The sequence below is a fragment of the Antennarius striatus genome, chromosome 2, assembly GCF_040054535.1.
Source record: "Antennarius striatus isolate MH-2024 chromosome 2, ASM4005453v1, whole genome shotgun sequence".
NCBI classification, from domain to species: Eukaryota; Metazoa; Chordata; class Actinopteri; order Lophiiformes; family Antennariidae; genus Antennarius; species Antennarius striatus.
Genome location: NC_090777.1, coordinates 11,203,018 through 11,275,106, shown reverse-complemented (window position 1 = coordinate 11,275,106; position 72,089 = coordinate 11,203,018). Strand labels below are relative to the sequence as shown.

At 41.5% G+C, this 72,089-nt stretch overlaps 1 protein-coding gene across 2 annotated transcripts; it reads left to right on the top strand.

Annotated features, from left to right (window-relative positions):
- The first annotated feature begins 11,896 nt into the window (after positions 1-11,896).
- On the top strand, positions 11,897-69,117 carry tafa5l (TAFA chemokine like family member 5, like). Of its 2 annotated transcripts, XM_068338508.1 has the most exons (5): positions 11,897-12,087; positions 30,549-30,698; positions 50,966-51,093; positions 65,890-65,937; positions 68,279-69,117. In XM_068338508.1, the coding sequence occupies exons 1-4, from the start codon at positions 11,991-11,993 to the stop codon at positions 65,911-65,913; spliced, it is 399 nt and encodes a 132-aa protein (XP_068194609.1). In that variant the 5' UTR covers positions 11,897-11,990; the 3' UTR covers positions 65,914-65,937; positions 68,279-69,117. The 2 variants fall into 2 exon arrangements, with proteins under 2 accessions (XP_068194609.1, XP_068194601.1); XM_068338500.1 differs by lacking the exons at positions 50,966-51,093; positions 65,890-65,937; positions 68,279-69,117 and adding an exon at positions 34,834-35,585.
- Positions 69,118-72,089: the final 2,972 nt, after the last annotated feature.

The window sequence follows — 72,089 nt, the reverse complement described above, 5'->3', positions numbered from 1 at the left end:
CACTCCTCGTCGGTCTCACAGTTCGTGCTGCCAGCTCTCCAGAACTCAGGGCGTCCTGCCTCGGCTGAAGTAAGCTTCATCTTATCTCCTCTACAAAAGAGTACTGGGGCATCGGGGCAGTGTGGCTGTTTTTAGTTGAATTTACTGGATTCATTTTCCTTTATTTTCAGCCAATCTACTTTAGTTTAAAGTATTTCATGTTGATTTAATGTGTCATTTTTATGATATAGAATTAAATGAAGTCTGTGATGAACATTCAGCCACAGGTCATGGATGTTTACCTCTTTCTGTCAAATTACACCAATAAACCCGCTGAAATGAAATCTCTCATGGAGACAACATGAAGAGGTGCAGGAACAATCACTGATTTGAGAGCAAGGTAAAATAACTTTGTGGGGGGAAAAATGATTGTTGATGCTTACCATCATGGATCCAGCTGATGTGTCGTGGCAGCCAAGCTTATATCAGATTAAGTTTATGTGGACATTAAACGGTCCTAGTTGGAGAGGATAACCAAGCAGAACAGTACAGCAACAGTTGATAACAGACAACATACCTGGTTATGCCTTTCATTGTTGACTGAACTGTGGTGATGATGATGATGATGATGATATGCTCTATGGGTTTTGGATGAAAGAGGTAGGGGCTTCCATATAAAGGAGCTTTGTTGAGCAGAGAGTAACAAGAAAGAAACCTGCGCACAGAAGAAAACCAGATTACAACTTACTTTGTCACCCTTAAGAACACAAAAATAATTCAAACAAGTTTCAAAGAAATCTCTGTTGCTACATGACTGTTATTTAGAGTTATATAATTAGTAGAAGTGCTACTTTGTTAAATAATTGTGAAGTTTCTACTGGGACTCAAAGTCCTACCTAGGAAGATTTAATTAGTTATCTGAATGAATAACATTCCAACCATTTTCTGTCTGTGTCCTCAGTAATCAGTTCTGGGCCATTAATGTGAGGATGACTATCGACTGGCAGAGCAGGCTGCTGATAATTGAATGCATAGAGGCCATTTAACATTCCTAATCAAAAACAAACACTCCAGAGCCGTAATTACTGCAGAATAATACCACAATAGAAGCATGTTTGTTGGAAAAAGGGATCTGTATCCATCCTTGTCAAGGGGGATGGTGTTTGTTTGCTTTATCAGTGACAACAGTTCAGAATGTGACAGGGCAGGAAATAGTCTGAATTTCTCGGGGCATGGCACCATATTGGATTTCCTAGTTAGTTTTTTGATCCACTCGTTAAAAAGGTAGTTTGTAATTTAAATGCTCTCAGAGACTGCGTCCACATGGAAACAGGTGAGTAAATCACTGATGGTAACTATGCTGAGGTTAATGGAAATCAGTAGCTTTATATTGATTTGGCACCATTGATCGGACTTTACCACAACACATGAAGTTTGTACGTTGGGCTTGTATAATTCCTTCTTGTAGACTGATGAGTGTCACAGTTACGTTATGTGGAGAATAGATGGAATCTGAAGGCTTTTATTGATTATAAAGTGATCTTTACTGCAGTGTTTAAGCCATACTCACCAGTTAAATGGTTTGGTACTGACGGTTACCTGAGCAAGTCTGGTTTAGAGGTTTGGACTAGAACAAGGAACACGTTTTCACTAACTCTTTAGCTGGCATTCTGTTTGAGTGAACAAAACTCTGCTGATGAACAAAACTCTGCTGATGAATGTAAAACCTTAATGTTGGCTCACGTGCTGCATCCTTCATGCTGTGATTTTTCCACGGTAACCTAAATACACTCAGCTGGTAATGCAATTTTTTTTTATTTCCTGTTTTTTGGAGCAAATATAAACATGTTCTATCAACACATCATGCGGGCATTAAAACAATGAAGAAGGCACAGCATCAGTATAACAGTCTAGGAGATTTTAGTATTCTGAAATTTAATTTTCAGCAGGGAAGCTAATGCAGCTGACGGAGCAAGATATTATTCTACTGTTAATAATCACAGATAATATTCAATCAATAGATGATATCTGCACTGCATCTCAAACATCACATAATATTGGAAAGAACCTCGAGGCATGGATGTAATATACTACATATACACATCTTTCACTAACACTAACTTTACCAAAACACTGGAAATTCGACTCAAAATGAAATTACTATGTCAAAGGATAATGCTTCTTTTCACTTCATAAGGTACATTCAGTCAATGAAAGTACACCAGGTTTCAAAATACTGGGTATTGTTGACATTATAAAAATTACATAGCCTCTTATTTTTAAGTTTTACTGGTATTTGCAAGCAAAATGTACACAAAATGTCTTGGTTGGGAACGTTTTGTCCACATGCAATGTTGACATTCAAAAGAATTACAATAAAGAGCAAATATGTTTTTTTTTTCCTTCGCAGTTTATTACAGGAGATATGGTAAAAATGTTGTTTACAGTATGATAGAACAGAAAAAGCTTACAGTGAGCAAAATATTTATCAAACACACAAGAGCATTATGAGCATCCTCAATGTTTTATGTTTTGTAAATGCTGTATCTGTGGACTCATCTTGATGGTGGAGCAGATTATTAACTGTGGTTGTTTGGCGCAGGAAATGTAAGTACTGTAGGTACTCTATTTAACTGGGTGGGATGATTGTGTGCTATTTGCCAGCAGGTTGCTCCAACAAAACCTTATAAATGTGAAAATGCCATTGTTGATTAAACTTTGTCTTGTCTCATTAGGTTTGTATGGACATATGAATGCTGCACCAGATTAGTGTTCCAGTGAGTGATATGCAGAATGAGGCTATAAAGGAGGGAGACACTTCAGTCTGAATTATTATGAAGACCCTGTTACAATCTTCAGTAAGTACGCGAGAGACCTTTCTGTTGCATTGTTATTTGTTTGTGTTGTTCTTTCAAGGTTTTCTTCACTTTTAAAGGCCACACGTGTTCTGCGTTGCCTTTCTGCAGTAACTTGTCAGCACGAGTCTCTATCGCCTACAGCGGAGTGAGGGTTTGGCCCCCCCTTTTGTCTGACAGTCATGTAGCTCACATTATAGGCATGATGGGAGTGAGAAGGGGTTCCACTTTAAAAACCCAGGAACAATCCAAAGAGCTGATGGCAGCTGAGCATCAACAGGTAAAGTCTGAATATTTAAAACTCTCTGAAGACTCACCCATTTTTGAAATTTTTATTGTATGTAAATAATGAAGGTACAGTCAAAAGCTCTTGATCATTAAGGAAAAACACTATGCTCGTCACAACCCTGAATTTTATTTTCTCTAATTTGAATATTATTATCTCGAAAAAACTTTCTGGAACAACTTTTATTTCAATTCTAGGTTTGGATCAGATGAATAGACGTGACTCGATTGCATATAAAATCAATGAGGTGTCAAATAAGAATGAATTCAAGACATGGATTGTTTGAGAGGGAGGGATGAGAGATATTATAAAATAAACAAAAACAAAGGACAAACATGCAACCGCACTTTGCACAATGGTCTGACTGGTTTCCACAAATATTGAAGTGATCCAGTCATTCTAGAAATAGATATTTAAAGGTGTTATGTCGCAAATATGATCTTAGTATGACTATTAAGAAGTCTTTTTTTTTTCTGCAGAGGAGTCCATGCAACACTGAGGCAAAGCAAAACTCCAGATGATGCACTCTGAAGCGAGGTCGCTTTACAGTGTTTTTCAGTCGCTAACAAGCGTTTGTCCAAACAGCAGTCACGTTTTCAAAACTCTGAACACAATTAGCACAGCATAGGTCTTTTGTGGCCATACCATTCACACATTTCATGTTGCTTTCACTCAATATGCAGTCAGTGAACATATTACCACAATGCTTTCATTTTCTTAATAGACAAGCTATACCTCCCAACAAAATTATGGATTGTTTTTTTTATTATTTATGAATGTTAACACACAACATCCCACAATAGCAACAACAATATTACAAACCTTAGATACAGTATAAAATCCTCTGATTCTGCAATAATATCAGTTCAAAAACAATATATCGCAGCTGATAAACAAACAAATGAATATTTTTAAAAATTTTTTTACTGTAATATTTTTTTTTTAATTTTATATACTCAATTAATCCTGAAAGGGAAATTAGTGGCACACTTTAGTGTTAGTAATTCATACGTGCATATATTAGTGTGTACAGGCCATGAACACACACACACACACACACACACACACACACAGGGGTCCTGTATGCAGTAGAGTGGCGGGCAGTTCCTTTATGGTGCGCCCAAATGAGCACCTTGTAAGGGTGACGGCGCCTTGCTCAAGGGCGCGTCGGCAGTGCTCCGGAGGTGAGCTGACACCTCCCACTGTCAGCTCATACTCAGGGTATTTTTGGGTGGGAGGAGGAATCAAACCACCGATCTTGGAACATTGGACAACCCACTCTACCACTGAGTCCCTGCCCCCCCATTGACACACAGCTGATCATTGCCGAGGGTGGATCCGGCACACCAAGAGGTTCTACCCCAGGTTCTATCCCAGGCCTTGGATCATATCAGAGATCTTAGAGATTAGAAAAAGTAATTTTGTGTTTTTTTTACGTAAGCCCCTCTGCCCCTTTTTGGGGGGGCTTTTTGCTGTTGTTTTTTTGTTCAGAAGGCTCTTGTGGGTTTCATGGCTATTTTGTTCACTGTAAGCTTTTTCTTTTCTGTCATATTGTACACAGTATTTTTACTCTACCTCCTGTAATAAACTGTAAAGGAAAAAAACTGATTTGCTCTTTGCTGGAATGCTTTTGAATGTGAAAATTGCATGTGGACATAAAGTTCCCAACCAAGAAATTTTGTGTACATTTTACATGCAAATACCAATAAAACTGAAACATAAAAGTCTATATTATTTTATAATGTCAACAATACCCAGTATGCTGAAATCTGGTGTAGTTTGATTGACTGCATGTACCTCATGAAGTGAAAACAAGCATTATTCTTTGACATAATAATTTCATTTTGAGTCGAATATCCAGTGTTTTGATGTGTACAGAAAAAGATGTATTCTATTTTGAAATGAAGAGTTAGTGTTTATTTAACAAAATGTTTTTTTGAGAAGAAAACTAACCATTTGGTCAATTGTGCTTTGTAGGTGTGAGCCTGTGTTAAGAGTTTAGAAAAAGTATTTGAAATATGGGTTGCTTGTTAGCGACTGAAAAAAACAAAAAAAAAACAAGTGGTTCTGTCACGTGAGGCAGAATATGGACCCAAGTGCAGGACACCAAAAGCAAATCTTCCCTCCATGATTTATTAACAAAACATAAAAATTCTCCAGACAGACAAGAAACTAATAATCAGGACAGACTACCAGGAACCAAACATGAGCAATGAACCAGCCCTGAGCCCTCATTGAGCCAGGCTTAAAAAGCCTTAGAGTCATTAGCTCAAAACAAGTTCAGGTGAGATGATCACCATGGTGTGTGGATGAGTCTCAGGTGTGGAGCCGTGGCTCCACCCACCAGCTTGGCCTCTCCCTGCCACACAGCAGCACTGCCACGCTGAACCGTGACAGTACCCCCCCCTCAAGGGACGGCACCTGACGTCCCATAAACTGTCACAGGGAGGGTCAGGAACAGGATCAGACTCGAGGCGGGGAGCAGGAACAGGATCAGACTCGAGGCGGGGAGCAGGAACAGGATCAGACTCGAGGCGGGGAGCAGGAACAGGATCAGACTCGAGGCGGGGAGCAGGAACAGGATCAGACTCGAGGCGGGGAGCAGGAACAGGATCAGACTCGAGGCGGGGAGCAGGATCAGACTCGAGGCGGGGAGCAGGATCAAACTCGAGGCGGGGAGCAGGAACAGGATCAAACTCGAGGCGGGGAGCAGGAACAGGATCAGACTCGAGGCGGGGAGCAGGAACAGGATCAGACTCGAGGCGGGGAGCAGGAACAGGATCAGACTCGAGGCGGGGAGCAGGAACAGGATCAGACTCGAGGCGGGGAGCAGGAACAGGATCAGACTCGAGGCGGGGAGCAGGAACAGGATCAGACTCGAGGCGGGGAGCAGGAACAGGATCAGACTCGAGGCGGGGAGCAGGAACAGGATCAGACTCGAGGCGGGGAGCAGGAACAGGATCAGACTCGAGGCGGGGAGCAGGAACAGGATCAAACTCGAGGCGGGGAGCAGGAACAGGATCAGACTCGAGGCAGGGAGCAGGAACAGGATCAGACTCGAGGCGGGGAGCAGAAACAGGATCAAACTCGAGGCGGGGAGCAGGAACAGGATCAGACTCGAGGCGGGGAGCAGGAACTGGATCAGACTCGAGGCGGGGAGCAGGAACTGGATCAGACTCGAGGCGGGGAGCAGGAACTGGATCAGACTCGAGGCGGGGAGCAGGAACTGGATCAGACTCGAGGCGGGGAGCAGGAACTGGAGCAGACTCGAGGCGGTGTTCAGGAACAAGAGCAGACTGGCGTCCGTGCGGGGGTACTGGAACCGGCACTGGAACAGGCTCGAGGTCTGACAAAAAAGGCAGAGCTGGAATTCCAGCATAAGCTGCCAGCCATGCCCAGGTGTCTCTCCCCCGCCGTCTCCACTCAGCCTGTTCTGGGTTCCAGGAATTGCTGCTGGTCAGGGCAGCAAGGAGGTTGGTGTCCGCTGGGTCCAGAGTTGGCTGGTTCATTCTGTCACGTGAGGCAGAATATGGACCCAAGTGCAGGACACCAAAAGCAAATCTTCCCTCCATGATTTATTAACAAAACATAAAAATTCTCCAGACAGACAAGAAACTAATAATCAGGACAGACTACCAGGAACCAAACATGAGCAATGAACCAGCCCTGAGCTCTCATTGAGCCAGGCTTAAAAAGCCTTAGAGTCATTAGCTCAAAACAAGTTCAGGTGAGATGATCACCATGGTGTGTGGATGAGTCTCAGGTGTGGAGCCGTGGCTCCACCCACCAGCTTGGCCTCTCCCTGCCACACAGCAGCACTGCCACGCTGAACCGTGACAGGTTCAGGGGTGCACTTGCATTCTAAGGAACACCATGTTTACTGGGTGTTACATTTGTTACATGCAAGCACTTGTACACTGCTTGAGAACCACTGGGAGAAGAAATGGAGGCTGTGTGAATGCCTGAAGGGAGCATCCAGATGTAGAATAGAGGTGAAGTCAAATCCATCGACTGTGGGCTGAGATGCTCGAGTCAAAACTTTTAGAAACTGTTTTCCAGCTTTGTGAGTGGTCAGCATTTGTCTGCACAAAGATTTTTCTGCAACTTATCATTTTTTTGCCTGGTCTCAGCTTATGATTGTGGACAATGTACAGTACATCCTCGCAACAATTTCAATATTCAGAAGAAAAGACAACTACTTAAACAGATGCTTCGAGCCACCATAAGCTGCTCCCTTGAATGTAAATACAGCTTATGAACAGCTGGTGGCTGGAAAACGCCGGTTGCTGTTGGTCCACAAGGTTTTGTCCTGACTCGATTGACCTGCTAACAAATTATGCTCTCGAGATGCCTGCATATCCCACTGCTTGTGCTCAACAATATAGGCTGTTCTAATTTGCTTTTCTTCTCACATTGTGATTTGCCAAATGTTGCATATTTACTGTAACAAATTTGCCACCTGTTCCAATGTGATTATTTGTGAATTGTTGAATAATTACCAACGCAAAATGCATAGGAATATTAAAGGTCACTTGTGAGATGACCTTTAACAAATAAGGCTTGAACTTCGAGAGCTCAGTTTTCTATTTGGATGACTGAATCTCATTTGCCTCATCAGTCCCATTAGATATGGCTGTTATTTTGTCGCTGCACCTTTGGCCAGCCTCTCCTCCAGGCCTCATATGTATAGCCACAAACACTTATGCAGAGATGAGCTTTTCCCTGCAATAGCAAATGTTTGTGCTTACCAGTCAAATGTGCAAACAAAATAGCGATCCCATGTTCTGCGGCACACAGCAGCTGAACAAAGGTGTGATAGAACATGAGGTAAATAAACAGTGGACCTGTCATTTTAGATTTCTCTCTGTAAATGAAACCACAGATGATGTTAATTTATTTCTTAACATTTCATTCCTTTTTTCACTGTGGTGGGAGGTTGCCAGAGGACTGACAGGAACCCAGCACTCTGGTAAACAGGCTTTCTCAAAGTTGCATGAGATTAATAACAATGACAAATATACTGTAAACAATCATACATACTTACTAAAATGAAGTGGTTAATCTCTTTAATTCACATTTTTCAAATCTGTGACAATTTAAGGCTTGGAAATATTAGTAGTTTTGAAATCTTAGTAATTTTGTTTATTTATTATGTCTTCTTCTTCTTATTATCATAATAATAATGATAATAATAATGATAATAATAATGATAATAATAATAATAATAATAATAATAATATAAAGCTATTGAAATGCCAAAGATGTTTACTGTCCAGACTTCTTTTACTTGGACTTTGTCAGTACCTGCCTCATGCCGATTGTGAGAAAAAGGACAACATGTGAGCGCGCACACATCCTACACACCAACACATTCTGATCCCGGCTATTCATATATTTACAGTTTAACACAATCTTGTGCACATCCAGACGTACAACTTAATGTGTGACATCTGCGGCGCAAAAGCTATGTGGTTACTGGTTTAGGGAAACATAAGTGGCGTGTGTTGTCTTTCATACGGGACATGAAGAGTCCCCTGAGGCGACACTCTTGGGCCCTTCTTAGTAACCTGTCAGAATTGACAGATGATTGTATTTGCCAAGGTGGATAAGTGATTGCTTCCGTTTGTTTGTTTCTTAAGTAAAAGGGTTCCACAAAAAATACTTAATGTAACTTTAATTAGAATTTATATGAGCATTGCTCTTGTGACAGAAAAGAGTTTATGTTCCGCAGTGCCTCCAGACAAAGTGGTGCTGGCTCTGTCTTCATCTGGTTTTACATCCCGTGAAGCGGTAATCAATCGTAGTTGTCAGTGTTTGTGCGGTCGTCCCTCCGTCCATCCACCAAATATCTTCACAACCGTTGCAGATAGAAAGATGAAAGAAAAAGCACATTACTCGGGTGGCAAAGGGGATGAAAATGAGATGATGACCTTGACTTTGAGAAAACTAGGTCAAGGTCAAATTTCACCTTTTTTCATTTTTTTGCACATATCTCAGGAACTGTTTAAGATCTAAAGACGAAACAAAAGGTGTTATATTCAGGGAGGCAAGGAGATGAAAATTAGATCACAACCTTGACCTTGAAAAACAAGGTCAAGGTCAAAATTTCACTTTTATACATTTATAGGAACACATCTCCAAAACCTGATGACATATAATCACAAAACAAAAAGCAACGTTTTCAGGACCCCAGAGGCACAAAAGTGTGATGATGACCTCCACCTTTGGAAAACTAGGTCAGTAGGTCAGCATAAAATTTTGAATTCAGGGGTGTCGTGCGATGTTGCAGTCTCTGAACGCCTTGTTTAAAAATGCTTTTGCAAAATTAAACCAGTCTACCAAAAAAGATTGAGTGAAATGGAAAGATTTCCATTAAACTTTTTCAGAGCTAGACATGGGGGAAGGGAACAGGTGACTACATTTCAGGAACAATCTACAGTGAAAAAGGAATTGCTGACTCTTTGGAATAACACAAAAATGTTTTCCTTACTTTCAATCACTGGCATATATACACAAACCTGAAATATCTCTTTAATATGAAGTTGGAAGCAAAGTAATGCAGCAGTGTTAATGGCCATTAATAAAACACACTAATCACATGTAACATAAGAATCCATCAGGAATAAATCACTAGTTCAATCTTTTTATATTTTTGTTATTCGCAGCCCTTTTAAAAGCACACAGTGGCATTACTATAATTACAACCCACACAGGCCCACAAGCCATTAAAATAAGTTGGTATATCACTGTTAAAAATGTAAATAAATATGTCAGGCAAAAATAGACTGACAGAATGTTTACAACCTTGCCAGGCTCAGCGATTTACGATGATTAATTACAGTCCAGCCCTGCTGGGACGTCACTCCTGCTCTCACTGGGAACATGATGTTCAACTGTGGCGTGGCTGAGCAGAGATAGAGATGAACTGTCCCTGTAATTGTTCCCCTGCCTGCCGAAGTCAGGTAAAAACATCAGCATGTTTAAAGACATGACATCCTAAAGCTGCTGCACGGTGGGAATATCATAGTCGGCCTTTCACGCCCTCAGATGCATCTCTGCAAAGGGAGTCCCTCTCATTTTTCATATATTACAGTGATGATGTGGCAGGCCTCGGCCCAGGACCATACGTCATCATAAAAGTCATTCAGTGAAAGGCTGATAGCACAGCAGCACTCAGGGGAAACTTCTCCCTCTGCTAATAAAGTGCACATTCACCGGTCATGGAATTTGGTCTATGTGTGATTGTGTGAAGGAGATGAGTTATAGTAATAGTCCTTCAGTGGCAAGGGAGTCTTAAATGCTCTCTTTTAGAAGACAGACTGGCATCTGTAGGCCTTTGGCGCACACACACATGCTGTACACTCACACACACACACACACACACACACACTGTAGCCTTCATGTGATATCAGGCAATGTATAATATACGCCTGTAAGCTTTGCTTTAGAGCTGCGAGGCGCTCCACAAGCTATGCAGTCAATCCTGTGATGGACCACATATTTCCCCACAATGCCAGTGTGCTAAATGTTAATGGAGGTGGTCAGACCCTGGAGCCCTCAAGGGCATCTTCCACCTGTGAAGCAGGGTCCACAAAAAGGTAACAGAGGAGGAGGAGGAGGCATGTTCTGTTTTGTAGCCGCTGTAGGTCAAAACGGGACGTCTTACTGTGTATAAATCAGCTTCATCATCATCTACAGTCTGAGATTTATAGCCTGGGAGCTCACATAGCAGAAGGAATTAGGCCACATTCTGTATATGCGTGAAGGAGAAGGAGAGAGAGAGAGAGAGAGAGAGAGAGAGCAGTTTGAAAGAGGATAACTCAGAACAGCATCCTTTTCCCTCCCTGGGTTGAAGATTGGAATCATCTTCCTCAGCATGCAAATGGAGTCGTCCTGGACAGAGGACGTCTGCGTCTGACACGCTCTTCTGCGGCCAGACCTTGACTTCTGGGGGTGGGGGAGGTGGAAAGGGAGGTGTTCCTCCGAGCCCGACGCAGCACCGCGGACAGGTCTCCAGCTCGTACAGGTGACTCGTCCGTCCAACTTCAGCGCAGCGGCCGGACTCAGCGCGTTCGTCTCCATGTGCGCGTCGTCAGCAGCTCTTCCCCCGATGTGACAGATGTGACAGATGTGACAGATGTGACAGATGTGACAGATGTGACAGTTCTCTACCGGCTCCATCTGTGACCACATTTGCGCCTTTAGCTGTTTTGCCAACTGGATTTTTTTTTTTTTTAGGGGGGGGGGGCGCGAACGGAGCGACGCGTCTTCGGACAAGTTTCCCTGCTGATTGGTATGTTGGTCATGTCCGACTGGGTTCCTCACAGAGTTGCTGGGGAATAAAAATATCAACACTGCGGAGCTGAGAGGAGGAGGAGGTGGTGGGGGGGGGACGGACAGGTGAGGGCGGCTTTCGGGGGATGTGGAGCGGCTGAATACTCTACAATCATCATCGGCATCATCTCCGTGTGAGGATCAAAACTGTGGGGGTGTTGGTGGTGTTGGTGGTGGGGGGGCTGCTGTTGCTCATCCTCCTCTTCCTCGGCTCACTTCCAATTTGATCACAGAAGCCAGTCGGTGAATGTCTGGTCCTGGAGCCACAGCCGCGTAAACTTGGCTCGATCTGGTGACATTGCGAGCAGTGCCGAGCAGCCCGGCTGGATATGCGGCTCGCTGAGGAAATCTAAAAGGCAAGGGGGTGTGGGGGTGTGTGTGTGTGGGGGGGGGATTACTATCAGTCCCTCTCCTATTATAACCTCAAAATGGATGCCGACGACAGGCTGTGGAGACATCACTGGATTAGCCACTCTCATTCCAAACTGCTTGACATCTGAGCGTTCAAAGTTTGGGTGAATCTGAAAGGCTGAAGGATGCAGTCTGGAGCGAAGACGCTCTCCGCAGGTGGAGGTGCGTCCCTCTGCTGCCTGCTGCTCCTCTGGCTCCTCTACTCCCATCTGCTCAGAGAGGGTAAGGGCTATTTCATACTTTGTCAGCAGCACCATTGTCTTTGAGGGCTTCTCACTGAGATACAGCTGCTCACGCTGTGGTCAGATTCTGTCATTCAGGAAAAAACCCAAAAAAACCCCCCCCATCAGGGGTAATAAAACATCCCTGCAGGGACCCCTAATGTGTCTGTTCTCATCCCCATCCCCAGTCAATCGTGGTGACCTTGCTGTACCTTCTGGTATTTCTCTCATCTTTTATCATTCAACCTGGAGTGGTTGAATGATGCTGTGCTAAGAAATGTGATTCTATTAGACCTATACAACTCAATTTATATTTTGTTGAGGAGCAGTGTAATATCACTTGGAGCGTCAAATATATAATGGTGACCTTTTTTTTCTAAGTTTTAACAGAATTTGGAATAGCTACACTCTTGTTGCCATCATTTCTCTCGCTCTAGGCTCTCTGCTTGCTTGTGGGATCACAATTCGGCAGTGTCACAGCTGAGTGTCAGGTGGGAAAGCAGCAGCTTGCTTTTTATAAATTCCTGGTACAAACTGGGAAAAGGCCTGTCACCTTCAGAACTTTATAATTTCACTCTGGTTATGGCTATATCCATGCATGCTGTGATTTCCTGTTGAATAATACATTTGCTGTGCAATCACACCTTCACCCTGTCGGAGTGGAAAGCAAATGGTTGTTTCTCTGCACTTCAGTGGCCACTGTCCATAGTGAAACATTCCAGATTTGGTGCTGTCAGACACTCAGACAACAGGCTTAAAGCACTGGAACTTGTTGGGACATCTTGAACAAGTTTACAGATTAGATCTTTTAATCAAGCATTGGCCAGCAGCATAATTACCACTGTGGAGGAGGGATAGTGCCTACATCAATGTCTTTGGCAGCTTGCCGGGAACAAAAGTAGACACTGATGTGAAAAATTAACTGCCTGTGCACTGAAATGTGCTCTCTTTGCCTTTAATTTGCATCACTTTCCCCTGAAATGCTGCTGTCACCAGCCTTTTATTTCCACCCCTCAACTGCCACCCAAGCCTCTGCATATTATCAGAGGAGTTACCTTCTTTCCCCTCAGCCATTTGTTATTGACTTATTTTCATCAGAAATGATCTCATTAGTGCGTTATTGTGCAGAATCGCTCCATCAATCTCTAGTGAACTTTATGCTTGATATTTCTAGGATGAATATATTCTCCTGGCCTGTTTAACCTCTGAATATGATTGGATGTTGGACCTGATCTGTATGTCAATCACTCCTCACACCAGCTCTGAGCTGAACTGCAAGACTGAGGAATATATTTTTCACTGACTTTTAATCTTCAAATCCTACTAAGGTTCCCTCTGAGACTTCAGCCAATCAGTGCTGCTGAAAAATTAGGTTTGACAACTGGTTCATTTTAGTGATTTCATCGGTTATTTCAAGACAGGTTCATAGAGTTTGTTTTTTTATTTTTGACACCTCATCAATGGTGGAGTCAAACCACTGCAGCTCTGTAGCACTGGCCCTGGGGGCCCTGAAAGTGGTACTGTGGTTGAACCGGTGAGCCCGAGGGTGAAGCTTTGCAGTGGTGCGAGGCTGCGTCACCTCCACCCTCTCTGTAACTCATCTATCATGGCGGCCACGACAGGAAATCAAAGCGTGGCAGCCCTGTCCGAGCATGCCATTGGGCCGGTGCCCTCCACGATGAATGACCTGTCAGCCGCTCCCTGCGTTGCCAGTTTATTCAACAATAAATTTGGAAATGTCTACGTTTCCTTACTGGACCAGATTCCAGTTCAGTGATGCGGTCAGAGCGGTAACTTTACTCTCCTTTGTCAACCACAGACCTTCGGGTGTGCATGTGTGGGTGAAGTGGAGGCCGATGGAGCATTTTCAGTCTATTTATAAGTTGGGGGAGGATGGACGTTCACCACTGCTCTCACTCAGCTCAGTGCATTCACATTTCATAAATTCAATCAAAAACAAAAAGGACAAGTGTGTGTAATGTCATTGTGGAGCTCAGACGGATATCCTCAAGACCTTGAGGCTTTATGTGTTCCTAAGGAGAATTCTCTGCTGTGTTGTTTCTGCATTTTCAACAAAGCTGTGCTTGAATAATTTCCTGTTGAAATTTGAATGTTTCATTAAAACTGCTTCAAGGTACATTGTGATAGAACTGTAATCACTTGACTTTTCCTCCATCTCGATAGCTGCCCTCATTCAGCCGAGTCTTTTAGCCCCATTGAGCTCATTATTTAGCTTTTTCCTTTCTTTTAGATACAATTTTCTTTAGACTATCTGCTCACCACCAAATGGTTTACATAAGGATAAATGTTTTAGTTCAGAGTATTACACTTATTCATCAAGTGGTTACAAGTACCAAAACAATTGCGTGCTCATGTTGCTACACGCCAGATGAATAAGTAAGTGGGGTTTTTTTTGGATCGAGTGTGTCAATAATAATAATGTATACATTAATGTATATGTTAATGTATACAGTGGCCACATACATACACAATTATAGCTTTAGGTCTATGGTGATTATTGTTTATTTACTTTTGTAACTCTGCCACTACAGCGATCCCTCGTTACTCACGGCTAACATGTTCCAGGACCACCAGCAAATAATGAAATTCTGCAATATTGCGAATTATTTAAGGTAATTTAAACATTCATGAACCCTCCCATACTGATATTAAACCACCTTATTTTTGTATTACCCTTTCCCACACTCTTTTGGATTGTTTAAAGCGCTTTTGAACGTCGCTTTAATACATAAAAGTGCGCTGTGTTCTGTGAGTCTCGGAGCGCAGCACACTTCCGGATGCTGTACGCTGTGCGCGTACGATATCACATGACTACCTACTAAAAATCAGCGATAAGGTGAAGCCGGGCATCTTAAAGCGTGAATGCTGTATTAGCTTACCTTACTTATGCTAACTAAATATCATTTTCATCTACAAACGTCATCTCGATCATCTAGCTCTCCTCCGACTATTGAAGATGGAAACTATCCTTATTACAACAAGACAAGTGTGATGAACTGCATGACTCGAATCAATTAGAGTTGTTCCCAAACTCTTTGTCATATGAGCACAACAGATGGTGTTGCCGCTTTTTTGCAGCACATGTCACATGTCATAACTAATGTGTCACTCTGATTTGTTTGAATAATTCAATCAGCACTTCTGAACACAAATAACGGTGTCCTGAAGCTAAGGAGTAGAAGCAACAATTTATCCTGTCATCCTTCACTGCGGTACAAGCTGTCGATGGGAGTGACAGCACACATTTTATGAAATATGTCTTCGGGCTGTAGTTCTAAATTTTGCAGTGAGTCAGTGTGGCTTTACAATCAGCACAAAGCTCCATTGATGACTACTCACATTTAGTCTACTCTTTGTGCTTTGCCTGTGTCTCCTGACCACATGTCATCTACAAATCTGTGTCTATGATGGGTACATTATCCAGTTTTAACAAATCGGCTACTGTGTACTAGGTGGCTCGTCTTAATGGGGACGCTGGAATGGTGAATTAAAAAAAACAAAAAACGTGTTTGGTATTCTCTTGGATCTCTGGGAGAACAGCCTCACTAGTCAAACATTAAACTAATCAGAGCACAGAATTACAGACCTTCTGAAGTGAGGGGGATGATTTCCATTGCAGTTATGTTCAAGGTGGCATTGAGCCTGGAAAGGGAGGCCACGCTTTGAGTATGACCTTGGTTGTAAATAGCAAGCAAATCATCAAAGCCTGTTTCTCTAAGGCAGTGGAGCAGCATAAGTATGAACATCTTCATGGAACAAAATGAAAATAATTTTTACCACTGATTCAATTTGTCGGTGCACAAAGCTTGAATTTCATAGCTTCCTGGGTATGAATTCTCAGCTTTGACCTCTCTTGTGATTAAGTGTAGAGCAGCACTCTGTATTTCTGCGTTGTTATTTTTTCTGCAAGAACCTGTGGGCTTGGATTGCCTCCATCAACAACACAGTGGTAAATAAGTTCTGTTATGTACATTCTGCCCTGTGTCCTGTTCTATTTTCTGCCTGATGCCATCATGATATTCAGAGTGGGCTGCCTTTGAATATTAAAGCTGCAGTTCACACAATCACGCGGTGCTGTGCGGTACTTATCAGGTCATAATCATCTTCTGATGCTTGCCATTTTCACTGTGTTTGTGTAAAAGGTGAGGAGGGGGGTATTCTGGAGGGCTATTTGAGTGAAATGTGAAGTGAGTCACTGTGGCTTTACAGTCCCGCCTGTGTTACATTCAGCAGAGGTTCTGTTTGCTTTTAAAGGCATATTGCACATTCACTCTTAATGCCTTGAGCAACTGATCATCCACTACCTATTGTCTGACTATACTTTACATTCTAATATGTCTGCAGCCCAGAACCATGCTGCACTGCTGCAACAGAAATCTATCATAAGTGAATCCATCAAGCCGACCGCACAAGACATGTTGCAGACCATACCCAAATCCCACTGTCAGTCCCAGCAGAGGATATACGCAATAAGAATATTTTCTATTTTAAAGCAGCCCTTGGCAATGTCAGAGAATGGCAGTTCTGAATGTTTGAGTGTGGTAACTTAAAAAATGAGCTGCAAAGACCTAGAAGTCCTGTTATGCAAACTATAAAGCCTCTCCTGCTTTCCAGCAAGAAAGGATACAACGCTGTTAAGTCTGGCTCTCTCTCCCCGGGGATCGCCATCCTATTGCTGCTACGTGAAGTTTCAATTTGTCATTCCCTGTGGGTGGAGCAACGCACACTCCTGACACGAGAATTAAATTTGGGCAAATAGAGCACATCTCTGGTGTTTCAGCTGGTGGGGGTGCAGTGCTTTTCTCTCATTCTCTGCAGGCCCGCCTGGTGCTTTTGATTGCACAGAAATCACTGCTGGTGCAGCTCTAAAAATCTCCATGTCTGAATGTAATGCAGGCCTGTGTACATATGACAACACGAAGAGCTTCTAAACCATATCAGGATATGAAAACTGATTCATAAAGATGTACTGACATGGTGCTTATTTTACTGATGCAAGTAATTTAGTGTTATCTCAACATAACACCCTGATCTCCAGAAGGCATCAAGGCCGCTCCTTCAAATTTTGCCATAATTCCTCATTAATTTCTGCCTGCTTCAGATAAACATCACTACAAGTATTCTTACTTCAGCCAAAAATCATCCACGTGCATAAATATTGATGGGACTGATGTTGAGAATTCAAATAGCTTGTGAAATCCAGCAGTGGCATTCCCTTTAAACCCAGAGCATTAATAAAAAGCACATGTCGCTGCTCTGCTGCCCTACTTGTTCAGCGGGAAAAGATCACAGAGGTGTCAGGAAGCATGCAGCAAGAGGTCAGTCAGACATCTGCCTCTCTCACCTGGTGTCCTGTTACACGGCACCTACTGCGCTCTTCAAGTAGCGTTAACATGCACTTTGCCGTGCTAACTAGCATATGCACAATCAAATAATATGGCTGTTACATGTCCTGTGTTGTTAATAACAGTCTAAGCTGTGAGATCAGAACAGACGTGAAGGGAAGATTATATCCTACTACTGCAATCAGAATGAAAGCAGCAGTAACCCAGAGTAAACCAGATAAAAATCACTTTAAACCTTTTTATTTGCAGGAGTGGGCTGATTAGTCTTCCCCTGTGGCTGATGTTACTCTGTAAACACCAGTATTACCGCAAAGTTATTAAATCCAGTGAAATTGTTTATTTTACAAGTGGATATGAAATAATTTGTTCATTCATTAGTCATTAGAAAAGTTATTGCTAATCAATTTGATAAGGGATTCATTGTTTTAAATAAATGGTGCCATTCAGGACAAGAACAGTAAGCTAGTCGGGAACAATTTGAACTGATTTATTGGGTTTAACTGTTTTTTATGTTGTTTTGCTTTTTGTTTTTTTTCCCAGAGATTCGAAGCACGTTCCACTGGAAGCTCCTGAACAAAAGAGATCTGATATTTCTCTCTTGCTGATAAATCAGTATTTGTAAATTTTGAAGGTTAAAGGGGAGGAATTTGAAATCAACACTGTCAACTCCACACCCTGAAGAAATGGCACCGAGCATTTTCAATAAATTTGCCAGAGGTTAAATACATAATTAATAAAATCACCAATGATTGTGATCAATATTTAAAGCAGTAATTTTAAACCTACACAATTCAAATGCACTTACAGTATAACAGACTTCCAATCAGATGCAGCAAAGCCTTTGGTGCACCAACTGTCAACTTTATCATCCATTCGTGAGCATGGCCGTGTACTGGTGCATGTGTTAATGTGGTTAATGTAAAGATTTTCATGGGTCACTTAAAGTAAAAAAAACAGACAAACAAACAAACACACACACACACACACACACACACCAAACTCTCTGAAGTTTATGTTAGGAGGTTGCAGGAAATGTGGGTGACTGGGGTAAATTTGGCTAATTTTATAGATTGTTTGAAATCTTTAATAAATAATGCAAATATTCAACTTAAAAACACATGAACTCAATTTATAAAAAATATGGGCCTGGTTAAAAATATTTTATACGACCAGTCAATATAATAAAATGGAGTGAATTCAACAAACCATTATTTTTCATTGTGTACATTATTTTTTAAAGTCCCATGGACATCCTGTCTGTTTGTCAGAGAAAATGTCACTGTGGTTCGATTTGGAATTTTACAACTTAGATCTTAAAAGCTGTGCTGTTGAAATTCAGCCAATGAAAACGGAGCAAGTGGTGACAGCAGGATTATTAGTGTCAACATGGTGTCCTTGCATAGCTGCATTGTGCCAGAAATAAAGAGAAGGCACTGAAGTCAGACGATACAGCCTCCAGTCCAGAACTTCAGATGGATTGGAGGAGCTATGTCAGTCATGAATACTGGGAGAGAACATTTCATTACATGTTACACTAAAAAAATAACTACAGAAAACTTGGCTTTAAATATTTGAATGAGATGTTACTCGTCCATTTTATTCTATTTTATTTCATAGGGTTATGTGCTTGTTCTACCATGCAGAATCACTGGGAATAATTTAGGTAAGTGAGTCTAAATAATTATTATTTTTATTCAGCTATCATGTGAAAACAATGCCTTTCAAATGAGACTTTCTCATGTTTAATTAATAATCATGGACAGGATGATAGGAAACCGTCAATTACATCCTTTTAAATGAAACTCGTATTCCAGAATTTGAGGAAAGTTTTTTATGCATCATAAGTCACATGGCATCAAATAAAAGAGCACACATCACAGCATATGGTTAACAGAATATTTTCCACTCGTCAGCTTTGAACTCTTCCTTCCATACGTCACACACATAGACATTTGATATCGGATTCAGGTCATTGATTAATTGGGCTCTCTCTCACCGCTGATGTTAGCGTGAACAGTAAATGCAAGTTTGAATGATAGGCCACACAATTTGCTCTGTCTTGATCAAGGTGCACCTCCATCCATTTGAACACTTCAATTAACCCATAATCGATGATGATAGCAATCGTTAGTCGCAGCATGAAATGTAAGACTTTTAAAGAAGACACATGAATCAAAGTGACACGAGCTGAGTGAATGGACATAAGACTTAAGCCGACATAGAGATATAACGAATGCTCATTATATATTCAATATATTCACATTTGATAACTACAGTCAGTGCAAATCAATTTTGACTGATTACCCACTCCATTAATATTTATGATGTCTGTCACTCTTTTAAATCTTGCATAAATGATCAGTGGCATTCATATCTGAATTGATGAATGTTAATATGATTGTCATGCTCTCTCAACTGCTGCTTTGTGGCAAGCTCCATTTTCATCCTTGAGAATGACGCTTCTGTCAGGATGGAAACACACAACAAAATGAAGGTAATCATGCCGACTTATTATTCTATGCCTCTGCAGTAATCTGAACCTGATTGGCTCCTATCAGGGAGAAATGGTTGGATCCAATGCCAAGAACTGAAAGCCAAACCAGCAATCGATGTCTCCGTGCTGTAGCTTTGTCTTTATGGAGAATAATGCCAAATCCAACACGTATCGTCATGAATAATTAACAGTTATAGATTTACGAGAAGTGGATTTTTTTAAATAAATATGGCTCCCAAATTGCATTTTGCAGAGGAGCTTTTTGCAATAAAATGTTGTTAAAACTCACTTCCATCTTCAGCAGACCTTGAGTAATTACAATATATAAAGGCAGAATGTTTTAATGTGGAAGTGAGATCCTTGTCATTCAGAGCAGGATGTCATATAATTTTATGACAAATACCCTGAGGAAGAGCAGAGCTCTTCCCAACTTGGTTTCACTTATATGGGAGCTCTTTGTGATGTGTTAAAGATAATAAAGGTATTTTATCAGGTATAACTGCCAAGGTATCTGCAGACACTTAATTAAAGAGACAAAACAGAGGAGAGATAAGATATAATGAAGTGAATTGATAAGTGCAAAATAAGGAGGAGTAAAGAATTGGCGTAGTCTGTTAGATGCTAATTGGTGGCGTCCTGTTTGTTACATGTATGTTGACCACCAGTCCTCACTGCTGAAATGGTTCACACTGACTCAGGGTAGAAATGAAGGTGTTTGTGCTCCTGTGGTCTTCGTAGTGTTTTATCAAACTGCTGACACGTGGCGCTCAGACACATCTTTGCTCAGAGCTGTGTGTTTGAACCTCTGAGTATGCTCTGACTCTTTGTGCTTGTTGTGATTCTAGTGTTGTGATTCAGTGATAAGGTCATCATGTTGACAGTGGAGCTAAGAGCTCGTGTCTGTGCTCCGTATCGGCTTCTTGTAGCCATATAGATATCCTTTCTGGCAGAATTTGGGGCCTGGATGGCGACGAGGCGCCATCTCTCATCTGCACGCCACTCGCCGCTGCAGCCGTGCGCCCGTTTCATCATGGGAACTAGAGACAAGGCCAAGTGTCTCCTTGCTGCTGAGTGACAGGAAGTCTCTGTCACATCAATTAAGTCGTGTATATATGATGGAGTTCTGTCTGGTGGTGCTCTGGGCACTTTACAAAGTACCCCCGCTCACCCACACACTCCCCACTTAAACTCTCCCCTCTTCCTTAGTATTCTTCTCCTCCTTCGGGCTTATTGTTTGAAGCCGATTTATCTGTACAGTGTTGAAACATGGCAGAGAGCACTGATATGTGATGGCTTCTCTGTCGTCCAAGCACAAGTATGACTCTGTAAAAAGCAATATGAAGGTGGGCTGATTGGAGAGCAGATGATGGGGGGGGGGCAGGTAGCTGGGACTATGACCCCATGAAATAAAATGCACATACTATTCATAGTAGATATGATTTTGTTTTATGACTTCCAAAATTGTAATAACGTTCTGTAAGAATGCACCCATTTTATCAGCTTAAATCATAAAGTGTGGCAGACACGGCGACCAGAATCCGTCCACTAATGAATTTATTGGACTATAGATTTGTACTGGCAAAAGTTTGAGGTTAAGTGTGGAGAACGATTTATAATACCAACCTGAAGCCTGGCGAACAGGACCTAGAACCTGCGCCTTTGAGGGAATGGAACTCGAGGAAAGCGAGAAAGTGAAAAATGTAATATCTGCTAAAATAACAGTCAAGTCGGTTTATGTGTATGGCACTTGGAATACAACACAATGACTGCTGAACACAATATAAAAAACACCAAAAACAAGAGAGCAAGTGAAACAAATATAAGGGAATAAATCTAGTTAAACAAATAACTAAGGTTTTGAAAACTCATTTTAAAGTGATATATACATTCTTTATCATTATGAAAAAAAAAATCCTGATGTCTGGCATCATCCCTGTGGTCAGGACACCTTAAAATCTTCGCTGCAGCAGCTTCTGTATCAGGCTCCCCAGCAGGGGTCACGTGGGGTCACCCGTTGCTTCATCAGTCAGGGCAGCCATTACAACACAATACAATCACTGAAGGGATAAATCCGATAAAGTCCTGGTTACCTGTGAGGTGAATGGTTGTTCCAACACCGCAGAAGTTAGACACAAAGATAGGAACCTATCTTTCTTCAAAATACCTTCTGGAAAGATTGGAGAGCAATGGAAAACAAGGATAAACAGGGTCAAAATGACCAAAGATCCAAGAATCTGCTATGAGCACTTCACCCCGGATGATTTTGAAAGAGATTTGATGGTAAGATCATTCTCAGATAAATGATAGTATTTATTCAGAATTCCCGAGGTTTAGTGGATAATTAATTCATGTCTGGAGCTACTGGAGGTTTGCATAAATGTTTTTATGACCAGATTTTCATGCGATTATTGCAAAAAGTAAACAATATCAAAAGTGATAGACAAGTCATTTTACTGAGAAGATCTGTGAAACTGAAAAAAACATAAAAAACAGCATGTCAGGTCCTGATCCTTATACATTCGTAAATACAAGACATATTAATATAAACTAGAGTTGTTATTAACTCCACACTGTCCAACAGTAACGATGGCCGTTAGCTAAATACTAACATAATATGGAAATTCCTATTGACGAGCTAGCGCGTTCGCATCGGTATCACAATTAACTTTTACATACAGTAAACCAAAACGAGACACTACAACTAGTAAGTCAGTCAAACGATATGTTTCACTCACAGACTCTGAGGTGCAGAAGACAAAGAATGGTGAGTTTAAACAACTGACATGACTAGCTGAACTACAGCTAAGAACTACAGTAGTAGTACTAGTTGTCACTTGGGTTTTCTCCAACTTTTCCAACTTGCGTCATTTTCGAAGGCATGGTGATAATGTAGGACTAACTCGTCACTCTCTAACTGCAGCGTGTGAAATGAGCAGACTTCATGTTGCCGTTTGGTCGATTTTATTCATTCATTCATTCATTGTCTGGCCGCTTCATTGGCTGTCGAGGGGAGCAGGAGTCTATCCCAGCTGATTGACGGCGTGAGTCGGTGGAAACTCCGGAATCAACGAGAGTGCACTGTTAGGCCACACAGAGAAACAAACAAACACACACACACTACGGGCAATTTGGAACGGCCAATTAACCTGAAGCGCATGTTTTTGAAGGTGGGAGGAAGCAGGAGAGAACCCACGCAGATTAGGGGGGAACATGCAAACTTCACAGAGTTACTGTGCAGCAACAGCGCTACAGTACCCACCAAGCAACCATGCCACCCCTGGTTGATTTTAATAAGGCTGAATCACGCAGATGAGATCTCGCGCAAGATCAAAACACAATTGCGATTTCCTGGTTCAAAATTTAAGTGGAGAAATGGATAAATTGTGTGTCAAAGACGCAAGGATTCATGCAAGCAAGAACATTGCCTAAAGCAATTAATATACATCGGTACTTGATACTATTGATATTGATACTATGCTGAAGAGCAAGCCAGTGTAAGAATTCCAGAACAATTCTATCATATGATGAGTTTTATACTGACATTTCCAGAAATAAACTCAATCCCTTCTTACTAGTTAGATGAGATAAATGCCACCCCTGTCTGAGATTCCATGATTTAGCATTTTATCAAATGATCGCATCTCTCACACATGCAATACATTTTGATTCAACCTAAATTATATTTGATGAGCACTCAAAGGTCACAGAGACATTTTGTTACCAGTTGATAGGTCATCGAGTCCCAAAGATAATTTTTGCCCCTGCCTGCAGGTTAGTCCAGCCATGACATGCTATTAAGGAGTTTCACAGGTTCATCGTAATGAGTCTGGATCCTGAGGACGTCTACCTCTGAAACTTAGTAGCTTCTGACACTTGGACGACTCAACACCTGATAGGATAATTTTATGAGTCATTTGTGTTGATCAACAACCCTTTCAACCTTTGCCATTATTACAGCCATTTCATGCTGTGGAGCAGTTAGCGGCTCACTTAATGAACCTTGGAAAGTGTTGGGAAGAACTAGAGACAGCGGTATAAAGGACTCATGGTTGATGAATGCTAGGGATTGACCTTACAGGAACTGCAGCACAGACTATTCTCTTATCTACCTTTGCTGAATGGAATTTATTTCAGCTCTAGCCTGAATGATTTCTGCTGGCAGGTTTCCATTCTGTAAGGAAAAAAAGACAAAAGATTGTGATACTTTTTGCAGATCATTTCGTAGGTAAAGCAAGGTTTCCCTAACTTTTTTCTGAGCTGAGATGATAACCTGTAATGTCATTTAGCTTCACATTTACATGGCACATGCTGACACATGTTAATTCATTCTGAGCCAGAGATGACATGGCCTGTTGTTGGATGCACTTCAGTAAGCTATTACCGTATTTTCCGCACTATAAGGCGCACCTAAAAGCCTAAAATTTTCTCATAAGCCTGTAGTGTGCCTTATAATCCGGTGCGTCTTATATATGGATTAATATTCATATTAATATTGGTTAAAAACATGATCGCTGAAAAAAAGCCAGCAGTCTGGCCGCCAGTCATTCCGCACTCCGCCACCAGAGGAGCCCCCTCACAAGGCACTCGGGCCCATGCCCCCTAACAAAGGTAGTCAAGGGGCGTCACCGAAGTCCCGGCTCTGACTGAGCTGCTCTCAGACGGTAGAGCAGACTGTTGGAGCACCGGTGATTACGTAGCAAAACATAAGGAACTTTTAACAACTTTATTAATAAAGTTTGACTGACTGACTGATCTCAGTATTTCCTAACTATTTGGCGTCGGAAATAACCCACTTTAAACTTAATTGGTCTTAAAAATGCCATTGTGCTGTCATCTGGAATCTAGTGACGGTCCATTCTATTAGTCTGTGGAAACACACGGAGAAACTGGCAGAAAGGTGAATGAAAGACCCTCAAAGCTGAACTTCCAGCCTTTTCTGAAATTTCAAGAGCAGAGTGACTGCTAGACAAAGGTGCCAACAGGCGTGCTGCATTGATTTACAAATGTAGTTGATAGCTCTGGGCGGGCGGCGGAGGGGCACATTCAGGCTTGTGTATTCTGTCTGCAGCGACGTACTGTGAGATTCACGGCAGTGAGACACAGACGTTAAAGTCAGTTCTAGGAGTAAAACAGCGTCATATTTGCCAGTAAATTAGCAGCCTGACATTAAAAACTAGTTAAAAAATTGTTTAGGACACACAGCCGCAAATAGCTGCACCTCGAAACAATATTTAATTAATAAACGAAGACGAACGTCGGAGCTTAAATATCTGCTTCGAACATAAGATCAGGAAATAATCCGCTCTGTTCACACTGACTGCACTCATAATGAATTTAACCAGTTTTTAATGTCAGGTTTGTTAATATGCGTGCATCTTTCTAAGATGGCAAAGTGATCAAGTGATCAGGTTTCCTTGATGAGGCTCAGAATGGCTTATTGACATAGTCAGGAAGTCATGAATGCAATCATGACTGCCTGAGCAGCGCGGCTCTATCTAGTGGACGGATTGCACAACTACAGCCGCTGCAGTTTATCAGTCAGTCATTTTCTAACCTGCTTAATCCGCTAACACAGGTCGCGGGGGAGCCGGTGCTTATCCCGGCAGTCTCAGGGCGTTAAGCGGGGGACACTCCGGGCACGACGCCAGTGCACCGCGGAGCCACATAGAAACAATCATACACACACACACTCACTCCTACGGTCAATTTGGGGCCGGCCAATCAACCTGAAGCGCACGCTTTTGGAGGTGGGAGGAAGCCGGAGAACCCGGAGAGAACCCACGCAGACACGGGGAGAGCATGTGAACTCCGCACAGAGCGGGACCCGAATCCAGGTCCGCTGTGTTGTGAGGCGGCAGCGCTAACCACTGCGCCACCGTGCTACCCTGCAGTTTATCAAATACATTTTATTTATTTTTTATTGTGTGCACCTTATATTCCGGTGCGCCTTGTATATGAAATAAATTATAAAACAAACAAATTATTGAGGGTGCGTCTTATAGTCCAGTGCACCTTATAGTGCGGGAAATACTGTAATTTGTTTGTACTTTTTGGTGGGCTCTCTCCTTGATTTTAGGTGACATGTGATACCGAAAATGTTTCATTTGCACATATTGAAGCATCTGCTCTAGCAAATGTGTGTTTGAGAGCAGCAGACACCCTCAAGCAGTTTGCTGTGATAAAAACCTGTTTATCTATCAAATGCTAGACCATTAACAGTTAGCAATTCTGCTCAGACACTGCATGAAGACCTGAATAAAAGACAATTAAATATGTTCCCTGGCGTTTCAAACATAATTTACCCAGACAAAACTGCTGCATCACAATGGTTCAATCGAACTGTCAGGTGCATAAAAGCGATGCAGAGGCCCATTTAAATCTACACATTACAAACATTGTTACAGTACATCTTACTTTTCCTCATTTTTAGCATGGCTCAACAGAAATGTGTTTGACACAGGTGCTCTGGATGTTTGAGAGCTGAGCTGCTTAGAGTTTAAAAAAATTTGAATAAATCAATCAAGACTCACTCAACATTTCAAATTAATGTGATACAGACTGGAACCATTCCATCATGCAATTTGGTTGATTTCATCAACTGGTTCAACTCCCCTGACAGCAAAATGGCAAGATGATAAACATTATTTCAAGAAATATTTTCCTCTTGCTGAACTAGTCCAAATTTGCAGTTCGAACACCCTTCTGAATTTTCCAGTTTGTATAATGAAGTTTAAAATCCTATTCTGACAAACATAGCTTCCCGTGCCGGGGACTCATCCGTCAGCTGGTAATGCCTGGAGAGCTCAGAACTAATTATCTGTTCTTGGACAAAGGTGTAAGAGTAACTTTCTCACATACCAAAAGTTTCTGAGCAAGGCAATCATTACCTCAGGACATCCTGTCTCTTTGCCATTTCGGAGAAGTTTCCTTTGGCCTGTGAGCCACAGTGCCAGGGGTCTGTATTTTCATTAACTAGTTGAAAAATGCAGTGTTCAAATTGCATAAAACCAGCTGTCGTGATGTACTGAAAGCAGTATACTGTACGTGAAAATTAAAATCTAACTCTTGTAGCCCTTCTTAGTGCGCCTGAATCCACCGTACATGAACCTCAACCAGTAATCAAAACGTGGTGACAAATGTGAGAAGCCCTTTTCAATGCAGAGTGTAGCACAAGGCTCTTTACATAATAAATGACCTCCCCTGGTTTCTATAACTTTGTAAGAGTGATCTTTAGATGATAAAATGCATTATTTGTTTGTTTTTTTCTTTTTGCTATTGTGAGGTTAGAAACTCATATCTGAGTCAAAGTTTCTCTCATCGTGTTTTTGTACCAATACAGATTTCAGTTTTATCCTGATTAAAACATCAACAATTCTCTCTCAGCCATAAAATCATATCCACAGTACAGTTAAAAAAGTATTGATAGACTTGGTTGAAGACTTGAATGTAAAGCTGTGTTTCATCAGCTGTTAATCAGTGATTTCTCCTATAGGACCTATAACTAAAGATTTTGTTGGAGCACATTTAAAAACAACCCAAGTTCACCAAAGAGTTGCACAAAATATAAACCAGGAAATAAATACCACTAACCACACAACTGTAAGGGAGCATAAGTAGTGAAAACACAAACACAAATGGAACACAAATCCACATCAAGTTCCAAGAGTGTAAAACGATGTTTCGAACCTGGACTTGAAGGAATTAAGAGAGGAAGGTCATGTGATGGAAAAAGGGGCGCTGATCCAAGGGCTAAAGTCTAAGGGCTACAGTGAAGGCATTGTCACTCTGAGCTGAGACTCAAAGGCCAGGAGGCCAGGATCAGATGACATGAGGACGGAGGTTGAATATGGGACTGAAAGTCAGAAGATTGAGGGCCCCTGGAATTAGTATGAGTAACTAACCTTTTTGTGTATGTAATTGCAGTAGTCTAAGTCAGAGAAAATAAAAACATGGATGACCATCACAAAGGGCCCGTTTCACAAAGGCATGGTTAACGTACCCTGAGGTAAACCTGTGGTTCTGGGTTGATTTACCCTGAGTTTGGAAAATCCAGGGATTCCGGTTTCACAAAGGCTGTTCAGGGGTAGTTGAAGTAACCCAGGGTAGATTGACCCGCAGTTTAGCAGGTGCAACAACACTATGAAAAGCCATCATCAATGGAGCCCCGATTCGACGATTCACCATGACGATGGACAAGACGCGCACCGCAGCGCTTTACGGAAGTCGGAGTACAGATTTTTATTTATGAATGAAGACTTTGAGGACATTTTCAGAAGAAAGAGAACAGCGTTGCAGCTGCAGAGAAGAGCGAGATGTCGTGGGAGTGAATTGCTGCTCAAGTCGATGCGTAAGTTTAAATGTAGTCCGTTGCACTCACGGTAAAAATACGGAGGTAAACGGCTACAATAATAGTTTATTAATTTATTTTATTTAGGTGCGATCCAGTGGGGGGAGAAGCGCACGTCAGCAGCTGAGAATGAAGTATAAAACCATTGTTCACACAGGTCAGACTTCTGCATCATCTCGTTAGGGATCCTCCTCATCCTCATTATGTTTGATATTGTACAGAAAATATTAAGTTGACGTTTGACTGTTCAGTTGTTTTATCGCCAACATAACACTTTTTTCATGCACATAAATGCGCTGAACTAATATCAAGACATGTAGCTCGTTTGCAGTGTTTCCTTGATACAGTAACAGCCAAAAGTGCTTTAGTTCTTACATTTTACTGCTTATAACCGCTTTAAGGTATTCCAAATTTTATTTTCTGTCTGTTTTAGTCACATGATACACACAGGAATTATTAATTGATAAAAAGAAAAAGAAATTAACAAATTGAAGAAAACGAAGGTGGTCAAATATTTTATGTTACTGAATGTTTTCTTCCCATTGCTTCACATTCTGGTGGAAAACAGAGTGTGACATTTATCCTCTACTGAAGTATTAACAAATTCTCATCCCTTTTTAACAGAGCATGGATGGACAGAAGCAGAAGGGTCCCAACTGCACAACCTATCACAGTAAAATAGAGGCTCAATGATCACCAGCGGTTCATTCTGTGGAATTCATGTGGAACTCTACATATGTTTTAATGTCCTCCTCATGTATTCCCATCTATCTGCTGAAGAGATTTATATAATATACTTTATAAAAAAGTACAGAAAATAGAAATGGTTTACTAGGACCTCCAGATTAGGAGGACAGATCTGGATAAGTTAGAGGTGGGTCATGGTGGGTCATGGTCACAGGTGAATCATGTTAACTATTAGAATGTTAAGTATTGTAATGATACAAAAACTAACTTTGTATTTGTCAGAAATAAAGATGACCACAGGAAATGTGTATTGTATGTTTTTATTGCCTGCTGTGATGGTGGTGATGGTGACTCTGAAATGATTCTAGCAGATGGTGTCTGTCACTGCTCTGCCGTCCTGGTTAGCAGGAATCATCCTGAGGTATCGTAGGCTCTCTCCTGCAATGTATAGTGGATTCATTAGACTGGATTACACAATGAAGACAAGTGAATTATTGTGCAAATCTTTAGGTTACTGACCACATTACAGTCTGCTGCTCAGCTAAGACCATACCTGTATATCCAAGAGTCAGGAACAGACCCAGACCTCCACATCAGAAATGTAGTCTGCAGCATCACATGATCTGGACAGATTTTTGTCTATGATGCAGTCTTTAACATGTTGAAACAATGTTCAGTCTACATGTACCTTGATGGGAAGGTGGGTACCATCTGTGCAGCCAATTACATTGGGAAATTCTATAAGAAATTGAAGTTAATAATCCAATTCTGAGGTTGTAGCACAATGTCATTAAGAGAATATCATTTGAAATTAATTTATCAGATTTCTACATCATTCACCTGCAATCCTGTGGAACTCCTCCTTGATGATTCTGACGGTTTTCTCTCCAGGGAAGTATCAAAACGGGGGTAAAAGTTTAAAGGCGAGGCGCACTGATCATCTCCCACTGTATAAAAAAAACTATCGTTTGCGAATAAAAATGAAAAACTGAACGGAGCGCTATACGCAGCGCTGCTGCAGATGTGCGGATGAATCAGAGGCCTGTACCATAAAGCTTGATTAACCTAGCCGGGCTTCCTCTTAACTCATCCAAATTGTCTGAATCTCTTAATTACTTTAGAGATGTCAAACTCCCGAAATTCTTCAAACTTTAATAAATGTTCATTCCCTGTTGGGCGTTTTATAAATAGTATTGCATTTAATGACTGTTTTTATCTGTGGAATAATCACTAGCTGTTTAGGACTAGCCAAATAGAAAACATCCAATAATAAAGCTGATTCTTGCAGGGATCTTAGTTTTCCATATGATCACCATAAGACAGTCAGCAGAGCATTCAACTGTGTTGCATTCGATCAGAAGAAGCCTGCTGCTTTTAAAGCATCAAAATTAATTATTTGAGACTTTAAACGAAAGGATTTCACTACTGAGTGCTGCTCATCCCAAAAAAATGGGCCCTGTATTCAGGCTGCCTGTTGTTGGATCACCAGTTGTTCCTCTGTAATATGTTCATTATAGCCTCATTACACTAATGTGATGTACTTTGTTCCTTGCTGCTGTGTTTTGCAGGCCAGTTGGCGGTGGGAACCTGTGAGATCGTAATGCTCAACAGAGACAGCAGCGTTCCCAGACGGACCATTGCCAGGCAGACAGCCCGATGTGCTTGCCGGAGAGGCCAGATCGCCGGGACGACTAGGGCGAGGCCAGCCTGTGTCGATGGTGAGCTGAACGACCTTTCAGTCTGCAGAGGGGAGATTTTAAAGATTTTATTCAAACTGAGTCAAAGAGGCAAAATAGTTAGGGAAGCTAAATTTTGAGTTAATGAAGAAAATGCTTCCCAGATGGTCCAGTTTAATTTGACTGGAATTTAATTAACTGATATTTAGCTCATCGTTGATAGGGCAACTGTGACTTAGCACATCACAGACGCTGTTTTATCTCCTTTTGTAACTATCTATTAATAAAATATAATGGTGAACTTTCTGGCAGAGAACCAGGACCTGCTGATATTTCTCTGTGAGTTGTCCACTGCATGAAGTCTTTCTTACACCCCTTAATTAGTTGGGCAGCAGCAGTACCTGTCTTAACTAGAAATACTCTCAGATCCTTCATTTGTTTGAAACCAGATGTGAACACTGGGTAAGAGCTTAACTCACAGTGTTATTTTAATGATTGTGAAGTTGATGATGATCCCGGCTTAAGAAATAGTTTGGAATTTTAGGAAATATACTTAATTGCTCTGTTACTTAGAGTTTGACAAGAGAAGTGATTCTCTATGTTATACATGAAGCAGCTGGTTGGCTTGTTGTCTAATAAAACCTAGAGGCTGTTTCCAGGAGGAAAAAAGTTCCAATCTGGCAAGTTCTCTGTAAAATTATAAATTTATACTTACAGATACATCTTCTTCTTGAAAAGGGCACTAGTTTTTGACGCAGCAAGGAGGAAAACTATTGATGTTTCTGTTTTTACAAGAAACACACAGCGATGAGAACAATGAGGTAGACTGGATGAAGGAGTGGGAAGGACAGGTGGTCCTGAACCATAACCTGAACCACGCAGAGTGGTGGAGTAGGCTTCCTGTTCTCTAGAACTTTTAACCAAACGTCTCTGGAAATCGAGCATGTCGTAAAGGGGAGGTGTCTTTTAGCGAAGGCACATTTTGAACACCGCACCCTGGTTTTTGTGAATATTTATGCTCCAACAAACGGTGCAGAGAGGAAGAGCTTTTTAGAAAAAATACAAGCTATCAAATCCAATCCAATCCAATCTTTATTTGTTGAGCACTTTACCACAACCACAGTCGACCAAAGTGCTGTACAGGCGAATAAATAAAAAAGAATAAACATTATAGATAAAAGACAAAATGGCTCAAATATTATAAGTAAAATTAATCAATTAAAAACATAAAATATGGATAAAAACAAAAGCATATAATCAGAGCAATAAAAAATAAGATAAATAAGACAGACAAAATAAAATCCAGTGTCTATCTAGATGTTAAAAGCCAAGGAGAAGAGGTAGGTTTTCACACGAGATTTAAAAACAGACAGAGAAGAGGCCTGTCTGATTTGCTGAGTCAGATTATTCCACAATTTAGGTGCCACAACAGCAAAGGCACGGTCCCCTCTGAGCTTCCGTTTGGTTTTAGGCATATTCAGGAGCAGCTGATCAGCTGACCTGAGAGAGTGAGCAGGTACATAGGGGTGTAGAAGCTCAGAGAGGTAAGGCGGGGCAAGGGCATTCAGGGATTTAAAAGTAAATAAAATAATTTTAAAATGGATTCTAAAATGTATGGGCAGCCAGTGGAGTGAGGCTAAAATGGGGGTAATGTGCTCATGTTTACGGGTGCTGGTCAACAGACGTGCAGCAGCGTTTTGGACCAAGCCAGACTGGATTGCTGTGGCTCGGAAGACTTTTTACTCTTGGGTGGGGATTTTAACTCTACTGAGGACGGGATTTTAGACTGTAATCATGCAGAGCCTCACCCAGCATCCCAACACACTCTGAAACGGCTGGTCTCTTCTCATGGCCTAGTGGATGTGTGGAGGAGGATGCATCCAGACTGCCGACAGTACACTTGGTCCCACCTGACAGAAGGTAGGGTATCTTTAGCCAGGCTGGATTGTTTTTACTGTTTTAAACACCATTTCAATATTTTTAAAGACTGTTATATAATGCCAGCTGCTTTTACTGATCATTTTCTGGTTCTATGTCGCGCTGTGATAAGAAATATTTTACCTAGGAGTTCATACTGGCATTTAAATTCAACTTTAGCTTTAGACAGAGGCTTTAGAGAGATCTTAAGTTATCTTTGGAACACTTTTAGACTTAGAAAAGTTGATTTTACCTCTCTTAGGTAGTGGTGGGACTATGGCAAAACAGAGATAAAACTCCTGTGCCAACAGTATACTCTGAACGTCACACGTGACACATGCCGGTCTATGAAAGACCTGGCGGCTGAGATCGTGGAGTTAGAGACAAGTGCTTCCACAGGAAATCAGAGGTGTATTGAAATCCTCAAGTCCAAAAGAATGGCTTTAGCCAACCTGTTGGATACTAAAGTACAGGGTGCACTGGTCTGATCCAGGGTGCAAAACATCACAGAGATGGATGCTCCCTCTAGCTTCTTCGGCCTGGAGAAGAAGCATGGACAGACCAACGTGATCCACTCCCTGCTGTCTGACACAGGACAGGAGCTGACAGAGCCCAGACAGATCAGAAGGCGAGCTGTGAGTTTTTATTCATCTTTGTAAATCAGTGAATACCGAGAAAACCAGCCACTGTTAGAGGAGTTCTGTGCAGAGCTACCTCAGGTCTCCACGGAAACAAATTCACAACTTGACCGGCCACTGGAGTTAGACGAACTCCACACTTCCCTGCAGAACATGCAGGGACGACGATCTCCAGGCATCGATGGTCTGACGGTCGAATTTTATAAAGCCTTCTGGGACATTCTAGCAGATGATATGCTGGAAGTTTTTTAACGATAGTCTGGCCTCAGGCTCTTTGCCACTGTCCTGCCGGAGGGCGGTCGTTGCCCTCCTGCCTAAAAAAGGCAATATGCAAAACATCAAGAACTGGCGCCCTGTGTCACTGCTCTGCACGGATTACAAGATTCTGTCCAAGGCTTTGGCTACCAGGCTGAGGGAAGCTATGGAGGAGGTTATCCACCGGGATCAAACCTACTGTGTACCTGGCAGGTCCATGGTAGACAATGTCTACCTAATTCGAGATGTTTTGGAGGTTTCCAGATCATTGGGTATAAATGCTGGTCTCGTTTCGTTAGATAAGGAAAAGGCATTTGACCGTGTTGAGCACAGCTTCCTCTGGAAAACTATGGAGACGTTTGGGTTCAGCACCGAGTTTATTGCCAACATCCGGGTGTTGTACAGTGACGTTGAGAGTATACTGAAGTTTAACGGCAGTTTGTGTGCCCCTTTCAGGGTGCACCGGGGCATCTGGCAGGGCTGTGCTCTGTCTGGGATGCTCTATGCACTCTCTCTGGAATCCCTCCTTTGTAAAATCTGCAAAAGCATAGATGGTTTGGTTTTACCTGGTGTTAGAGAGAGCATTCTTTTATCTGCCTATGCTGATGATGTTGTTGTTCTTATCAAAAACCAAAGGGATGTTGATGTTTTGGTGGGTTTGACAAACTCATTCAATGTTTTAACTGCTGCAAAAGTAAACTGGAACAAAAGTGAAGCCCTTACTGTTGGTGAGTGGCATGGCAACCTCCTGGTTCTTCCTCAAAACTTGTGTTAGAAGACTGATGGTCTCAAATATCTCGGTGTGTACCTGGGAAATGAGACAACAACCAGGAAGAACTGGGAGGGGATCATTGAAAAAATAGAAGGGAAACTTAAGAAATGTAAATGGTTGCTCCCCAGAATGTCGTACAGAGGTCAAGTTTTAGTGATAAACAACCTGGTGGTCTCACAGCTGTGGCACCGCTTGGCCTGTATGGACCCTCCATCAGGGTTTCTAGCCCAAATCCACACCAAACTTGTTAACTTTTTCTGGGATGGGGTGCATTGGGTGCCTCAAGGAGTGTTGTTTTTATCTTGAGAGGAGGGGGGGACAGGGCCTCATTCACCTGGCTAGTAGAACAGCCACGTTCAGATTACAGTTCATCCAGCGGTTTCTGACCGGACCAGCGGATCTGACGTGGAGAGAGGTGGCCAGCTGCATATTCAAACGTGTGAGTAACTTGGACCTGGATGCTGCACTGTTTTTAAACTCTAAGTTTCTAAAGTTAAACAGTTTGCCTCCGTTTTATCATGGTGTTTTTAAGTCATGGGCCCTATTTAAAAGCAGCCCAAGAAAAAGCTGTGACTCTCTGTTCTGGTTACTGAAGGAACCACTAGTGCATGGAGCCAGGCTGGATGTCTGCAGTGGAGCCACACCTGGGCTGTCTGCAGTGCTTTGCAGAACCAGGACCATGACCCTTCAGCAGCTGGTGGACAACGCCGGGCCTGCGTTGACGGATGCCCAGGCTGTGAGCTCCCTGCTGAACATCCAGTCCACCAGGGTGGCTCAGAGGGTGCTACAACTGTGGAGGCAAAGACTCTCCGGGAAGGAGAGAAGCCTCCTCCTGGACTATAGTACAGGGACTGTGCCGGACAGCAAAGATCCTTTCCCTGAGGTCCACATCAGTCCCCTGTTTGGAGAACTGGAGGGTCCTCTCCTCGGAGATGAACGAGAAATCAACCTGCACATGGCCAACAAAAAAATACTGTACAAACAATGTGTAAAAGTAATCAACAAGAAAAACCTGTGTAACAGAGCACCCACTACCTGGGCCAACAGGATGACGGGAAATGGACCTGACCCACAGTGGAGACTTCTATACAAACCTCCCCTCAAGAAAACACAGCCGACCTCCAGTGGAGAATTTTACATGGTGCCATCGGTTCCAATGCTTTTATCTCCGTTTTTAACCCTGCTGTGTCCAGCCAGTGTCACTTCTGTCCCCTTTGTGAGACCGTGAGACAGTCTTTCATGCTTTCAGTGAGTGTGGGAGACTTGCAGTGCTCTTCACTCTTCTAACAAATGTTTTTAATCTGTTCAGTGAAAATTTTAGTATCAGGAAACTCATCTACGGTGCTGGGTACATAAATCGAATCAAAGAAAGTGGCAGCTTTTAAATTTTATCTCTGGAGAGGCAAAACTCGCAATTTATGTGACCAGGAAGAGGAGAATTGAAAACAATACTGTTCAAGATGCAGCTACTTTTTTTTGCTGCAACATCAGATGTTACAGCAAATGTCAGATGTCGCTTAAAACTAGAATTTGGTTTCTATAAAATGACAAAAGACCTAAATAAATTTAGTAACATCTGGTGTCACAAAAATGTCCTATGCACTTTAGTTGATGATCAACTCATGTTTGCAAACTTCCTGATATAATGCACTGATTTTTAAATTGTATTTCCTTTCATTCATTGGTTTTTAGTGTTTTTGAAGCACTTTAGTTCTTTCATCTAATGTAAAATTGTAAAATTTTTGAATGTGATTAAAGTGTTTTTGCAAAAATCAAAAAATCTTCTTTTCTTTTCGGCTTTTCCCTTCAGGGGTCGCCACATTGAATCAATTGCCTCCATCTAAACATGTCTTCTGCATCCTCTTCTCTCACACCAACTATCTTCATGTCCTCTCTCACTGCATCCAGAAACCTCTTCTTTGGTCTTCCTCTAGGCCTCCTGCCTGGTAGTTCAAAACTCAGCATCCGTCTACCAATATATTCACTGTCTCTCTTCTGGACATTTTTTTTAAAAATTTAATTTTATATACTGTTTTGATCCCCGAAGGGAAATTAAGAACACACACTCTAGCTACTGATTCAAACGCATGCATACACATATATTAGTGAGTACAGGCCCCTGTATCACACACACACACAGGGGGGCCTGTAGGCATGCAGGGGAGGTAGAGTGGCAGGCAGCTCCTTCTTGGTGCGCCTTAAATGAGCAATTTGTAAAGGGGACGGCACCTTGCTCAAGGGTGCCTCGGCAGTGCTCCAGAGGTGAGCTGACACCTCCCACTGTCAGCTCACCTCCGGGTATTTTTTTTGGGTGGGAGCGGGAATCGAACCGCTGATCTTGAAATCATAGGACGACCCGCTCTACTGCCCGCTTTACCACTGAGCCACTGCCGCCCCATGTCCAAACCATCTCAGTCTGGCCTCTCTGACGTTATCTCCAAAACCTCTAACATGTGCTGTCCCTCTGATGTACTCACTCCTGATCCTATCCTTCCTGGTCACTCCCAGAGAGAACCTCAGCATCTTCATCTCTGCTACCTCCAGCTCTGCCTCCTGTCTTTTCCTCAGTAACACTGTCTCTAGGCCAAACAACATCGCTGGTCTCACCACAGTTTTGTACACCTTTCCTTTCATTTTAGCTGAAACTCTTCTACTATCACACATCACACAACCATAAATCACTCTCCCGCCTCCAACTGGTCCAGAATGCAGCAGCTAGGCTTCTTACTGGTTTTAACAGGCGACATCACATTACCCCAATCCTGGCTTCCCTCCATTGGCTCCCTGTGCGTTTTAGAATTGATTTTAAGATTTTGCTGATCACTTTTAAAGCCCGTCTGAGACTAGCCCCGAGTAACATAGCGGAAATGTTGACCCCATACGAGCCAGTACGCAGCCTTAGATCCTTGGGTGGGGCCCTCCTGTCGATTCCAAAGTCGAGGCTTAAATCTAAAGGCGACCGTGCCTTTTCCATCCAGGCCCCTCGACTTTGGAACGACCTGCCTGAGTAGATAAGGCGTGCAGAATCAGTGACATCTTTTAAGTCTCTTCTTAAAACCCATTTTTTATAGACTTGCCTTTATGTGCTGTTGTCTTTTACTTTTACTTATTTTTTATTCATTTTTATTTATTCTTTTAGTCTTTCTATTCCTTTAAATCGTTTATTCTTCTTTCTATTGTCATTAGGCAATGGTGTCATTTTATCCTTCTATTCTTTTGTTTCTAAGTATTAAAAACAAAAGAATAGTTTTATTGCTTTTGTTGTTCTTATCTCTTTTACCGTTCTGTCTTAATTCCTGTTCTGGTGTGTTTTGCTTAACTTTACCTCAATTGTAGCTTAATTTTGTCCTGCTTATGTTTGGCCTCACTGTTTTGGCTCTTTGTTGTCATATGTTTCCTGCTTTTGCCTTGTTTGTCAAAGCACTTTGTAAACTTTTGTTTTTAAAGGTGCTATATAAATAAAGTTATTATTATTATTATTATTATTATTATTATTATTATTATTATTATTATTATTATTATTATTATTATTATTATTATTATTATTATTATTATTATTATTATTATTATTATCACACCTGACACTTTTCTCCACCAGTTCCATCCTGCCTGTACATGCTTCTTCACCTCTTTTCCACACTCTCCATTGCTCTGGACTGTTGACCCTAAGTACTTAAAATCCTCCACCTTCTTGATCTCTTCTCCCTGTAACCTCACTTTTCCACTTGGGTCCCTCTCATTCACACACATGTACTCTGTCTTACTGCGGCTAACCTTCAGTCCTCTCCTTTCCAGGACAAACCTCCACCTCTCTAGCTTCTCCTCCACCTGTTCCCTGCTCTCACTGCAGATCACAATGTCATCTGCAAACATCATAGTCCATGGAGATTCCTGTCTAACCTCGTCTGTCAGCCTGTCCATCACCATAGCGAACAAGAAGGGGCTCAGAGCTGATCCCTGATGCAGTCCCACCTCCACCTTGAACTCCTCTGTCACACCTACAGCACATCTCACCACTGTCTTACAGTCCTCATACATGTCCTGCACCGTTCTAGCATACTTCTCTGCCACTCCAGACTTCCTCATACAATATCACAGTTCCTATCTGGGCACCCTGTCATAAGCTCTTTCCAGATCTATAAAAAACACAATGCAGCTCCCTCTGGCCTTCTCTGTACTTCTCTATCAACATCCTCAAAGCAAATACAGCATCTGTAGTACTCTTTTTTGGCATGAAACCATACTGCTGCTCACAAATGTTCACTTCTGCCCTTAGTCTAGCTTCAACTACTTTTTCCCATAACTTCATTGTATGGCTCATCAGCTATATTTCTCTGTAGTTGCCACAACTCTGCACATCTCCCTTGTTCTTAAAAATGGGCACCAGCACACTTCTCCTCCGTTCCTTAGGCATCTTCTCACTATCTAAGATCCTGTTGAACAACCCAGTCAGAAACCCTACTGCCACCTCTCCTAGACACTTCCAAACCTCTGCAGGTATATCATCAGGACCACCTGCCTTTCCAGTCTTCATCCTCTTCAATGCCCTCCCCACTTCCTGGTCCACAACAGTCACCTCTTCTAGTCTTTGTTCTCTCTTATTTTCCACGTTCACGCTCTGCATCACAAAGTCCAACCAAAATTTCTCCTTCTCCAGCTCACATCCTACCTGTGGAGCATACCCACTAACAACATTGAACATCACACCTTCTATTTCTAGCTTCAGACTCATCACTCTATCTGACACTCTTTTTACCTCCAGGACATTCCTAACAAACTCCTCCTTCAAGATAACTTCTACTCCATTTCTCGTCCTATCTACACCATGATAGAACAACTTGAACCCTGCTACTAAACTTCTAGCCTTGCTATCTTTAAATCTGGTCTCTTGGACACACAGGATGTCTACCTTCCTCCTCTGCATCATGTCAACCAACTCTCTACCTTTTCCTGTCATAGTCCCAACATTCAATGTCCCTACTCTCAGTCCTATACTCTTGGCGTTCCTCTTCTCTCTCTTCCAACGGGCACACTTTCCTCCTCTCCTTCTTCGACCAACATACTTAGATACATACACGCACATAAATCCCACTTGAGCTTTTGGACTGCATGAAATCAGCTATAATAAGTAAATGAGTTACATTCACTCTAAAGGAAAGGAGGTTCATAGTGTGCATGTGATTGTACACTTGACAGTCTTTATCACAGTTAAAGTATTAAGTATTGATGAACTAACAGACCACATTGCTTTCCTGTTTCTGTTTCACAGGTTACAGATGTGGATGATGGACACAATGGTATCCTGGTGTATTGAAGCAAATAGGTCTCACAAAAATGTCTACATACAAGTTATCCTACACTGAGACTCATAATGGAGATTCTGAAATATGTGACTGAAGTCATAAACTTTAATAATAAAATAAATTACGTAATAGAATCTTGAAGTTTTTATTTATGACCAGCCCCTAGCATAATTCTGAACATGGCAGAATCTGATTCATTCATAATTAAGATCTAGGATAGATTATTTTATGAGGATCAAGTTTGTTGTTAAAAGTTTTTGATTGGCTATGTTATAGCTAACTGACAGGTTATTTTATCTCTCCGTTAACAACCAGAGGAGATTTTCATAAACATTACTGTAGGCTAGATTCATTCCATTCGTTTAATATTAGTCAGGCTTCTATTAGCTCTGCCAATCAGTTTAAAGCATCCTCGAGATTGAAATAAAAGGAAGACTAAATGAATGAAAAATTCAGATTTTGCTCATAATGATTCCAAACACATCTCCCATGGAAAGCTTTTTAATTTGACTCACTAAGAGCGCTGTAGAGTACACCTAGAATTATCTGTGGAGACCAAGCAAATAAACAAGCATTTATGAAAATCACTTCTTCTCTTTTTATTGGAGGAGGCATTTCATTAGGTTTCAGAAATGCTGCTTTTTAGTCTGGTTCTTTATGAATCCTCCAACATTTCAGTACAGGACCCAAACTTTAACTGGCACCAAACAGACTATTAAAATATTGGTTTTATGACATAATGAGCCATTTCATCACATTTTTGGCAAGAACACAACAACATATTACTAAAGTCACAAACCAGTGAGGCGGTGCCTGGTTCAAGGTTTAGTGTCCTATTTCTGACTCAAACTGCAGACAGCTTGGACATAACAAGGAATTAGATATCCATGTTGAGGAGTGGGCATGTAGCAAAAGTAAAAACTGACCTGAGAGCATTGTTAAGGGTAGAGAGGCAAAGCTCATTATGGTGTTGATGTGACTCAAGCTGCCCACTGTTAAATCCCTTCCATGGAATCTGCAGCTCTCACACATTGCACCTGCTCCAGAATTAATTGGTTCTAGCCATCAGGACTGCAGGACAGGTCTGGGAAAACTAAACACAAAGATGCTATCCCTGTGTCTCATGATGGAAACAATGAATCTCAGCTCTGTGCTGCTAAAAACTAATGATGTATTGATGGCTGGATGTCATAATGCCAGCAGTTGAAATAAATTGGTTTAAGCCATGTCATTATTTCCTTCATATGAAAAAAACATTTGAAAACATAAAGATTTTCTTTTCATGGCTCTCTCTCTCTTAATGACATGAAATGCTAATCAGAAATATGTGAACACAGGAGCAAATGCATGCTCATCATGTGAATTATGTGAATAAAACGTTTTCATAGCAGGTACACAATCCAGGAATGCAGGTATAGCCGCATTCCTGTATTACTTAGAAGGCTGGTCATGAATTTTGACTCCCACAACAGAAATCTGCAAGGTCATCACAGAGGGTGTCACTCCACAGAAAACACACAGTTCCAGCTGGAACTTAATATAAAACATTACATGAAAGATGAGCTGAAATGCAACAGCAAACAACAGGACAGTAAGAATAAAGCTGTGCCTAAAAATAAATGAAATAAACAGGGATTATGAAAAGTTATTCACCATGCGCTACTGGTAATTCCATAACAACAGCATCAATGGACCTTTTTCATGTCATAAATTTTGACATAACAGGAACATCATGAAAAATCATGAGAGGGAAACACAGCTGCACCCATTAACATCCATGATAGATCCGTTCCATTATGTGTCCCATTCCAGTCAACCAGCACACATCTGCAATTAGCACAACTGAGTTTATGTCGGTCAGAGACCCTCGTGTCCATGTACTGACCACCTCTAGGACCCAGATATCTACATGAACATTAAAAGGAAATGCACCGCATACATTAACACATATGGAGGAGGTAGAGGGAGCCGTGGCAGGAAATGATAGCATGAGGGTAGACATCAGAGAAACACTGATGTTATCTGAGCTGTAGTCCAGCATGGAATTACTTATCCATAAACACAATCATTAGAACCTCTCTCTGACTGAATGCTGCTGTTAGATTTCATAAATACTTCTTAATACATGTTCAGCTACACACCTTCACCATTTATGACAGAATAATGTCGGTCCGCATTCACTTACAATGAAGTTTCATGTTGGGCAACATGAACGATAAGTGCACAGAGTGAATTTTAAATTTGTCATTAATGTATGCAGTTTATATACAGGTATGCTAATAATAGTAGCAATGTATCTAAAAATGTGAGTAAACCTCAAAATTCTTCAAATAAATTTTATTTTAATGCACCGAAATGCATTGGGGGACACCACATTCTATTACAAAGCAAGAAAAGTGGAAAAAGTCATTGAATATGATAATATTTTACAGAAAGTCTTGTTCTGTAAACTTGTTCTGTAAATAGTTCTTACTTTTGAAATGAAAAACATTGATTTGAATCTAAATTTTGCAGCTGTTCTGTAAATAGTTTTCAAATAAACAATATATATGTAGAAATGTACCGATTTAAGCCCCACCTATTTCCAGTCAAACCACACCCACTTCTGGTTTAAATCCCGCCTATTCCGAGTACAGATACGAATACAGATAATTTAGATAGCTATACAGATACAGATAGTGGCGTACTTGCTCATGCCTAATATATACTGTGTGTACACTGCACCCTTGTACTTTGCGGTTAATGTGTTCCAGGAACCTCACACAATTAAGGAATCTGCTTATTATTTACGGTAATTTAAACATTTATGAACCCTCCCCATACTGATATTAAACCACCTTCTATCTCTATTACCTTTTTCCAATAACTTATCGACCTTCAGTGGTATGTCCCATTGGGATTTGGGTACTTCTAGTCCATACTGGGTACAGATGTTCCTGTACACTATCACAGCTACTTGGTTGTGCCTTTCCATGTATGCTGAGCTGGCGAGCATCTTACACCCTGCTACCACATGCTGGACTGACTCTGGGGCTTCTTTACATAGCCTGCACCTTGGGTCAGATCTAATGTGGTAGATATTGGCCTCTATTGCTCTTGTACTTAGGGCCTGTTCTTGTGCTGCCATGATCAGTGCCTCTGTGCTGTCTGTCAGTCCAGCTTTTTTCAGCCATTGGTAGGTCTTCTTGATGTCAGCCACTTCCTCTATCTGACGGTGGTACATGCCGTGTAGGGGCTTGTCCCTCCATGTTGTCTCCTCCTCCTCCTCTTCCTCCTCAGGTTTCTGCTGTCTAAGGCATTCACTGAGCAGTTCATCTGTTTGGGCCAACTTCCTGATGTACTCTTGGATTTTTGATGTCTCATCCTGGACAGTGGCCCTGATGCTCACTTGTCCTCGGCCTCCCTCTTTCCGCTTAGTGTACAGCCTCAGGATGCTGGACTTGGGGTGAAACCCTCCATGCATGGTGAGGAGCTTTCTCGTCTTGATGTCTGTGGCTTCTATCTCCTCCTTTGGCCAGCTTATGATCCCAGCGGGGTATCTGATGACAGGCAGTGCCAATGTGTGTGTGTGTGTGTGTGTGTGTGTGTGTGTGTGTATATATATATATATATATATATATATATATATATATATATATATATATATATATACATATATATATATATATATATATATATATATAGTGCTATATAATAAAAAAAAAACCTCATTTGAGGCTATGCCACCCATACTGGCCCAGAGTGCAACGACATAAGCCCAAATAGAAGAAAATATATGGACTCCCGTCTTTCTTGGTTGTTTAGCCAGCTAATGGATAATCACTTTGTGTGGCTCCCTTTTTGATGCCTCTTACACTGTTTGACTCTGCATCTGTGCCTCTTTTGTCGCCTTCAGTGTGTATTTTGTTGACTTTCCCTCCCTGTTTAGTATGTTTAATAAGCTCCAGCAGAAAAAGAAATCTGGTCTGTAGCTAGAGGGCGACGATAAGAAGGGGTTAGGGGATGGCCTGATACAGTCTGCCTGGGATGCCACAATAACATGCATCATCTATGCATTGTTATTTGTATTATGCAATGACTCATGTTAGTCTCAGTCTAATAGCCCTGACACAAGATCACGGTCCCGCAGCCTGTGTCCAGCTACCGACACAAACTTCAGCCGCCTTCCCTCTCTGCAGACATCTCTTTTTTACACTTAGCAGATGCTAATTAAGTTAGAGAACTATGATTACAGCAGCGGGAAATTGATTATTGCTGGCTTCCCACTGCAGCACACCCTACTCTCCATTATTAGCCAATGCTTTTGAGGTGGAACCTGTAGCTTACAGACTTACTTAAAGCCATTCTATCATCTGTCAACAACTTTCATTAAGCCTATAAGTGGATTTCCGGCACAAAGCAAGAGAATATGTTGCAATTGATGCTATCCCTGTTCATATGACCTCTCTAACCTTTAGTTTGAGGACCATTCGGTTCTATTCACTTTTGATGGGAATTGTGTTATTAACACAGCAAGGGCTCGATGTCCTCTGGTCCAATTTAATATACCAATAACAGCAGCAGTGGCAGCAGCAGCAGCAGTGGATACCTTTTTGATGTGTGGGGATTGAACAGTTACCACTGATGAGAGTGGAAACAGCCCTGGCTGACTGCAGGGAGTAAACAATAAACAGGAGTCTTGATATTTTTGTTTACATGAATCTGATTTTTCCATGTAACATAAATATAGATGCAAGCCATGATATGAACAATGGACAAAATACTATGTTGCCTAACTACCCAAATTACAAAATAGTGTACAGTCATTGGGCAGCATGTTGGTGCAGTCAGAAGCGCTGTTGCCCCACAACAAGAGGTTTCTGGGTTTGATTCCTTTCTTTGTGGAGTTTGTGTGTCTCTGAGTTGTCCGGCTTCCTCCCACCTCCAAAAACATGCAGCTTAGGTGAATTGTCCGCTCAAAATTAACAATAGATGTGGTGGTTGGTCTTTCGCGCTGGTGACGCATCTGGGATGTACCCATTAGCCTGCTTAGATAAGCTGCACAAGACATTTCAAAGTGCTTTTAGAGACAGAGAAAATCAACAGAAACCAAAATTGATGGATGGATGGTCAGTCTGATGTCTGGAAGGCTTCCCATCAAGACAAGGTATTCTAAAAAATCTGTCTGATAGACAGCATGAAAATCTAGGTATTATGTGATGTTTCTGTAATCCAAAATCCACTTTTATAGTCTTGTTTTAAAGAAATGCAATACAATAAGCAATTAGCTAATCAAGATTCATGAAGGAGTCAAATTTCACTCCTCTTTTAAAGTTGCTAATCTAAATCATGAAGACAATTATCACTCCCTAAATGTGGTTTTTCTACATGAACTACTAATGACACTGATGGGATTCTAGGAGCAGGCTTTCATGGTCCAAGATTCAAATTGTGAGTCAAACTATAATAGCACTGGTGCTTTAACGAGAAGTGAAAAAAATTAGCTGCCTCGGTTGAGGTTTGTGCTGGAATGGTCCGGATATGGAGTAACAAACAAATCAGAAATAAAAGCTAGTTCAGATCATTTACAAAAACATTTAAGGGATTTTTTCACCTCCTGTTTCAATAATTGGGTTCAAGATTTACAAAATCTCACCTGAAATTATTGCACGAATATTTGACATTTTCTTGTTGAATTTCATACTTCCCAACATCATTTCCATGTTTTCAAACCAGTTACTGTCCCAGTGCAATTTGAAGGTGGGGTTTAGTGTGTTCTTTATAGTATCAATAATTTTCTTTGGAAGAAAAGATGCGTTTTTGCCTCACCCGTACCTGATGGATGTGAGGAAAACATATCTCGCTGTTCATGCATCTGATTGTTATCTGCAGCAATATTTCAAGGTGGATGGATGGATTTTAACAAGCTTTATAGAAATGATGAATCTTAACACTGCGTGAAAGCGTTCACACTGCCAGCTGTACTGAGAGGCATGTTAGTGGTGGGAAGAAAGAGTCAGAAAGACAGCTTTAATACACGTTCTGTCATAACCTCCAGGTTCGACTGAAGCTAAATGGAGTGCACGCAGACGTTATTAACAAACATCAGATGTCACAATGTTAGAATCATAGATTGTCATTCATTTCCTTTTCATTTTTGAGTCAACAAGCAACAGCGGTTAGTGGATGTGATCATCAGTGTGTTGCCTGTCAGTAGAATGAGGGTAATGACGTTCCTTCTGATCAAATGCTGTACTACTTACTGTTTGATTGTCTAGTTGAATATACTAAGACAACTTTTCAGTGGTGGGAAACTCATGTGTGCCGTTATGTTCACTGTTTAAACCTCGTGGATTTGCTGTTTCCTGAAATGAACTGAAAATAAAATCCCAGGCTTACAAATGGTGCAGCCCTACAACACGCTGCAACTGGTAGCTTAAAGGGGCCAATTGTACAATTATTTTTTCAATCTCCCTTCCTGTCCTGCTAGAATTCACTCTTCTATAATGACGTGCTGACAAGCTTACCTCAGCCCTGTAGGGGTAAAAACTTATATGTGAACTACCAAGAACATCACATGTGAGCTTCCAAGAATATCTTGGGCCCAGATGGTGTCTGCGTCGTTTACGCAGTATGACAAATCAACACTGTTGTTCCGTATTTTTCAATTCACAGAACCATTACCTTCAATGAGATAAGTGCAATATGTCTTTCTACTAAATCACTTCTTTTGTTAATCTCTTTTAGGATGTACTTGAAGCTTTTCTGTCCTGTCTTTATGCTGCTGTGTGTCACTGTTGTGAAGGTTTAGTCTGCACACTGTACACAGGAGGATTATGTGCTTTTCCTTGCTTGTCTCACTGCTCTCACTCTAATCTGCTCCCTGACTCCCTCCCGTTTCCTCTCTCTTTCTCAACTCAGCCCATTGTTGCCATGCCACCACATCACACTGTAATCGTGTGAAGCTTGATGGCCACCATGATAAGAGTCCACAGGCTGCAGGGAGACTGTTAGTGTTGAGGCTGCAAGCTACTGCTTTAACACTCAGTAATATGTGATTACTGGCAGTAAATGAGCAAAGAAATAATGTTTAAATGACATCAGGCACAAGCAAATGCAGATTTGCAGTGCAGGCACATAATTGAGGATTGTTTTGCAAAGCATTTTTCAGCAGCACATGAAACCAGGCCTTTATTTGAAACAAGCTGGTGTAAATGAACGTCAAAAAAAAGAAGAGAAAATCCCTATTTTTTCTCATCCCTTTTTCCCCTCACAGCTAATTTTTTAATTCTAATTCTTCTATTTTCCGTTCACTGCAAAGCTTCCAGTAAAGAGACGCAACACTCTCTGCCCAGATGTTAACCCATTCAAAGCCTTCCAAGTAGCTCAAATGTCAAAATCCCTGACTTTTAATTTGTAAAATTTGAATTGGGTGGCGTGGCCTTGGATCAAATCAATGCCAAACAAATCAATGCCAGCCAAAAATTTCATCCATATAAACACAAGTGGGATTATTTTGACATTTATAGCTCATGAAAAAAGAAAAAAATGGGGAGAAAATGACAGTTAAGTAATGAGATACAGTAAAAATATTTAAGACAAAAAGAACTGTGTAACCAGAGTATACTCTATATCGAATCAAGCTTTGGCTGCCACATCACTAATGCAAGCCTCATTACTGAATGATTAACATTCAATGATGTGACGTTAAATCAGTCAATTTAGACCTGAATAGTTACAATGATATTGAGATGTTGGATGAACGACACAGATGCCTTATGATCATCCGTCTTCCTCACAAATATTCCAGCCAGAAAAACAGAAAGCCATTTTGAAAACAGAAAAAGCTCTGTAATTCCCAGCAACAGCTTGCTGAACAGAACACACAGCTAATTATGAAGTATAGAGTCATTTATAGCTTGGCTGCGTTCAAAGTGTGTTGAATGTTTTATTTTTCTGTTGTCATAATTAGAACTGAAAGGCCGTTGGGCCTCAGCTAGCTGCTTGTGCTGCTTCAAGGACAGAGGGTTGAAAATCTTGCTGCTGCCAATTGATCCTTGATTGAAGCTTAATTTGCGTCAGAAAGCCTGCCAAAACCTGTTACAGGGCTTTGGTGTCTGTTGTCTAATCTCCTTTGAGAATTCAGCCATCATAAGTGACGTACACTTTATTGTTTGAGTGATTCATACTTTCTTCTGTCTACTTTTCTCAGCGATGAAGATCCTGCTTGTGTTTTTCGTTTCAGCATCTGAGAAACTGTCACTTAAACTGTCTTTTAGTCTCTTGTACTTCATCTAAATACATTTTAAATGAGTTGCCTCTGGCTTTAGTAAAAATTTGATGTTTCACTCGTGCAGAGGCAGAATTTCATCAGAATAACTGTGTCTGGATTAGGACTCACTGCTTTTCCTCTTTGCCCTGCTCTGAGTTTTGTCTGGCGGGGCAAGGCTTGGCGCTGCTCATGGGGGGACAGATGGTCATACATGTGATCTAGCTGGAGGTCCAGAGCTGTACCCCAGCAGGGATCCTGTCAGCTGACGCTCCCAGCCTGAAGTCCACGGTCCCCAGGTGGGACTCAGACAGTGACAACAACAAGAAGGGCCACGCAGGTGTCGGCCAGATGGACAATCTCCGTTTTCTCTCTCTCTCTCTCTCTCTTGCTTTGTCCACCACAGCATGCATGTTCACCTCTGCTGCTGCTGCTGCAACCTGCCTCCACCACGAATAGGAAAACACATTCACAATACAGACAAGTGTTCAAATAATCTAGCATCAGAATATAAACAAATATTCTTAGTCATTTGCATCAGGTGAATAATTCAACGGGATTACACTGTAATAACAGCAGGTACAAGATTGCTTTAAAATGTCATATAAAGGTGCTCTGACAGTTTTATCTTGAAGTTGGCTGTTGATGTACGTACCGGTGGTTGTGCTGCGTAAGCTGCATACACCTAGAGTTCTTTGTGCCATTGCATTGGACATGTTTGTTTGATGGATAGAGACAGGCCAGAGACAAACTGCAGCAAAGCCATTTTTTTTGCTGCTTCTGTTGTTCATGTCACTCCTGATGGAGTTATAGAGATTCTCTCGACCAGTGCTGTGTGGCCACCATGCAGCTTGTGGCGCCAGGAAATTCATCTAGTCATCCCAGATTGTGTCACACTCATGTGGATGGCATTGAGAAAGTAACAAGGGCGAGTGATGGAGGTCCTGGATGCTGTGTTAGCCGCTGAAAAATGCATTTATTTTAGCTAACCTCAACCACTCTATGCTGATGCACTCTGCGGTTAGTCAGCACTCCCGCACTTTGCCAGCTCAGCTATTATTCTGTGCCCTGGAAATTGAGTTTTGCCGGCCCTGTAATGTACTCAAAACTACATCTGCAACTGACTGATAAATCTACGCTTTGTTGCATCTGATGGATGGCTGTGAAAATGAAAATTCACCACGGCATGCTGCTGTGTCAGGAGGAAGGTCACTTTTGATTTTGGTTTGTTCACTGAAGAAACTGTTTAGTCTGGACCCAAAAACGACCATTCTGGCCCAACGTGGAGATCTGAGACCTTAATGTTTCCTTAGGCTTGTCCGGTTGATTGAGAAAACAAGTTTCTGGATCTATGTGATCCACTACTGGGTCTCTTAGCTGCCTGACTAAAAAACAGGGATCTTCTTCTTATGTGTTAACAGTATGTGTTATTTGTTGCCAGAGAATGTCTTTATGTCTGCAGATTGGTAATTTAATACATGTGTGGTTATCTTCATATAAGGGCTGTTCAACTGACTTGATAAAAACCACAAGATGACTGATCTTTATTGCAGTACAGCAGTCTGAGCCTGACACTCCAAAGACCAATTTCATACTGTTAACAAGGTTTGGACCAGGAATACCTCAGAGCCAAATATGACAAGGCCTCCCTTTTGACACCTCCCTACCTTCTGTCTCTCTCTCTCTGCTGTCTTCAGCTCTTCTGTGGACAGTCAACGAATTGTGTAGTTCCTCTTTTTCAATTTGACGACCATGCTTCCTCGTTCCACAATGTGCCTTCCTAGGGGGATCGAGGGTAGGCAGGAGCAGCAGCCCCGTCCAGGTCCGCAGAGAGCTGATAACCTTTCAGTGTTTCTTTTGCACGCTGTGTAAAGAACAATCAGTGCTTATCAGCATTGACAACAGGTGAATGCTAATTCAATGTCATGCAGACAGACTGCAGAGGGATAATGAGAACATTGACGACTGTCTTCACTGTGACAGCCTGATGGCTGACAGATGAGGCTTCCTCTCTCTCCACTCTCTAATGTATGAAAATAAAACCAGAGAATTAATGCTGCTGTATTGATTATTTGTGCATTTGTTCATTCATGACCTGGCAGCAGTTTATTTTTTCCAATGCAGCGTGACGATGGTATAAACTGAAAAATCTATCATTCAGTTAGCCAAATCCAAGCTTCTTACAGATTTGTTTGAAAGTGACATAATATGATCCTAAAAGCCAGCGTCGATGGTGTGTCTACTGCAAACTCCTGTTTTACATCCATTCAGAGACCTTTGCCGTGTTTTGCTCCTCATCTTTCTCAATCTATTTGATAAGCTCCTGTCCTCTTGATTCCGTTGAAATATAAAAAAATAGATTCATTCATTCATTTTCTGCCACTTCATCCCCCGTAGAGGGTCACGGGGAACTGGATGGCACAGGGCGTGAGGCGGGGGACACTCCGGGCACGATGCCAGTGTACCACGGAGCCACACACAAAGACAAACAACCATGAACACACTCACTCACTGCTACGGGCAATTCGGGACCAGCCAATGAACCTGAAGCGCATGCTTTTGGAGGTGGGAGGAAACCGGAGAACCCGGAGAGAACCCACACAGACACGGGGACAACATGCAAACTCCACACAGAGCGGGACTCAAACCCGCCGTGTTGTGAGGCGACAGCGCTACCCACTGCACCACTGTGCCGCCCATAAAAAGATACACACATGTCCAAAAGAGAAAGAAATCCATAACTAGAAGATTTGTGGACAAAGCTGCGACCATTGTTGAATGTGAGCATTTAAAAAATAATGTAAAAAATTGTATCAGATTATTTTTAGTTATAGTCTTCTCCCCTTAATTACATATAAAGGAGCAGTAATAAGTGTGTGGAAAATGTCAGAAGGAACAAAAAAAAAAAACGTTCTATGCAGATTTGGTGGAAGCTAACATTACTAGCAGAGTAATTTATGGACTGTCAGCTGGTCTGTAAAGGTTACTACCACAGGCAATGCAGACATAGTGGTTCAACAGGAGCTTAATTATAGGAAGATGCTTTCCTGTCTACTATGCATAAAGAGGACAGTTTAGCTGTTTTTTCCAAAAAAAGTTGACATTTTAAAGTCTCTCGGAGCGTAAATCTGTCTGCCTAATTTGCCTCTTTGTCCCATTGTCTTTTGCCCTCGCAGCGCGAATCGTGCGAAGCCGCCAATGGTGCGAAATGGCCCCCTGCCTGGAGGGCGAGGTCTGCAGCCTCCTGTTCAACCGATCCGGATGGACCTGCACCAGGGGCAGCGGTCGCATCAAGACTGTCACGGTAATAAAGACATGACTTTACATCATGGCCTCTGCTTTTGCCGCATGTGTAGACCCCCAGCAGGTCAGGTGTCATGTGGAGACACAACTCAGGGCAGGAGGCAGCACACTTCAGTCACACAGCAGTAGAGAAGCTGGAACGCGAATGTGCTAATGCTAGCTGAACCATCCACTCTGTCTGCCCTCATCTGGATCAGTGACGTTCAAGTACATGTTAAATGATTTGATCACAACCTGCTTTCTAACCTTTCATTGACCAGCGCTGTCTTGGTTCAAATTAAACACACCAAATCTTTTGGTGTCAGATAAGTTTGTATTTTACTATCTTGAATGCACCAACCAGCAACACCAGGAATCTGAACAGAATGAGAATAAAGACATGAGTCTAATAGCACTAGTGTATTTTATTGCACCAGGTATACTGTGATGACTCCTCTGCATTTAAACTCAAAGGAACGGACATAAAAATTGAAGACCAAGTGATACTACCCTACCATACCCAATAGCCACATTCACATCAGAATAAGACACAGATGAAGAAAATGACAAGTACGTTTTTAAAGCTTTGAAGACTTCACAAACACACATATTATCTCAACAAGGTCACATAGCTTAACAAGAAGCAAAGTAAATGAAAACTAACAACCAGTTCTTCAGTCTCTCCTCACAGTCAGCTCGTAGTTTTCAACCATTTTACTCACAGAAACCGCTAAGTGATCTCTTCAGTTTTGCATTTAACAATGTCATGAAACACATGAACCTTCAAGTTCTTCTTTGTGAACAGCTAAATCGAAATCCTGGAGCTTTGTTGTTGGATCTATGCCATACACTTGTATATAACATGGACGACACCCCTCAAATATAAATTCTCTGTGGCTTTACTCTGAGCATGTGCAGGAAATTCTCCCTGATAATCCGCAGACAAATACAAACAGCTGATAAACTAAACGCTGCAACAGGAGATCATTATTGACGTTACAGACGTCATTCTGTTAAAGCCGTCTGTGACCACTCTTTGACTTATCCATAGATATAAATGAGTACAAAACATGTTAAATATTTAAAAGCTTCAATATGGTGTCATCTAGTCCTCTGTAGGCTCCTCTCACATTGGATGCATCATGCGCTCAGAGCTGCCATCGCTGCAGTCCTGGCTGATGCTTATTAGATTCAGCAGTGACATAATGTACAGAAAGCCATTGCATCAGCTGAAGTCGGGGTCGACATGATCTTGTAGTTTTTAACATTATGGTATTTAAAATAAAGGAAGTACCATCCTGAATGTTTGAAATGAGCGAGGCTCCTACTGCTTGTAAGGTCAGCAGCCACATTGCCACGGATACAGGTGTCATTGTTGCTCTGTATCACTTAAATTTCAAATTCATGTTATGGATTCTGTTTTTTGACCTTTCAACAAATATCTTTGGTGACGTTATGTTTATAGGAAGTCATGGCTTCCAGTTTTGTGAGTTCAGCTCCTTTCAATTTTCTCTGTTTCATTTTTCCTTCTGCAGCCACTGGGTTCCTGATATCAGAGATCAATAGAAAACGGCTTATGGCACCTTCTAAACCGACATTACCTCCAGTTGGAGCTCCTGCAATGATTTATAGACTGATATTTTATCTTTCTCTAAAATAACCACATTAAGGAATGTATCCCTAAAATTTGATGTGAAAAGAAGACATTTTGCAGATAAATATTGTGCAGACTTAGATTCATGGACAAAATAAGTAATGTCATGCTGTTTCTATCTCATACGCAAATCTGCCTTTGATATATCTGTTTTAAATTCATGCCAGCTGACATTTTAGCTCAGTAAGCTAACAAGACTCTTTCGATTGTATAACTTTGTGTCAGTGAAGTGAAAAAAATATGTTCAAACAGCAGCAAATACACAGATATCTGCCTCAGGTGTATAGATGACAAAGTAAAGAGAGAGAATCTAATAAGAGATGGAGAATTGAAACAGCACAATACAGCATGCTGATGTCAGCAAGAGATGACAGGACGCACTGAACAGGAGAGGTAGATGATCATCGTCAGGTACACAAGGCCAAAGGTCAGCCTGTGACTACCTCTTTTGATTTTCCTTCTCTTTCTTTATCTCTCCCTCACTTTCTCCTTCTTTCTCTCTCTTGTTCCTCTGTCTCCTCCTCCCATCCTGCAGCCCGGGGCAGCTGCGTAAGATTTCACGCACGCATTCCCATCTTGCTGTAATCTACCCTGACAGCACACTTAGGTTAGTGTTTGCTTTTAGTACATACATTTATACAAAAAATGTGTATTGCGTGTTTTCCACTGCTCTAAATTAGCTGTGGAAATGGAGGTGAGGAGGTATCTAGAGGTATTTATTGTGAGACCTTGAATGGGAGGAAACCACGTTCTCAATGCTAAATGAAATCTATAAACAGAATTGATTAGGCTGGAGTGTGGAGAGAAAGAGGAGCAGGGTGGTGGTGGGGGCCCGTTTGTGACTCGACCTCTGATCAGGCTCAGTCTGTCCACATTGTGAGAAAGAGGGTGTACGGAGGGAGTTTTAATGGCGAGTGAAACTGTTTTTATGTGGACTTCATCACATTACATCAGAGCATTCGGTGGGACAACAGGGGTTTCTGAAAGCTGATAATGGATCATTATGCACGCCGGGTAGGCATGAATTAAGTGACGAACGCACCTAATTGTGGCAGATGACGCATCTAAACACTGCTAATATTTACCATAGCGTTCGATTTTGATGGCATGAGAGGTAACGAAGGCGAAACGCTGCAAAGATTCAATTGAGATATGTGTTTTGTCAGCTGAGAGGCAGAAACACTTCAGCTCTGAGTGGCAGCTTAATTAATGCTCACAGCATGTGCTGCAGCCACAGCCTGGTAATAAAATAAGCAACACAAGACTTGAAATGTTAATTAAATGAAGCTGAAAAAAGAGAAAGAAAATATGCCCACTGAGGTTCACGCTCTGTTTCTCTCAAGCTAAAACAGAACCATAAAGTTCACAATCATTGAAGTGATTTGATATTTCTGAACCTTTACCTGAGTAAATGACAGTAGTTATTGCCTGAGCAAATGAGGAGGAAATATGAGTCAAATATCACCTGTAATTAAAGATGAACCACGAAAATATCTGCCTAAATATTTGACAATATTCCTCAAGGAGAAGCTCAGTGACACGATATGAACTTTTCGGGAACTATCTCTGTTGTCGACTCTTGTTTTTCAGATTTAGCTGATACTTGTGACCCAGGGAGCCCAGGGTATAGACATGAACGTCTGCTCTACATGAACTAAATCAGTTCAGTTACACAGATGACCATGCAACATGTTGTGGACACCTGTGGCCCCCAGACTTTGAGTGCTGTAGTGATTCTCTGCTTAAATGACCCACTAATCCTGTTCCACTTTATCTTCTTAACTCGTATACCCGACGTCCACCTGTGGAATAAACAGATGTTACTGGCTTGATAAAGTCATGCTCCCAAAAGCATAAAACCCTCTGCTTTCAACAGCCTGTGGCCTTTTATTAATGTCATGGCACATTTTACAGTTTTCGTCCAGCACTGGGAATGACAAAATGCCTTGATAGCCTGCTTTTTTTTCTGAATCAATTGTAGTTGTTAATTGAATGTGGTGTACTAATATTTATGATTTTCCATCTTGAACCACCTGCTGCTCCACCATCTGGACATGAGTTTTATGAATGACTTTCACAGACATCTCGTGTCATGCATATGAACAAGGAATAAATGTCTGAATGGAATGAGGTCATTTTTTGAGGCAAAATAATCAGTAAAAAATTGAAATGTTTTATGAAAATTAGTATTTGTAAAATGTAAACCTCTGAGCGTTCCGTTCTCCATGAAGCAACTCAATAAAGATCAAACCTGTTTATATGCCAGGCCTGTGTTAAGTTCCTTTCACCATGAAAACATAAAACCTAGTTCTACTTCCACAATTTTAGCGAACGGAATTGAGCTGCTTCAGAAGAGTTGTAAACAACGTTATACCTGTTCTAAGCCCTGGTGCCTTAAACTGGAATAAAGTTTCATTCAAAGCTTTCTGTAAATGTTTCTTTAGTCCTGACCTGCTCCAAAATTCAGTGATTTCTTTTTTTTTATTAAGAAATGTATGCATGAGGATGGGAGTGACAACAAGATCCTCATCCCATAATGCTTATCTGGATCCACATCGAAATGTAATGATGGAGGTGAACATGTTCCTTAACCTCGAATTGATCCTTGAAAACCCATGTAAAAACTCCACTGTTTCTCTTTAAAATACGATCTAAAAACAATGAAATAAAAAGTTCAAATCACAAATTTAACCCAAATGATTCAATCGGATCCGTCCATAGCCTTGGAATATGTGGGAGCAAAGAATTCTGCAGTAAATATTACGGCAGAATATATCTGAACCATCTCCATGATACTGCGATGTATTGATGAAATGATAGACCAGTCTCATTGCACCAACACACACACACACACACACACACACACACACACACACACACACACACACACACACACACACACACTGCAGTCTGCTCTCCTGTGTGTGTGTAGCTCATGGTGGCAATGCCAGGTCATACACTCCAGTCTAACCTGCTAATGGAGATTGTATATGCAGCTCGCTCTCCACTGCCAGCCAGCCATTAATATGAATCACTCTCTGGAGGCCCCCCTCCAAACAAGCTAGCAATTTGTCTTCACTAGTGAGCCGCTGAAAGGTCTACATATGAAATTCTCCGAGGTGGAAAGCGCGGTTGTGGAGGGCTGGGGCGGGGTGTTATGAGGTTGCCTTCATAGGCTTGACAGGGTGTGTGCGCGCTTGTGTGTGTGTGTGTGTGTGTGTGTGTGTACGTGTAAGGGAAGATAGAAATACGGGGAGGTAGAAATGGACTTAAGGTAGAAAATTGACATGAGCGACTGACTGAATTCATGATAGGACATAATTTTTCTCTTTTCACGTTTGGTTGTTTGAGATTGGAACGCTTGCTCTGTTTGGCGAGCACAGATGAGCGCACTACCGAGCTCTAGGATCAGTGTGTGGTGATCAAGTGAAGGTCTGAAAACGATCCGGCACTTAAAAAATACTTCATCTCCAGAGGATACTACCAAGCTGTTTCCTCAAATATAGTTTCCAAATTATGAAATGCGAGCACTTGAAAAAACAGTCAATTTGAACCTGTAGTCTTACGTGTACTTGTTCTGCCTGACAATGCACCAGAAGAGGAATCATCTGCACTCACAGAGTGAGTGTCACTGCTCAGCCAATGTGTGGTCTACAGAGATACACAACAGTTGCTTGTGGTTGTTTTTGCTAAATGAAGGGGATTTGCAAAATGAACATAAGACAAAAACACACACCTTTGCATTACAACCTCGTGGTAACAAAGGCTTGCTTCACATTTATTCGACAGTGCTAGAATTGTTGCCATAAAGGTTTCGGTGTCTTGGCTAATCGACCAATGAATCTGACCAGAGAAGCACTTGGCTCTTGATCGAACTCCTCAAAGGCTCTGCTGCACACCTCAGGCTCTCTGAGTGGCTCCTTGAATTGAAGTGTAGATTAGCTCTTAAGGTTGCACAGTGTTGGCTATGCTGCTCTTTGAGGTTAAGGATCAAAAAGAATGTGATGTCCAACCAATAACAAAGAACAAGCAAATACGAAATCAAATAAATTAACCAGTAACATATTTTTCCACAACTGCAATCTAATATTTGGATTATATTTGTTAGATGTCTCAAACTGTACATGCGGCAGGCGGAAGTGAATCAATGACTACATAAATATCTGGGAAGCCTCATTTTTAGATATCTTTTTATCTAAACACCATTAAAAACATCACACAATTTCAATAGATTTTTTATTCATTACCAGGGACACACACTCTGCTTTATTTTGAGTTGTTTACCTCCTTTTTGAGTAATAATTATTAAAGACTAAAGCTTCTAGAAGGTTTAGTGATTTATTCTACTTTTTCAATCTCACACTTTTGTTTTTTGCGATGTACATTTCCAGTAGGAAGCAGTGGGCGGCGGCTGCGGTGAAAAACACGTAAAAAAAAAAAAGTACTGACATACAAATTAAAGAAAAATGATCATTTTGACTCTAACAAACAGGTAATGGGAAAACATTGCATATTTTTTTAATGAAGTAGGCTTATGATGGGACTCCATGTATTTCTACCTGTTTAAAGTGTTACGAAAAATCAAGCAGATGCGAACACCACATGGCCTTATTGTTAATGTAAGGCTAACAGAACGAGTTCAGACCAAACACAACATTAGTCAACCAGAAAACAAAGGTGCCTCAGTGAGTTATGATCTGAAAACATGTTTGTATGTTATATTTAAACCAGTAATGTGCATGCAGTGATTTATATATGCTTCAAATGTGTGCCACCAAACAGAGCTTTACACAGACGTGTGCATCCCAGTGGTTCTGGAAACCCATGGCCACTACCTGCTCTTTTCTAACAGATCTCAAGATAATGAAAAAAAAATCGAGCTCTGCCGCAGCCTGAATTCTTTTTAAACATTGTTTCCACCCATCTCCTTCTGTTAGTTGTAGGATATTGTTGCTTTTTTGTTTTCAGAATTATACAAAATCTTCAGATTTTCTTGAAATGTGGGTACATTTTGATGAAGTAAATACAGTATTTTTGTATTTGCTTTTTTTCCACTTTTTTATTTTATTTTTTTAATTTTAGCTTTGAACTAACTGAATCTGAGAAATGCTGCAAGACTAGTTTTGGATGTCATTTGTTTTGTTGTTTATCTGCATTATGAACCGTTTCAAAAGGAAAACAAATATGTATTTTGTACCATCTTTAGATTAAGGTAGACTATGAGGGTTAAACAACTTGCTTTAGGTGCTGCTGTGACCAGCTTATATTTAATGTATTTCTTTCAACGTATCTCTTTTTATTCAATGTTCAGGTAAAGTTAAAATAAAGAAAGTAGTTGAATAAATAAAATAATTATTATTAATGCACCTGTGTCAAATTTAGTGGAAAATGTTAGCGAGTAAATCAGCTCCAGAGGTCGTTACAGAAAAGTTTTCATCTTCAAAAGCCTTTGAAAGCCAGGAGTATTTTCAGGTGCTATATATGCATGTCGAGCACCATGTCCGTCAATGCTCTGCTGGATTTCACTGTCATTTGCAGATGAAATTATTAAATTATTGAAATAAATTCAAGCTAATTAAATATACTGTATATTTCCACCTTTTTGTTGGCATAAACAGTTTCGTTGGTTTTTTGTTAGTTTTGTTGTTTTGTTTTTGTAGCAGTATTTGTATTTTTGTCAAAAAAGCTAGAATTTGCTAAAACAGTTTTTGATTCTTTGCTCATGTTCTTAGTTTTACGTGGCTCACTTCCAGCTTAAATTACTGTTATATTGTATCTGACAGCCTCTGTCTGGATCCTTAGGGATAACAAACTGAATCCAGGCTGGCTTACCTTCATATGCATTTGGAAAATGACTGACGTTCAGACATCATTCCTGGTCCTGCCAGAAGTACACAGGGGTACACAGAGGTTACGGTCGATAAGCAAACATACTCTGTTTCAGCTTCATTTACAGACCTACCTATTTATCAAGCAGAATAGAAAAATGCACGCCTTTGGTTTCAGCTCATCTGTTTGCCGGATGCTGTGGCATGATCATCAGTCTTGTGGAGATAGCACATGAACTGATGCAGAAAATATATTGAAATAGTTTATATTGATAGAGACTTTGAGGAAAGAGAAACGGCTAAACTGAGCCCACCAATCTATTCCTTTTCCGGTCTTTTGTTATCAGAGGTGTTATGGAACTGCAGGGAGCTTTATGATTGCATTTACACTTTCTTTTGCTGTTCAATCACTGGACCTGAATGAGCAACACATTGCATCTTTGTTGAAGCTCCCCTGGAAATGCCATCATCTACCAAACAAGTTTTGCCTTTTTGTTTTGCTTTCAGCAGGCATATGCTGCGCTGCTCCTCTCTTTGTCTGAGACCCAGGATGGATGCAATGTCTTCCTGCTGTCACTTGAAGCATGTTGCTCCACTCTACTGTCTGAAGTTTTGTCATGACCAGGCTTTGAACTGTCATTTCGGTTTTTCCCTGATCAATGCTTGTCCCTAGAGCTCCGTCTGGTGTGAAATTGTCGAATCCATGGGCTGCTTTTCAACAGGTTTGTGTAATGAGTATTGTAGAATGGATATCTCTAGAGAGGACATATTTAATCATGCAGCAACAGCTTGTTCCTAAATCTATGATGCTTGTTGCATCTTTTGTATCTGCTGTTTATGGGTTACAATCACTACCGTTGTCTGACAAAAATGATCTGTCACGGCTCGAACGAGACTGGTGGTTAGAACCCAAAAGCACGACAGTGAAGCAGGCGGGTCAAGACCAAAGACAGGTTTAATAGGACAAGCAGGGTTCAGGTACCAGGTAATCAGTCCAAACAGCAGACGAGTCAGGCAGACGGCAAGCAAATAGGTAGAGTCCAAAATCAGGCAGTTCATACACCAAAAGGCATTCCAACAAACCAGGCAGACAAATCCAAAAGGGCTCGACAAAAGGCAGGATCTGGGAAACAAGCTTGGTCAGTAACAGGAATCAGAAGAACTAGCAGGAATCAAAGGCTGGAGAGTCGGGGCGAACACTAACAATCTGGCAGCGAACCGAGGGCTGAGCTGGTATATGAAGACTGGAGGCTGATCAGGGGAGGGGCTGCAGGTGAGCGAAGGGAAGGCAGGTGCAGGGAATGAACTGATCGCAAGTGGGACCAAATCTGAAATAGCATGATATGTTAGTGACAGGAAAACAAATAGAATAATAATAGTCCAGAGACGTGACACTGTCACCCAGATCTATTTCCTATATGTATGTTTATGAACTACTTTTATTTATTTCCTTTTTTTTTCATGTTAATGAATATGACATGCCCTGATGAAATGCACTGATGACACGTCGGACGTACCCCACCCCTTGTACGTAGCCAGCTGGGATAGACTCCAGCAACACCCGTGACCTGCAAAGTGGAAAAATGGCAAAGATGGATGGATGGATGGATGGATATATGACATAAAATTTGATTTTGCGCTTCCTTGCTAGAATCCACTTAATGGCGACATTAACTGTTATCTTACAGTCTTTAGACTTTAGAAGCATGTTAAACATCCCATAATATTGTTAAAGGCATACATAAATACGCTTTTATTAATGCTGTATGTCTTCTTATATCACATATAGTACATTACCAATTTACAATCCAATGCTGTTTTTTTAAACTTTTTTTTAATCATCCATCACAATAAACATCAAGTCTGCATTGTTTTTAATGTAAGTCGCCACTGATTTTCAAATTCATTTTTGTTTTTATACCACATCATTTAACATCAAGTTAAATGAAGTTAAACTTGATTTTTAATAAAATTATCTCACTGTTTAAGCCTGATTTTTTATTTTAACATTTAACTCTTACTTTAGTAAATTATTTAAAGCAGTGTCTGTATTCAACACAAATGCCCAGAAATTGTCAAACATGTAAATGCATGGATTTCTAGTTGAGGCTGTATGTTAAATACTAAATCCTATTTCCTGTTAATCTCAGATTAACTACAGTTAGTACAGACAATATCCAATTTATTAACATAACAGTTTCTCTTAAGCTGAATTGTTTGTAAGTCTGGTGTTTGTATCTCGGGAAACTGCTGTATTGCCCAATTTTACAGTTTGATAATTTTAAAGTTAGCTCATAAGCTAACTATATGGTGAAAGCACTGAACATAGTCAGGCATTTTTCTCGAGATTTGGTGGAGACCAACACTAAAGGGAAAGAAGAGCATCGATACAACGTTCTGCAGACAACACAGATTGTTGCTCAAAATGCCCCATGACTCCTGAATGCAGTATAATATTGCAAATTATTACATTTACCTTAAAAGTGTAGACTAATGGACTGTCCTAACGCTATAATATACCTACTGGTACTTTATGTCAGTAAGGGAGCTTTGGACACTGCATCTACTGTATTTGTATTTTGCTGTCTCCTCCAGAAATAAACCAACAAATTTGAGCAGCTACTTTGTGACTAAAGCTCGCTTTGCTCCTCTGTGACAATTCTATGTCTGAATAACTGGGACTTTGTTCATCAGGCTTGTACTCTCCATTCTTCAATGCTTCTTCTAAACTGAAAAACAACAGCAGTGACCGATTGGAACCTTAGTGAGTCTATTTGAAACAAGTCTATGCAGGACTCAGCAACTAAGGGGCATCGAGCATAATCACATAATCACTAAAGGTGTAAATCTCACAACTGGTTTCCGCAATTTGCTCATCCATCCATCCATCCATCCATCCATCCATCATCTACCGCTTATCTGGGGCCGGGTCGCGGGGGGAAACAGTCTCAGGAGAGATGCCCATACTCCCCTCTCCCCAGACACCTCCTCCAGCTCCTCCGGGGGGAGCCCGAGGTGTTCCCAGGTTCACCCCTCATCCACCCAGGCATGACCTGCTCTTCTCATCCCACCAGTATCACCCCTCACCTAACCATTGGCTGGGGTCCTGCTGCGTCTTTTCCTTCGTGTCATCATACTGTTCCACCCCTCATCTGCCCATCTGCTGTGGACCTTCCTCTGTGGACCTGCTCCTCGAAGCCCACCAGTACCACCTCTCATCTATCCATCGGCTGGGGTCCTGCTTCCTTTCTTCCTCCATGCTGCCATCATTCATCCACGCAGCTGTAATTGTGCCTTGACTTTAGCAATGGGAAACATAACTTTAACCGTTTTGACACTGCCTCTGTCTGGCCTATCTGCCACTCTCTCTCTGTCTCTCTTTCTCTTTCCTGTTCTTATCTTCCTTTGATTTCTTTTCCACCCAACCAGTCGAGGCGGATGGCTGGTCAAAAGAGTCTGGGTCCTGCCCGGAGTTTCTTCCTCATTGAGGGAGTTTTTCCACACCACGGTCTCTTATGCTTGCTCTGGAGGGTTCAGTTGGGTTTCTCTGTCTGTTAAAGTGCTTTGAAATGTCTGCTGCCATGATTAAGCACTATATAAATAAAACTTGATTGATTGATTGATTGATTGATTGATTGATTGAAATATTCTTTCCACCTCCTGACAATATCCCCAGTCGAGGTCAGCAGCTCTCCGCCTCTACTGTAAACAGTGTTGGCTGTGCACCGCTTTCCCCTCTTAAGGCGCTGAATGGTTTGCCAGAATCTCTTTGAGGCTGACCAATAGCCTTCCTCCATGGCCTCCCCGAACTCTTCCCAGACCCGAGTTTTTGCCTCCGTGACTACTCGAGCTGCGGTACGCCTGGCCTGCCTGTACCTGTCAGCTGCTTCCGGAGTTCCACAATTCAACAGCATTTGATAGCACTCCTTCTTCAGCTTGACGGCATCCCTTACTTCCAGTGTCCACCACCGGGTGCAGGGGTTACCGCCATGACAGGCACCAGAGGTCTTGCGACCACAGCTCTGAGCAGCCGCTTCGACAATGGAGGTGGAGAACACGGTCCCTTCAATGTCCCCAGCCTCCTGCGGGATCTGGGAGAAGCTCTCCCAGAGGTGAGAGTTGAAGACCTCACTGACAAAGGGTTCTGCCAGACGTTCCCGACAGACTCTCAAAACACGTTTGGGCGTGCCGAGTCTGGCCCCCTGCTCTGACAGCGGATCCAGCTCACTCACCAGGTGGTGATCGGTTGACAGCTCTGCCCCTCTCTTTACCCGAGTGTCCAACACACGCTGTTGGAGGTCTGATGATACGACAACAAAGTCGATCATCGAGGTGTCCCCCATGGAGTGTCCTGGTTCCATGTGCAAGTATGGACATCCCTGTGGTTGAACAGGGTGTTCATTATGGACAAACTGTGACTAGCAAAGAAGTCCAATAACAGAACACCACTCGTGTTCAGATCAGGGAGGCTTTTCATCCCAATCACCCCTTTCCAGGTCTCACTGTCATTGCCCACGTGAGCGTTGAAGTCCCCAAGGAGAACAATGGAGTCCCCAGTTGGAGCACTATTCAGTACCCCTCCCAGGGACTCCAGGAAGGCCGGGTATTCCGCACTGCCATTTGGCCCGTAGGCCGAAACCACAGTGAGACATCTGTCCCCAACCTGAAGGCGCAGGGATGTGACCCTCTCGTTCACCGGGGTGAACTCCAACATATGACCACAAGCAAGCCCACACCAGCCCGCCGCCTCTCACCTTGGACAACACCAGAAAAATGGAGGGTCCAGCCCCTCTCAAGGGTTTGGCCTCTCCACTCTCAGCCCAAGCTGTGAGTGGAGGTGAACCTGACTATATCTAGTTGGTACCTCTCAACTTCCTTCACAAGCTCTGGCTCCTTTTCCCCCAGCGAGGTGACATTCCATGTCCCTAGAGCTAGACTGGGGATTGGATCGTCGAACCCCACGCTGACGACTGCCACCCAATCCACACTGCACCCGTCCCCTAAGGTTTCCTCGGCGGGTGGTGAGTCCACTGGAGGTTGGGCCCATGTCGTCCTTTCGGGCTGAGCCCAGCTGGGCCCCTAGGGTGGAGGCCCAGCCACCAGGCGCACGCATACGAGCCCCAACCCCGGGCCTGGCTTCAGGGTTTGGCCCCGGTTGCGCCATACTAGGCGACATCACGGTACATGATTTTTTGCTCATCATAGGGGTTTTTGTACTGCTCTTTGTGTGGCCCGCCACCCAGGACCTGTTTGCCAAGGGAGACCCTAGCAGGGACATATAGCCCCTGACAACATAGGTCCTGGGATCATTTGGGCACTCAAACTCCCCCACCACGATAAGATGAAAGCTCTCGGAGGAGGTGCTCAATTTGCTCATTTTCCTTGCTTTTTTGAAGGCATGTTTGAACTCTGACTTGCATGCCAGTTTGCTGGCATCTATGACGTTATTATGGTCTATCTGCATCAGCACATATTGAGTTTTTTCTAGCAGCAGGGGCATCTGTGACCTCAAACACAAGTGGTTCCTGCCGCAGTTCCTCATGCTGCACCCACACTCGTTTCCATCTCAGCTGCAGATATGTCTGAGTGTTGTTCTGCTACCTTGGCTAAGGGTGTTATTTGTGTATTGTTAGCAAACTTTGGTCTTAAAGGATGTTGTGTTGATGATAAGAAGGGAAGTTAATTGAATCAATTAATATTTTGCCAATCTCCCCTTCCTGTCTTTCATAGATCTGTGCTGTGCACCTAATTTGAGCCTTGAAGCTTTATCATTTATTCATAGTGTTCAGTGTTTACAAGGGGTGGTTAAAGGAGGACGTCCCAAGCTCAGAAACGAGGTCCAAGTGTGTCAGTTTTACCTGAACACAAGCAATTGGCAAAGCGTGTGTTCTCCACTTCCTCTTTCTCCATTCCCTATCTGTGAATCTCCTTTAGCCCTTGTGCTGGTGGGTGATTAATATGTATTTGATGTCCTTGGACTGCTGTCTTGTAAACACCACAGGCGGTGAGTAGTGTTTACTGCTGCGCACCACAGGCAAACAGCTCTGACTCTTGCACAGTTCGTCCCGTGGGGTCAAACTCACCTTGTTACCCTTTTAATTAGTCAGAGCAGTTCATAGTGCTGGCAACTTCTGCTGCCTCAGCACTCTGTCACAACTCCAAGAATCCCCCTGATCGATAATAAATAGCTTGACTGAGGAAGGGGGGGGGGGTCTTGTTGCAAGAGCGACGTACGTGCGTTCATGATGATCTGTGGAAAGAAATCAAATCGCATGGTCGGTTTCTATTTGTGACGGGTGTATCAATGATTCCTCTTTCTCTCCTTTCCCTGTATATTTGAATGGATAACAAGCTCTGAATCACAACGCATTCCTCTCACCCGGTTTTGTTCTCCCACAATTTCTCTTCCTTCCAAGCAAATGTAATCGAAAAGCTAAGGGTTTGCTCAGTAGATTATATTGTGCCCTTATAAGTTTTCATTCCATCCGACCGTTCACCCCCTGAGCTCATTTCTTTTCTTGTTTTGATTTAAAGATGCAGTGGAAGTACTTAGCATTTAGATGACATGCTGCTGGAGAGGTGTGATGGATCAGTGCCTCTTCAGAGGACTGAATTTGTCTGACAGCACTGGGGCCAGTTGGCTGGTTGGACAGACAGTGCGACAGAGTGCAGGACGACAGGCCAGGAAGGCAGTGGAATACCAAGTCTGCAGATCGCCTGGCACAGCAGAGTGGAAAGCAGAGGCTGCTGGGAATGCCAATGCAGTACCCAGACAGCCACCTTAGCTCCTCTGATTGGCTAAACAGACCATTAGGTTCCTGATTATGATTAGCAGAGTCATTATCTTCACAAAAGTGGTTCATTCAACAACATCAAGAAGGCAAGGGAGCTGTTTCCTTCCCTCGGTCAAGGGGAAAACAGCAGGTTTTCATGTATTTTCCTGGAGATGAATGTAAGAGGCAATAAGTTGTTTGCAGTAACAAAGTGCAACATTGTTTATTCGCTGCCCCACAGCTAAAGTAATAAGATTTTCTATCTGTGTAATAAAAGCATGGTCTTTGATTTCTTAACAAGGATGTGGTACTGTACCTTTTCATGCTCAAGGAGAGAAGCAGCATCATCAGAGGTCATAAAACCTGGGAAAGAACAAAATAACCTTCAGCTTCCATCATCTTGCTTTAGATATAATTGGAAGATGCACCATCTGTGCTTTTAAACAGACATATGCTTCTCTGCGTCCAGGGCCAACATGCAAGGGAAAAGTAAAAAACAAAAAAACAAGTTAAAGCTGGCCCGTTGTGTTCCACAATATTGACCTTTTACTTTTATTTTCCAGCCTTTGCCCAAGGAGCCGTCGTAGGATGCAGAAGAGAGCAGCAAATATGTGAGTCGTATTTGCATTGTAATTGAATTTAAAAAGGGAATGGTCCTGCTTTGCTCAGTCAGCAATGGTTTGATTCCTGTATTTCTTAAATCTGAAGTATTAACTTTCATGGGGAACTTATGAACAGCAGAAGGCTTCCCTTCTGTAAAGCTTTAGCATAGCTCACACTTGTGTCTATTCGTCAAGTATTATATCCAGTGCCGCCCTTTTAAAAACAGATCATATACAACTTGAAGAAGACACAATGGAATACTCCATTTCTTAGACACAGCCACTTTGATGTATCAATGGAACAAAAAAGGGAAATCAAAAGGGTTACTGAAAGTTTGAAATGATGGAAACTATAAAGTCCCACTGTTGTTACATCAAAGACAGAGGCCACTTCAGGCACCTAGGCGCTTTCTTTCAGGACAGAGTTAGACATAGACATAAAAGGAAATCCTTTACAAAAACAGCAACTGGTAGAAGAATCCAAATTTTAAAAAATCTATTTCCAAAAATATCACAGTAGCAGAATTTTAAGATGCCTGGCCTACATTTCTCCAAGTCTATATTAATTTATTCATTTATATTAAAACTCAGCCAGGAGCAAGTTAGCCTGACTCCGCATACAGGTCATCTTCACTTTCACATTTTCCTTAAAAAAGCAACAAAATCTAATAAAGATTAAAGTGGAATTGCCACCCAAGAACATTGACTGAGTATTTATGAAGCTTTTATATTCAGCAAACCACAGGCATTTGGAATCTGCATGCTTTATGTCTTCTAGCCAATATTCTAAGATTGATTTTGCCTCCTCCACTGAGAAAACAAAATGAATCTCACACAATTACCAGGGAGAGGGAAAATGAGGGAATTGGAGGCATCATAAATATTTATTTGCCAGCCCTGGGAATTTGTGCAATTCTGTGTGGATTTGCCAACTCATATTTACAGTAAGTGTCTGAACGATTTATATGGGCAGTCCTGGGTGTCACTTTTGTCCACTGTCACCCCTAACATTAATAGATTTATCCATGTAACATTATGGAATGAGTTGAATTATCATTCAGATGGAATTCTTGATCACACCGATTGTATGATTTATGGTGTTAAATGCTGGATTTCACTGGATGTGGAAAGTAGAAGTTCTTACATTCATGAATCAACCTCATTGCAGGAATATTCAAGATTTCTGGGTTAAATACATGGAATTTGCTCAAGAGGAGCTGAATAAAGCACTTTTCTTACATGGGCTGAAAAATAAAATTCCATATTTCATTTATGTAAGTTTTGGATTCTATGCAATGAAAAGTGTGTCACTGTCAAATGGGATGAATTCAAGGGTTATGTTTTGTGGATGAAAGGTAGCAACCACCCCCAACACACAAAATAAATAGCCGTACTTATTTTGCTGCAGAAGTTGATTGATAATCTGGAGAATTTGAAATGCTTTCCACTTCAGAGAAAAAGTCCTCAGAATTCCATCATTCATTAGATAACATTAAATACAAGTTGATAAATGTTTGGAGCAGTTGCCTGCTTCCAAGTATCCAGCAGAGCTGGAGCATTTAGAATGATGAGAAATTAATTTGGGGTCTCTTAATTAGCCCACAAGCTGCATAAATGTTGCTTTTCTAAGACCAGACTGGGTTGTACCTATGCAGAAGGGTTGTTGGTCTGATTATTACTGTATTCTTTTCATGACCTGCTCCATGAAGGCAAGAAAAAAAGATAAAACTATAAATAAATTTTAAAAATGGCTCATACTGCATGAAACAAATCTTATTTTAGATTTAATAAAATGAGAAAGCCCGACTGTGATCTGGACGGCACAGTGGCACATTTGGTGGCGCTGTTGTCCCACAGCTAGAAGGTTCTGGGTTCGAGTCCTTTCTGTGCAAATTTTTATTTTCTCACCGTGTGTATGTGGGCTCCTTTCTGGGTTCTCTCGCTTCCTCCTACCTCCAAAAACATATGCTTCAAGTAAATTGATCAGTTCCAAATTACCCATAAGTGTGCGTGATTGTTTGTCTTTTGTGTGGCTCTGCGGTGCATTGGCATGTACCTTTCCTCTTGCCCGAAAGTCAGCTGGGATAGGCTCCAGCAACCCCCGTGACCGGCAAAAGCAGAGGAAGTGGATAAGAAGATGATTGTTAAAAGTGTTAAAGAACAATGTTCAAAATAACTTACTGTATGATTTTATTTTACTTTGTCAGAAGCGACACCCATTAAGTGAACTGTGTTACTTTCATCATGATTTTTACATTTATGTAAAATATTCTGATATTTGATATAGAACACTTAACAAGGTGCATGTGAATCTACAATCTTTTGATTCTCAAATCTTTTTCCCCCACAGGTTCATAACATCCACGCCACAAAAGAACCTGAGGCAAATCACCGCACTGTCCAGTCACAGAGACTCCCAAACTTAACACCAGGCTTGAGCAAAATAAAAAAAAACCTTTTGTCTTGTCCAGTCATCACAGTAAAAGGCTCTTAATAGACATTTCTAAAAACTCAAGCGAGCAGCATGGAACAACTCTGGCATTAAATCTTCTTTGCAGCCAAATTCACAGACATATCATAGTGGACTATTCAGTTAAATAAATTACCTTTGTCTTCATCAGCATTCGATCTGCAAGGGACATCTTCTTGAAGAGTTTCCATGGCTTGATTCAGACTTGTCAGACTTTTTTCGAAGTGAGCCTTTCATCTTCTTTAATATCTCCATTTGAAGCCGTCTGGGGTTATATTCTAGCCAAGTTTCCGTAATGACAGCTCACTGCTGAGGCGTTGTGACTTCACGGAAACAGAGCCGACCCATATTGTCCATGGAAATTCAGCCTTTAACACATTTTTATCATTTGGCTGGATGAAACTTTATAAGGATGTAGCCTCTGATGTCTCTGCAGACTTAAACACGATGGACGTTGTGACAGAAGGCCTGTTGGGAAATCACAGACCAGACAACAGGGATGAGTCAGCTGTTCAAATGTGGACATTTTGGAGGACCTATAACTTATGTTTTGTTTAAGTGTTGCCAACATAGACTAGAAGAGTAGTTTCTGTCAGTGAACCTCACACATTATGTATGAACCACCAGGAGCAGTCAGCAGATGGACATGGACCCGTGACTCATGTTAATGGTCTGTAATGTGTGAGTGTTTGTGTGTGTGTGTGTGTGTGTGTGTGTGTGTGTGTGTCTTTGTGTGTGTGTGTGTGTGTGTGTGTTTGTGTGTGTGTGCTTGTATGTGTACGAGTGTGTATACACATTCAGAAAGCATTTGTGGTTTTAAAGATATCTCTTTTAAATCTTCACAGATGAATCCTATTCTTGCTTCTCTTTAGTACATAGAGATGTTTATATGAGGGAGTGTTACTGTAAGTGGGATCAGATCTACTGTGTGTCACACAAGTTCAATTCTGTAACTAAAATCGATTCATGTGTGATTAAATGTATTCAGTCCAAATTGACTATGTTTTGATATGAAATGTTTTGCCCAGCCCGAAGAACTACTCACTGATTTTTGATGCTTGTTCTACACTTGGAAGCAGAATTATTCAACCTGCATTGTATATTAGGTTTATTGGCAAAATATATATTTTTACCAGCTGTTAGCAGGTCACCAAATCAACCAAGAACATTTTAAAAAGATCAAGTTTTCTCATTTTCACTGTAATAATACAATTCATCCCCCTGGGTAGCGTCTCTCACACATTTTTGAAACAGATGTTTAGAAATTTGATTTATCAGTAGTACCAGAGTCCTGAAGTTTACACAAAAACTCCATGCTTGAAGATGTTCATGTCTGCTGACACAGTAGCACGAGAAAATTCAAGATGCTGCTCTATGACCTAATTAAAGAGAACCGTGACTGGGGGCTTTGGATCAGCAGCAGCATCAGCATCTGGATGATAACATCTTGTCACCGAAGAGGAACCATTAAAGGACAAAGCTCCAAACATCAAAATCCACCAAGGTGTGGTTTAAAAAGATTGTTCTGTAGTCCAACAGAAGATCTTTGTAGGGATTTGTAGACAGTGGTTACAGAATGTAAGCACGGGAAAATTCTAGACCCGGGGTCTTTATCCATGGAGAATGGATTAATATTCATCAGGAGTGTTGCTAGAACCTGGTATCTGCATATGAATGACATTCACAGCAGAACGTATCAACTAAAGGGTCTCGCCAAATGTAAAGGGTTTAAACGATCTGGAAACTGTTGTAGACCATGTAAAAAGCACTTTAGGATTAATTGAGAAAAACATTGCTGTTAACTGTCCATGTGTGATTTATGTATTGCTAAAAGTTGGTTAATAGTATATTTTGCCAATAATAAAAACTATTTATATATTTAGTTTTGAATAAATTCATGTGATCACATGTAATGTTTATTGCAGGGAAGCTGCAATAGATTAACATATTGTACAGGTGTTCTTGTTGATGTGTCTGTTTTTTATTTCTTTATACTAAATGATCTTGTACATCTCCATCTTAATGTATGCATTTGAGGATATAAAGAGAGCGTCCGCTCCCAGGAGCTGTGGAGTGTGTATCCGGGGTGTGTGTCTGAGTGTTTTCCAGGTCAACAGTGATATGTGTAGTGAGCAGATACCAATTTTCACCTGATCCCGTACCTTTGATTTCACACTGCCGTTATCGCTTCTTTGGTTTGCAGTCACCATAAATACATTTGCCTTTTGATTCGAGTCACTGCCAAAGCAGCGGCTGCTGTTACATCAGAGCAGCAGCAGAGCAGATCTAATCTTGAGTAAAATTTAAATTAGATTAATAAAACCAGAAATAACATATATCTTAATGTTTTACTCTACTTAGAATTTTTGTGTAGACTGAAAAACTCTGACAGTATGGAGACATTTATACAAGAATATATCATCAGAATATCTCACCAAGGATCTGCGTTTTAAGCCTCTGCTGCCCTGTGGAGGTTGGATCATTTGGTTCTCATGGGGTCTACTCATCTAGATTAGAAATACCTTTTGTGGTCCTCTAATAAAATACAATACTTAAATAGTCTTACACTTTCATTTCTTATTCTACTTCATGCTGACCTTGACTAACAGAGGCTTTAGCCAAAAGCTATAGGCCTGCTGCAAGCTGTGTCTAAGACAAACGTGAACACAAAAAGTAGCAGAAAAGAAAGGAACAGGAAATATCTCCTAGTGACAGGTTTGAATTACGCTATATGAACCTCAAGATTTTTGAATAAATATGCCCTTTCACTAGAAAACTTGTATCACTTAAATTTTTGTGAAACTTGGAGTAAACTTTAAATGATAGGCAGGAAAAGTCGGCGTCTGGTAGTAGAAAATAATACACACTCTCAGGCCAATTTGATCTATATGTGTTGACCATTGCCATGTGTAAAAGAAATTAAGAGGGGCATAGCCTGTTTATAATCTCTCAGCCCAAATTACATGGAATAAAACCTGATGCACCATTTGAATGCTTCCTTTTACAGGTCAATAAAAATTCCTGGGATTTTTGTGGAGGAAAATAAAGGAATACTTCAACTGCCGCAATGAATCCTAATTAATTGAACTGATCTGTAGCTGGTTTAAATTCATCAGTGCTTTCAGATAAATCTTTATTGAAATCAACCAGTGGCAAAATCAACAATACTAAACTTTAATAATTGTCTCACAACATTGACTCTCGGTCTCGAAGTTGCACAGTGTCAAAAACAAGTAAAAGTCCATGTCCTCCTATAATCTAGAGTGTTTTCAACCCACAGTGTCTTTATTATCTGATGAAACCAGATGAAGTGATGCCCAAACAGCAGTATCATCATGCATTTTGTGGTTCCAGCTGCCTCTGAGACATTTGACTTCTGTATAAACCACCAAACCAGTGGTCCCCACTCAACTATACATCAGTCTGCGATGTTCTTACCATGAATCCTTGCTACTATTTCTCTAAATTTTAAATAATGATTGTGTCATAGTTAGGATCAGTATAAAACTCTGGAATACCTACTTAACCAGCGGGTAACAATGAGCTGTAGTGATGTGTCTAAGGTGACAGCCTGATCGGAGGGAATAAACCCAATTCTCTTGCATTTCATTCAAAGAATAAAAGGAAATATTTGTTAGGGGGAAATGTCACGTAATAAAAGCTCCCTCTAATGATGGCTGCATCTGGTCGT

Excerpts from the sequence above, each read along its gene's own strand:
- tafa5l (XM_068338500.1), top strand. The coding sequence starts at position 11,991 with ATGCAGTCTGGAGCGAAGACGCTCTCCGCAGGTGGAGGTGCGTCCCTC. Across the intron at positions 12,088-30,548 it reads CTCCCATCTGCTCAGAGAGG|GCCAGTTGGCGGTGGGAACC; the intron begins GTAAGGGCTATT and ends TGTGTTTTGCAG. Across the intron at positions 30,699-34,833 it reads GAGGCCAGCCTGTGTCGATG|GAACCACTAGTGCATGGAGC; the intron begins GTGAGCTGAACG and ends TGGTTACTGAAG.